This window comes from Vigna radiata, chromosome 8 (genome assembly GCF_000741045.1).
Source record: "Vigna radiata var. radiata cultivar VC1973A chromosome 8, Vradiata_ver6, whole genome shotgun sequence".
Lineage (NCBI taxonomy): Eukaryota > Viridiplantae > Streptophyta > Magnoliopsida > Fabales > Fabaceae > Vigna > Vigna radiata.
Genome location: NC_028358.1, coordinates 4,663,661 through 4,735,749, shown reverse-complemented (window position 1 = coordinate 4,735,749; position 72,089 = coordinate 4,663,661). Strand labels below are relative to the sequence as shown.

At 30.1% G+C, this 72,089-nt stretch overlaps 3 protein-coding genes across 3 annotated transcripts; all 3 read right to left on the bottom strand.

The window, feature by feature from the left end:
* Positions 1–33,067: 33,067 nt before the first annotated feature.
* LOC106772387 lies at positions 33,068–37,321 on the bottom strand. Its single transcript, XM_014658772.2, has 4 exons — positions 36,275–37,321; positions 34,570–35,913; positions 34,016–34,130; positions 33,068–33,554 (listed from the first exon to the last, which is right to left on the bottom strand). The coding sequence occupies exons 1-4, from the start codon at positions 36,788–36,790 to the stop codon at positions 33,322–33,324; spliced, it is 2,208 nt and encodes a 735-aa protein (XP_014514258.1). The 5' UTR covers positions 36,791–37,321; the 3' UTR covers positions 33,068–33,321.
* An 11,156-nt stretch (positions 37,322–48,477) lies between these two features.
* Positions 48,478–52,196, bottom strand: LOC106772728 (exocyst complex component SEC15A). Its single transcript, XM_014659296.2, has 2 exons — positions 51,992–52,196; positions 48,478–51,094 (listed from the first exon to the last, which is right to left on the bottom strand). The coding sequence occupies exon 2, from the start codon at positions 51,078–51,080 to the stop codon at positions 48,711–48,713; it is 2,370 nt and encodes a 789-aa protein (XP_014514782.1). The 5' UTR covers positions 51,081–51,094; positions 51,992–52,196; the 3' UTR covers positions 48,478–48,710.
* An 8,871-nt stretch (positions 52,197–61,067) lies between these two features.
* Positions 61,068–64,583, bottom strand: LOC106769667 (copper transport protein ATX1). The gene is made up of 3 exons (XM_014655383.2): positions 64,452–64,583; positions 63,186–63,261; positions 61,068–61,561 (listed from the first exon to the last, which is right to left on the bottom strand). The coding sequence occupies exons 1-3, from the start codon at positions 64,461–64,463 to the stop codon at positions 61,260–61,262; spliced, it is 390 nt and encodes a 129-aa protein (XP_014510869.1). The 5' UTR covers positions 64,464–64,583; the 3' UTR covers positions 61,068–61,259.
* Positions 64,584–72,089: the final 7,506 nt, after the last annotated feature.

Here is a 72,089-nt window from a genome sequence, read left to right as displayed (position 1 = left end):
ATGAGTGAAGATAGTATTTTATTTTTTAGGGTTTCATAAATAAAATAATAAATTAAAAAAAAAAATTAGGTAGGTGGGTTGGTGGGCCAACCCGGCTCACCACGGGTTCAACCCGCATGAGCCGGGTCTAAATGAGCCGGGTTGAAATCTGACCCGCACATAAGTGGGTTGTATTTTTCAAACCCAACCCAGCCCGAACCCGTGACGAGCCGGGTTGGCTCGCGGGTTGTGACCCATTTTGACGGCTCTAGTACCAATAAACTGGTGATTTCAATATGTGTATTTTTTTTTTCGTGTCAAATTATCATTAAATGAAAGAAATGTATGCATGCTTCAAAAGCAAGATAATTTAGTCTATCATGTATTACTTTAATTATTAGTTTATTAAAAGTGTAATTAAATTAGAAGGCTACACATGATACATTTGAAAATAAATATTATCGGGCAAAACACTCGAAAATTTTGGAGTATGTGTGCAAATTTGACTCTTGGAAGATTTTTACCATTTTTAGTAGTTCTTAATCTACACAAATTACTTACTTGACAAGTATTTTCTTAAAAATTTGTTCACTTTGTGCACTTTTCCTTAGGATAGGATAATTTATACATTTTAAAACACTTAATTATTTTAATTAATAAGATTAAATTTATTAATAATCTCTATTTTGGTATTTATCCTCCATGATAGATGTAACATCCTAATAAATCTATCACAAAAGCTAAAATACATTCTAGGAGTTATCATGAATAATACTAAAGAATAGTGAGAAGTAAGCACTTAGACGAGAAAGGAATAGGAAATATCATATAGAATTAAAACTATACAGCAGTTATAAGTCTGATACAATATACAGTCTAAGACCAAACGGTCATGGAAACAGCTCAAGACCGAACGGTAATACAAAAAGGGGTATCTAGACCGAACGACTTTACAAAACACGAAACCGAACGGTTTGTACAATAATGAAAGATACCTAATCCTACTGACGAGACGGTCCTACACTATCCTCTGGCTGCACGGCCTACAAAGCTTCTTCCACAGAGTCGTCAAAGTCGCCCTTTACTCACACCCAAAAGGATAATCATTGTAGTGAAGAGAATAACCGAACGGTTAAGACCGAACGACACATGGACAAGACAGGAAATAAGGGTAAGCTTATGTAAATTTAATTAATCATTTTCAACATACTTTTAAAAGCATACAATTGATTCACATACAACAGGATTTCAATCATGCTATCATAACACAAGTATATTAATCAAAAACCGAACGCTAACATCAATATGACCGACCACCACTGACACTGTCCGGACGGTATGAACCATGTAGCTCGCCGCTCTTTGCACCCGGGTGGACCTGGCTGGGATACACTCAACAGACCGCCACTCGAGGTTAGTCCAGTGGAACCACCTCGGTATAGAAATACCCTGAGGCTAAAGGACCTCCTGTCATTCCCACGCATGAGTTACCCTTCTCTACATGAGAAGGCGTAATCATGGAATATCAGGATAGAACGAAACCTGAGTCTGACCATAGTCATACTTTACAAATCAACATCCATCACGAGACATTCCTCCTTGGAATTCTCTTAAACCCATATCCTTTCTCAATCCATATATTTCAAATTTAGAACACCATTTCATATGTGAACAACTCTTTAAAAGGTACCTTATATAAAAGACCGAATGGAAGAAGGCTTGATATCAAAGGTGGTATAGTAGGTGACCGAATGGTCAAATACTGAGAAGAAACTGAATGTATAAATATACTTTAGGGGGTGACTGAACAATCAACACAGAAGGAAACCGAGTACTACTTAAGACCAAGAAATATAATTAAGTCACGAGAATGCATAAATGGTCAACAACATGATTAACTTTGTAAGGAAAAATCGAATATCAATTTAACCTTTAGCCGAATGCTTTTATGGTCAAAAGGAGTTCTCTTCAATAAAACGAGTGTCAGTACAGGACTGAACACTCTTTGAGAAATCAAGTGTCAGTATAAGACTGAGCACTTTTCTAAGGAATTAATATCAATGTAAGACCGAGAACTACAAAGACTGGAGTGCTAGTCTATGACCGAGCACTTCTCAAGACCGAGCACTCTTTAAGACCGAGCACTCAACAATGAATATCATATGCGTAAGACCGAACGTTATTCCAAGAGGGACAATTAATATGAGACCTAGTACTCAGTTTATGACCGAGTACTTCAAGGGTCGAATGCTCAGTATAAGACCGAACGCTCTTTAATAGGCAAATCGTTCTAAATGACTAATCTAAACAAGGTATTTAAGTTTCAACATAAATTGTACAAGACCGATCGGTCTTCAACTGATTCCTACAAGGGAATACAATCCAGACCGATCGTTTTAGGGGAAACCGAACGGTCCTAATGACCCTCGGTTACAGATTCAAAATTTCACTAAGTTACATAACCTTATGGAATATTTCATACCAAAATCAGACATGCATTATTCAAACAGCAAAATCATACTTCCATATTCAATTTCAAATCATACAATCAGCAATCATATACTCAATCCATCATACATTCAAAAATTATCATAATTAAACTTATAAGCTTCCCTTACCTCTAATTCCAACTAAGCTTCTAAGTCTTTTAGCAATTACTCCTAAGGCTCCCAAAATCCAAAGTTGTCCAAATGAGATTCTGATCTGTGCAAGTGAAAATGCTTGGCACAGGGAAGAACTATTCTGAAAGGAGTAAGGTGATCGGAGAAGAGGAAGGGTGAGTAATTTTAAAGAGAAGTTGAAGGTTCTAGAGAGAAGGAGGAGAAAATGAGTTTTCTGGAAGTTGAGTCTGAGGAAGAAGAAAGGTTGCGTGTAGAAGTGGCACCAGTTTTCAAAATCTCTTTAAATCTTCCTCAATTAAAACTGCTTGGTCCACTCCCTGCACGCCATATGTACTCCACTTCCTGAAAGTTCTCATTTTCCTCTGCTGTCACACGGTTCCCGAAGGGTGGGGAATTAAATGCAATTGCCCTTTTGTCTCCCACTAGCATGGGGAAACTGAAAGGGCGTGACACCTATCCCCCACTAAAGAAGGGAATTAATGGGGTGTCACAGTAGAACTGATCTTCTCATTAACTTACTATTTAGAATTATTAATATTTGTTTGATTTATTACTTTCTTTCATTATTATTTCATTAGTAAAATAAATTATTTAATGACTTACATGAATGATAGGTCAGAAGGATTTTTGTAAAAAAAAAAACGTGACAAATTTATAAATAAAATAATTTTCTTTTTATGAAAATTTTAGGAAAACTATCACTAAAGAAAATAAAGGAAACGATGATTATTAGGCTAGGACAATAGTTATAAGTAAAATAAAAATCAACAATAATTGTACTACATAATTGTTGTCAAAAGTCTTATTAAAAAATCAATTTTCATCTACTATATTGTGTTGATGCATCGTGGTAACATTATGTTGCTGAAGGACTATTGCCATAGACTTGATTGTCCTTACCAGATTAGACATATCTGAGGTTGGAGGAAGAGGAGGAAGTGGCCTAGATGTCATAACCTTGCCCATACAGATAAAAGTCATTTGTCTAACTCAAAGAAACTAACATACTCATCAAACATAATTGAGAACACACAACAGAAACTAAACACACCCTAACCTATAGGTTTCTTCCTAAGAAACAACAACTCTAATACCAAAAATGTAACATCACATTTAATAGTGCATAACTACTAAATAAAACATTATAAATATGATAATCAACAAATAGAAGAAACAACTATACAACTACTATATTACGGTTATCCACATTAGCATGTACTGAGTATAGGAAGTCATATATACGCACCAACAGAAACTAGAATTTTTCAAAAGGAACGAGTTAACTGGATTTTATCCTAAACTATGTTGCTACATCGTCCTCACCCTGCATAGGATCAATTGAATTGAAACATCTTAATTTGTTCACATCATTAAGGTGGTCATTACAAACAAAAAAAGAACACAGAAAAACAAAAACAGATGAAAAGTAAGTTAATGTACCAAAAAAAATAATCATACAATATGTATAAAAATATTAACACATATAAACAATCATATCAACAATCCTAACACATGCAACCATTCATACTTGACTCGACCTTTTGGATATATGTATTGATACCAGACTTTGGCGAGTTATGCAATTGTGGTGGCCTCCACTGCTCCACAAAGTCATTGACAATGGGTTTCACCTTACTACACATAAGGCTAGTTCGTCAACATCTTTGGCCAAGGTAAAGCTCCTAGGTTAGGACCTCTTGCTCCTCTCACAACATACTCCATCTTTCTCTACTTGAGATTTGATGGTTAGTAGAGTGACAGGATAACTTTCAATATAGAATCCATACATCCATATATATACTGCTGAAATCGCTATAAGAAAATTCTCTTTTAAATTCCTTCCACAACATTGATTATACATACTCATAACTAGGTTATCAATCCATAATACATATTAAACATACATCCTATCCATAGCAATCCATCTTAAGCAAATCAAAATACAAAAAATCACAACATATATTAACACTCAAAAGTGGCGCTCAACACACTTAACGACAATCTTGACACTCGGTGTCATTCTTCATACAAAATGTTGCACTCAATGACAACCTTTTGTTGCTCAGCGACCTGGAATTAAATTGTTCCAGAATTGTAGTGAAAAGTGAGGTTCAACAGTGTCTTGCACCGCTCAATGTCAAAGCGTTTGCATTTTTGTGCGCTTAGTGGTACAAGCCCGACGCTAGCAGTTTATAGCAAGAATGTTCTCAAACCTACACAATGAATTGACGCTCAGCGTCAGATTTCCACCGCTCAATGCTGCATTAGATATCAACATACTTAAAACTATGATTTGGAAAAAAGGAACCTGTTCAAATGGTAAAATTGGTATTCCCTACTTAGTAATTTGGTGAAAAACAATTTTCAAAGCCAGGGTACATACCAACTTCCTCGAATGATCAAATCCTAAGTTCTTCAATTCAATACCAATTTAAACAAGACAAACATTTAACACAACCAAATTTTCAATAGCTCAAACATCAATTTCAACAAATCAAACATTACCAACCAATTAAACATGAAATTTACAACTTTCAAAACATATATAACTTTTAAAACAAGTAGCTTCCCTTACTTGAAAGATGACCAAATAGTTCTATAACCTTATAAACACCCCCTTTGAAAAAAAGTTCTATTTGTCTCTATGAACAATACAAACATGATCAGGAAACACCATTAGAGTCACTTATTAGTAGAGACTCTTAAAGAAAACTCAAACACCACATGAGACCTATATGGTCCACATGCATAGGAAAACTAAATAGACCAAAGAAAGGAACAAATCATCAAATTACTTTGTCACAAAAACAAATCAAATAAAAGTGGAGAGCAGACTTCGAGGATAAATATAGTGATTTCTGATCTTTAAACAAATAAATAGACCATAAGAAACTATAGAGAAAAGTGAAAGAAAACTCTAAAAAAAATATTTATAGAAATGATGTGATTTAAGATAATAAAACTCGTTTATAAAAATTTTATTTATATTTTAAAATTTTAATATTAAAAAGTTTCATATTTAATGAGTACTATCAGTTATAAAATACAATTTTCTAGACTTTTACATTTCACATATTAAATATTTTATTAACTTAATATATTAAAGTTGGTATAAGAAAATCGGCGAATATCGTAATGTTTTTCTACTAAATACTAAAAAAACATGTTTTACTTCTATTTTTCGTTGAATATTCTATTGGCATTCATAATCCAACTTACTTTCCCAACTAAAGTTGAGTTTGTTCAACGTATAATATGTTTAAACTTTGGATAATGATATTTAGACAACATTGTTCAACGTAATCAATGTTCAAATGTTGTCAAAAAAAATGTTGTCTAAATATCATTATCCTTAAACTTTTAAAACAGTTACTTAACCATTCATTTAATTATATATTTTTTATAGTTTGTTACTAAAAGAACTCTACTTTATTTTTATATATATAATTTTCAAAACAATCGGACTTGCAAAAGGATATACAAAAAATAACATTTCTTCAAATAAGTATTAAACTAATGAATTAAAACTATTTTAACTTAACAGTGACGTATAATAGTTTCGTTTTCAGATCTATTAAAACTTCATATACATCAAGCATTTTTGAATAATAAAATAAAATGGCTCTTAATTTCAATGAAGCATTTCTTTTTACAAAAAAAAAAAATGTCACCTTTGTTTGATAGAAGCTTTTGTTCTATGCAACACACGAATGGGCTGCAAAATATTTTTTAATTAACTTTATAACAAATGCTGCATAATTTACTGAATATTGTTAAAAATAATAATTACATGTACTCTTTTTTTCACTCGTGTATTTTTATTTTATATGTATATTTTTCTTAGAAAATACATACTAATGGATAGATACATTAATCATTAATCATAATTTAGAGTTGTTTATTTTTATTACTAACATGTTTCTTCTTAAAGTGTGAATATTATATTAATCTCAGTTGTTTTTTTATGTTTTATTAATTGGTCATTACATTTTTATTAATTGTTTTCTTTAAAATTACCTTATGGAAGGTATAAGTATAAAAGACATAATAAATAAAGCTTTAGCTTTATCTTAAATATTTTTTAAACATTAAAATGTTAATGGTTACAAACCATTTAATTAGCTCGTTATTATTTTTATTATTTATTTAGAAGTTTATTTCAACTTTTCTCACCTTTTGAGATACCACAAAAATTCAACATTGTCATTTATCTTCAAGTAATTAATCTTAATTTTAATGAGATGAAATTAATATAAGTAGACATGTAAGTTTTTTTTTTTTTTTGAATTGAATGTCATTTTATTGGAACCGTCAATTTATGTTTTTTTTTTTAAAAGAATCGTATTATTTTCTTTCTTTTCTAAGTTTAATTATGTATATCTGTTTATTTTTCAAAGTCATTTTGTTTGTACAAAACTTATGCTTATAAATTTTAGAAATGTATTTAAAGTTATCGTGTTCTCATTTATTATGCTTGTATCATATGTATTTAATTATGGAAAATCTTGTTAATTTTCTCTTCTAGCAAGTTTTCCACATTATACCTCTTTGGATGAGATTTTTTATTTTTTTTTAAGTTTATTTCACATTAAATTTGAGTACAAGAAGACTCATTTCAACTTAAGTTTGCTTACTATTATTTTTTTTATTCACTTAATAACTTATATGTTAGAACATCAATTTCAAGTTCGACCGTGAAATATTTAATTTCCAATAAAAGCATATTGATATTGATAAGAGTTGAAATTGGTAGTTATATAGTCATAACTTATTTGCCTTTTACTTGTATATATTTGATAAAAAAAATTTCTCAAATACTGGCATTAATCTCATGGAACAATTATTTCGAAAAAAAAAAAAGTTTGTCTCAATTATATAATATGGAATTACTTTATCTTCGATTGATATAGAATCTCCAACTTGCGTTTGGAAAAGTGATTCCTGAACGTGATTCACAATGTAAGAAGACTTTTGGAGTTGAGTTGTTACCCCAAACACGAAGGCAATTACGTACCGCAAAGTTACTCTGTAATTGCCGCCAACACTTCCATTTCTATATTTCTAAAAGGAAAAAAGCACTTTCTAAAAAAACACATATCTTTGAAAATTCCTTATTGCTTCAGAATTGTTATATCATTGTAAAAATAGAAAAACCACCGACATTAAACTTTCTCCAACTATTACTTTTGGAGAAAAAGGAATTAAGAGAAACATTAACAACACATTCTTCTTTTAGAATTTACTAAAAATCAAAGAAAAATATTAAATAATATTTATTACTTGTAGGTTGAGATGATAACAATCTACACCTAAAAAATCGTTTTAGCACCATAAATAACATAAGAGAAGTTGTAGATTATGATATTAAAAATAAATATAATACCTTTTCAAATATTCTATTAAAAAAATGGTTAAATATGTTTTTTTGTCCTTATACTTTGGGGCGATTTTGATTTTAGTCTCTCTTTTAAACTAAGATACAATCTAGTCCTTCAACTTAAAACTCTAGTTTTAATCCTTTTTACCAATCTTTTTTAACTTTATTTGCTGTTTCAACACGTTTCATTATAGCATTTGGATTGTTTACACTGTTTGACACATTTTGGCTTCAATGTTAATTGAGAAACGCGTTTGAAACAGCAAATAAAGTTAAAAAAAAAATTGGTAAGAAAGACTAAAACCAGAGTTTTCTAAAGTTGAAGGACTAAATTGTACCTTAATTTGAAAGAGAGACTAAAACCAAAATTGCCCCAAAGTATAAGGAATAAAAACATATTTAATCTTTAAAAAAATAATTTCATAAATACATTATTTTGAGTAAAAAAGCGTTCTTACGAAAGCTGAGATATTGATTTGTGACCAATAAATATCTCTTCATTTGTGTCTTGTCTTTGTGATATTTCATTCTTATGGTTCCTTCAATGGATGTGTCTGAAGACGTATAGAATTAAAGTTACTAGAGATTTTACTATAATAATAAATAGTATATATATTAATTTATCTTTAAATATGATATTTTAATTGAATACATAATGAGCCTTCATTATATTATTATGTGATTAGTATGTAATTATTCGTATAATTGTAATTATATCAACGGACCAAGATTTTAAAAGGAACAAAATACTTTGTAAGATCACCACTAATTTTATAATTTTTTAAATGATTAGGACTTTAATCATTTTAGAATGGATGTTGAATAAACAAAGATATAACAAAAAAATATATATGTTAGAAATATTTTTATTTAAGATAGCTATTAACTATGATATTGAAAGATATGGTAATGTAAAAGGCAAAAAGTTTGGTTTGCAACAGTAAATTCCTTTTTTATATTGTCAATGATTTCAATAAAGTTAAGTTGATTGCTTTCAATTATCACTCTAATAATTAGGTAATGTTCATTTCAATTATATTATTGGTGTGCTCTAAGAAGTTTAAAAGAATTAAAATCAAGATTTGAAGGAAAAGGACCCCAACATTACTCTCTCATGTAATAAATAATGATAAATAAATATTCTTATATTTATGAATAAATACTCATTTATTTTGTACAAGCTATCTATCTCTTCTTTCATATATATAAATCTCACTACCATATTTTAGTGTTTTTTTATGTATAGACTACATAAACACAAACCTTTCCAGATAATTTTTTTTCTCTATAAAGAACTTATGAATTCACAGAAAGATGTAATTTTAAAATTTAATAATAAAAATTCGATATTTATTACTTTCAATAATGTTAAAAATCATAAAAAGAGAAAAAAAAATGTTCCGAATAACTAAAATGGAGATTTTAAAAATAAATAAATAAAACAGGAGATGATAATTTCAGAATTGTCAAAAAAAGAGAGCAATGTGTGTGTGATTGTTTTATTTGAGCTAAACTATCAAATTAGTGTATGTATTCTATAACATTCAAAAATAAGAAGTACAAGAATTACAAACATTAATTTTCCTTAATATTTACATAATTCTCTAAATATATTATATTAAGAAAAGAATATTTTTCAAAATACACAAAAAATCAAATACACTAATATATTTCATGACATTTATGTTTACTCTTGTGTTAAAACCATGTTATAGTAATTTTTAATTTATATAATGGTGTTTAACCTAATCAATCTGATCACTAATTTATCTTTAAATATAATTACTATTTAGTGATCTTTTAATAATAATAATATATAACAAATGCTATTATATATTAGTATTTTTTAATTTATATAACGGTGTTTAACCTAATCAATGTCACATCCCATAAATTCCCCACCTTAGCGGGAGACACATGTCACACCTTCCCAGTTTCCCCATCGTATTGGGAGACAAATCTGTCAGTCTCATTTAATTCCTCATCCATTGGAAATCGTGTGGCAGCAGAGGAGGTGAGATGTGCAAGAAGTGGAATCCAAGTGACAGCTCATGGAGTGCAGCAATTCAGAAAGTGGAACCATGTGGCAGCATGAGACTCGACCGTTCGATTTTTGGAGGTGGTATAAAAGTTGGAATTTTAAATTCGGCATCATTTTCTCTGCATACAATCTTCTTCTCCAAAACTTCAGAACTCCATTTTCTCTTCCTTCTCTCTAAAACCCTTCACCTTCTCTCTAAGATTCTGACTATTTCCTTCCCTCCGATCATCCACCTTCTTTTAGAATAAATACTACCGGTGCCAAGAGCTTTCGATTACACCGATTAGATTTTCATTTGAACCGGTAAGCAATTCTATCCTTTTGAAATTCCTTGCCTTCCTTGCATGCAAGAACCGTTTCATACTTGCATGTGTTTGTTAACTCATTCTCTGAATCCATTTTGTGTATTTGGTGCAATAATGGATGTCTTTCACCGATCAGACCTTGAATTGGAGCCATAGAATTAGTTGCAGTGAAAGATTTAGAAGCTAGCTGGAATTAGAGGTAAGGGAAGCTTATAATAATTTAATTATGATTATGTTTTATGAATTAATGTATGATTGTTTGAGCATATGATTGATGTTGTATGATTTGAATTAAATATGAAAGCATGATATGTTGTTTGATGTACTGCATGTCTGATTTTGGTATGAAATATTTCATAAGGTTATATAACTTAGTAAAATTTTGAATCTGTAATTGAAGGGTCATTAGGACTGTTCGGTTTCCTCTTAAAAGAATTGATCTGGTATCTTTGTGTTGAAACTTAAATATCTTGCTTGGTTATCTGTTTGGAATTACCCATTAAAGGACGTCCGGTCTTACACTAAACGTCTAGTCTCGAAGTGCTTGGTCATAGACTGAGTATTTGGTTTCATATTAACTATTTATAACGTTCAGTCATACATTGAGTGTTCGGTCTATATTGATAATGTTTATTAAAAGTGTTAGGTCTTATACCAGTACTTAAATTCTAAGAACGTCCGATCATAAACTATACGTTCGGTCATACAAGTGTTTAGTATCAGACTAACACTTTATTTCTGAAGCATTTGGCTTCATATTATTGCTATTAATTATTTAAGAACGTTCAGTCATAAACCAAGCGTTCGGTTTTACAAATATAATATTATGTTTGAGCATTTGGTCATAGACTAAGTACTCAGTTTGATATTAATTATCCTTCTTGGAAAATCGTCCGGTTTATAATATTATTTATTTGAAAAGTGTTTGGTCTTACACTGACACTTGATTTCCTCACAGAGTGTTCGGTTTTGCACTGACACTCGTTTTATTGAAGAGAACTTCTGCTAGTCGTAAAGGCATTTGGCTAAAGTCATAAACTTAGTATTCGTTTTCTTCCAAGAATGATTTATGTTGTTTAGCATTCATTCTTCTTCATGAATAAGTTTACCTGTATTGTTTTCAAAAGGGTTCGGTTTTATCCTATGCCAAACCGTCCGGTCAACTATTAGAATTCCTTGTTTTATTCAGTCTCTTATTCTCTAACCGTTCGGTCACTTATTGAATTCCTTTGATACTCAGTTTCCTTATCACAGTTTGGTCATTTTGTGTTCATACTGATTTTAAGAAAAGGCAGTAAATGATGAACGAGTTTATTATGATTTAAGAGTATTCCAGGGAGGAATATCTCGTGATTTGAAAATTGATTTAGTAGAGTATGACTATGGTCAGACTCAGATTCTGCTCTATCCGTATATTCCGTGATTACGCCTTCTCAGGTAGAGAAGGGTAACTCATGTGTGGGAATGGGAGGAGGTCCTTTAGCCTAGTATTTCTATACTAAGGTGGTTCCACTGGACTAACCTCGGGTGGCGGTCTGTTGAGTGTATCCCAGCCAGGTCCACCCGGGTGTAGAGAGCGGCGAGCTACATGGTTCATACTATATGTTTGATTGATTGGTGAAGTAAGAATATGGTCAGCTTTGTATTGGTGTTCATCCTGATATTCTAATGCTCACTAGCGCTAGTGACCATGTGGTGAGAATGGCAGGAGGCTCTAGCCTGGTGATGAAGGTTGAAAAATAGTTATTTTCATATGTCATTTTAGACCAAATTACTCCCTTTACTACTTAGAATGAGCTTAGAATCAAGCAAAACTCAATAAATGAGTCTGTAGAGAGTCAAAAGTTATTTTTAGCGATATTATGCTTGTTTTGCATTGTTTTGTAGCAATTTTGAGAAAGTGAAGAATGGAGTTGAAGATAAAGGTCGTAGACTCAAGAAAAGAGAAGAAAGTTGAAGAATTAAAGAGTCGACGCGCCGCCCCACGGCAAACTACACCGTCGGGCGGTCCAGGGCGAGGAGTAGGCACCTGGCGTGGGCGTTGGGCCGATTTGCGATTAGAGGCAAACCGCCGGGCGGTAGACCCCTGCCGCCGGGCGGTAGCGCGATTTGAGGGAATCCGCCGGGCGCCACACTTGTTTCGTCGGGCGGTTGTCTGCTGGGCTTGAGCCTGTTTTCTGTTGCGCTCTTCACCTATAAATAGTCCTATTGCGAGTTCAGATGCATTCTTTTGACAGAAGGAGGCGGCCAGACCTAATTTCAACTCTGGAGAGGATCTCTTGGATGTTTAGACTCCTTTTCATCTTTTCTAGGGTTTGTTTTTCCATTTTTCATCTAGTTTCACCATGACAATGGTGAACTAAACCCTATTGTTGTTGGGGGAAACAATGTAATCTTTTGATACTCTCTTTTATTGAAACTCTTGATTACTTATATGTTTTCCATATGCTTTGATTATTAATTGTTGGGTTCTCATCTGTGCTTAATGCTTTTATCGTTTAACTCATTCGATAACTGTTGTTTGTCTTTATTGATACGGGGACGTACGGTAATGTCATGAACTTGTGAGTAATTCCTTGATTAAGCAATACCACCTAGGGATAGGGGTAGGACGATCAATTGTTTTTCACTTCTGCTCTATAATGCAATATTAATTGCTAGGGGAGGCTAGGGATAACAAGCCAGTAATTAGTAATAGGCTCTTTTCGCCGAGGGATCGGGTTAAGGGTAGGCCAAGAAAGTTGCATAACAATTAGTTAATCAAGCAAATAAATCAAGAGGAGTAAATAAGAGAGAGAGGATAAGATGAAATTGTAAACCCCCAACAACTCCATTCATCCATTGTTTTCTTCTCGTCAATTGAATCAATCTCTTTTGCATGTTCATATTTTATTCTCATACCCAATTAATTAATTTTTCTTTTCAAGTCTTACGATCTTAATTCACATTAACGATAAGGCCTTTCGAGTCTCTTGGGAAAACGATACTTGGACTTACCATTTATTATTACTTGATACGATTTGGTACGCTTGCCAATCTGTTAACACCTGGGCGGTGTGTACAACCTTGACCTAAGGTGTTTTAACGGGCTAACCTCGTGGGCAAGCTCAAGGGTTATCCATGTTGCGGTAATACTGATGGTTTATTCCAGGTTACCACCCACGGTGCAAGGACGACCATAGCTACATATTCTTACAGTTTGGACAAGTGTCTAAGGGGTCTGTTATAAAAGTTGAATGTTCGGTTTATGTAGATATGAATGTATTGTTCGGTTTGCATGTTTTTATGTATGTTGAAAATGATTAATTAAATTTACATAAGCTTACCCTTATCTGTTTTGTCTTGTTTATGTTGTCGTTCGGTATTTGATCGTCCGGTTTGTTCTCTTCACTGCAATGATCATCCGTTTGGGTGTGAGCAGAGAGTGCTCTTGAAGATACTTTGGAAGATGCCCTGCAGACAGAACAATCCTTGGATGTGATGCCAGAAAATTGTGCAGGACCGTCCGGTCCTTAGATTAGATTTTACTTTTACTTAGAGTATGTAACCGTACGGTTCGGGTTTTGTAAGAACCGTTCTGCCTAGATATCCCTTTAATGTATCATTTGGTCTGGAACTTGTCATATGACTGTTCGGCCTTAAATTGTAAATGCTATCAAACTTCTATGTTGTGTTCAGCTTTAAATTCTATATGAAATCTCATATTCTCTTTACTCCAATGTGCTTATCTCCTACTGTTCTTTATTATTGTTTAAATAAACTCCTAAAAAAAATAAATGATAATTTTCAAGCTATATTTATTGGGATGTTACAATCAATATAATCACAAATTTATCTTTAAATTTAATTACTATTTAATGATCTTTTAATAATAATAATATATAATTAATGCTATCTTCTTTATAAAAATACAAATTAATACCTTTAATGTTGTTCCCTGTAATGACAGTATCTTATCTCTATTATTTCACATTTAAATTTTTATTAATAATAAAAAATATTCTATTAGTAATTTTTAATTTATACAATCGTGTTTAACCTAATCAATATAATCAATAATTTATCTTTAAATTTAATTATTATTTAATGATCTTTTAATAATAATAATATATATAATTAATGCTATCATCTTTGTAAAAATACTAATTAAAATCTTTATGTTATGTTTCCTTTGAAGTAATGCATGATTAAGGAAAAAGGAAAATAAAAAAAGAAAAGGATTGATACATAATATTCACTTTATCTGATTTGTGTAGATTTGTGGGTTGGGATTCGAGAGATGAAAACTAAAAACAATTCCGATTAAGATGAGAGAATTTGAGGAATGAAAAANAAAATTACAAAATAACTCTTATTATTAATAATATTATACTCCGTCCATGTGAATATGAGAAAAGTTAAATATGTGAATGATTAATAATAAAGCATGTAGTTAATAATAATAATAATAATAATAATAATAATAATAATAATAATAATAATAATAATAATAATAGTAATAATAATAATAACAAAAATACTATTTTAGATATTTGTAATTTTTAATTTATATAGTGGTCTTTAACCTAATCAATATAATCAATAATTTATCTTTAAATTTAATTATTATTTAATGATCTTTTAATAATATATATATATATATATATATATATATATATATATATATATAATGCTATCATCTTTGTAAAAATACTAATTAAAATCTTTATATTATGTTCCCTTTGAAGTAATGCATGATTAGGGAAAAAGGAAAATAAAAAAGGAAAAGGATTGATACATAATGTTCACTTCATCTGATTTGTGTAGATTTGTGGGTTGGGATTCGAGAGATGAAAATTAAAAAGAATTATGATTAAGATGAGAGAATTTCAGGAATGAAAAACAAAATTACAAAATAACTCTTACTATTAATAATAGGTTAAAACCATTTAGGCGTCCCTATTTTCGTAAGGTATTTCCAATTTGGTCCTCTTCTTTTAAACATTCCCAATTGAGTTCTTATAAGTGCTAATTTCAAACAAATTAGCCCCTACCGTTAAAATTCATTAACGGTGTTAAAATTGTGCAGAGGTGGGTAGATGATGTGGTTAAAATTCTCCTTTTGAGGTGTTAAAATTGTGCAGAAGTGTTAAAATTGTGTAGAGGTGTTGAAATTTTTCCCATTCTCCTCTGCACAATTTTAACACCTCTGCACAATTTTAACACTTCAAAAGGAGAATTCTAACCACGTCATCTACCCACCTCTGCACAATTTTAACACCGTTAATGAATTTTAAGGACAGGGGCTAATTTGTTTGAAATTAGCACTTATAAGGACTCAATTGGGAAGGTTTAAAAGAAGGGGACCAAATTGGGAATACCTTACGAAAATAGAGACGTCTAAATGGTTTTAACCTTAATAATATTATACTCCATCCATGTGAATATGAGAAAAGTTAAAGATGCGAATGATTAATAATGAAGGATGTAGTTAATAATAATAATAATAATAATAATAATAATAATAATAATAATAATAAATAATAATAATAATAATAATAATAATAATAATAACAAAAATACTATTTTAGATAGTATTAATTTTTAATTTATATAATGGTCTTTAACCTAATCAATATAATCAATAATTTATCTTTAAATTTAATTATTATATAATGATCTTTTAATAATAATAATATATATAATTAATGTTATCATCTTTGTAAAAATACTAATTAAAATCTTTATGTTATGTTCCATTTGAAGTAATGCATGATTAGGAAAAAAAGGAAAATAAAAAAGGAAACGGATTGATACATAATGTTCACTTCATCTGATTTGTGTAGATTTGTGGGTTGGCATTCGAGTGATGAAAATTAAAAAGAATTCCCATTAAGGTGAGAGAATTTGAGGAATGAAAAACAAAAATTACAAAATAACTCTTACTATTAATAATATTATACCTAGTCTATATGAATATGAGAAAAGTTAACGATGCGAATGATTTATAATGAAGCATGTAGTTAATAATAATTATAATAATAATAATAATAATAATAATAATAATAATAATAATAACAAAAATACTATTTTAGATAGTAGTAATTTTTAATTTATATAATGGTCTTTAACCTAATCAATATAATCAATAATTTATCTTTAAATTTAATTATTATTTAATGATCTTTTAATAATAATAATAATATATATAATTGATGTTATCATCTTTGTAAAAATACTATTGAAAATCTTTATGTTATGTAGCATGATTAGGGAAAAAGGAAAATAAAAAAGGAAAAGGATTGACACATAATGCTCACTTCATCTTATTTGTGTAGATTTGTGAGTTGGGATTCAAGAGATGAAAATTAAAAACAATTCCAATTAAGATGAGAGAATTTGGGAAATAAAAAACAAAATTACAAAATAACCCTTACTATTAGTAATAATATTATACTCCTTTGTGAATATGAGAAAAGTTAAAGATATGAATAATTAATAACAAAGCATGTGGTAAATAATAATGATAATAATAATAATAAATAATAATAATAATAATAACTATAATAATAATAATCCTAAAAAATATATTATTTTAATTGTTTTATTTAAAAAGTATAATTTTAATTTTTTTCCTCTTTATAATATTTTTTATCATTAAATATATTATTAATAATTATTATTTATATTATTTTTATTATTTAGAGTATTTTGATAAAAAAAATTATCAATTTAAACATTTTTTTATTTGTCACATCTGTTAAATTATATATTAATTTTCACAAACTTTCTTTTCAAATCTATTATCACTCATATCTAAATTTCTTAAAAAAAAAGCAAAACTTAATTTATTCTTAAATATCTTCAAATTCATAAATTTTCTCTCTTTCAAATTCATTCCTCTAAGAAAAAATACCCTTAGTGTTGCTTGTAACGACGGTGTCTTTTCTCCATAATTTCATATATAAATTTTTATTAGTATAAAATCTATTTTAAATAGTAATAATTTTTAATTTATATAATGGTCTTTAACCTAATCAATATAATCATTAATTTATCTTTAAATTTAATTACCATTTAATGATCTTTTAATATTAATTATCTTTAAATTTAATTATGATTTTTTAAAAATAATAATATATATAATTAATGCTATCATCTTTATAAAAATACTAACTAAAACCTTTAAGCGTGTTACTTTTCTCCATAATTTCACATTTAAAATTAAACGTGTTACTTTTCTCGTGTTTATTTTTTCAACGATAGAATACATTATTATATATTTCCTAATAACTCAATGTTTTATGGCGTAAGGTAAGGTGGCGTGACTTGACCCACAAGTAAGGATGAATATTTAACAATTCTCATTTCATTCAATCTTAAAATATTACTAAAAAATTATTTATTTTAACATAATTTTTATGTACATACAAATTATATTTGTTGGATAAAACCTTGCAATATTCAATTGCAATGCTTAGTGTGGAAAAATAAACGATAAAATCAAAATCAAAAAATATTCATCAACCTGAGTTAAATTGTATGATAGTTTAGATATACGGCACAATATTGTTTTGAATTATTTAAACAGTTTATATGTTATTTTAAAACATAATTTCTATCTTTTCAATCTTTTAAATTAATTTTAATTATGTTTTTATTTTTTGAAATTTGAAAGAATTTTGATTTTGGTTATCAAAATTTAAAAGAAAATAGTTTAACGTTATCAAAATTTAGAAAGTATATTTTAGTTAGTAGATTTTTGAAATATTAGACTTTATGATGAAGTTTAAGATTTAGGGTATATTTTTTTTCTCAGTACATTAAATTTAATGTTTAATTAAAAATTCATTTTGTTCAATTTACAGAAATTGCAATTTTCTTAAATAAAATTAAGATATCAAAAGAAAATTTACTTCAAATATCAAGGATTGAAAACATAACCAAACCATAAATTGCGATTAAGTTGATCATAAATTGTGATTAAGTTGGTTTTATGAGTAACTATTTTATTTTTATATTCAATTTTTCTATTAGCTAGTTTCAGTTTCAGTTTCAATATTTTTTTATTATTTGTAATGCAATATCTCATTTAATAGTATAAAACTATTAAATAAAATTATTAAATAAAACATTATAAATTCTGATAATATATAACAAATAAATAAAAAAAAACATACAAAATATTAATACAATTATCCAGTACAATAACTATATCAAAATAGAATATAAACATAACAACTTAAATTAATAAAATTGTTTAAAATTAAAGAGTTTCTATACATAACAACTTCGAGTCATAACAAAATATCTAAGTCTTTAAGTTTTTGCCTTCTATCAAAGACATGTCAACACCTACTTCATTCTCTATTCATATCGAAAAGTTATCATTATAAAAGAGAAACAACATAGAAAAGACAAGAAGGCAGGTAAGCTGGTGTTAAGAAGAAAACTTCATAAAATAATTTAAGCATATCACATATTAGTTTAACATTTATAAATTACTATAACTCATATGAACATACATGTAGTTAACCTAATTATCTAGATACATGTTTTGACATAGAACTTCATTATAAGTGTGCACTCGTTTTACAGAGTCATAAACACAAGGGTTATCACCTTACTACTCACGAGGTTAATCTTTCATGTCTAAGACCAAAATTTCATAGTAGAGATCTCATGTCATTTTCTATCTCACTTCATTCATCTTTATATGAGCTTAATGACTGGTAATATATCAAGGATACCTCCTTTCTAAATTCCTATATGTCAAAGCATACACCAAACAAACCACAATTAATTCCTCCTAGGATCAATTCCAACAATTCTTAGATGATCATTACAAATTAACCATCACATTAACACTCATAAAAAGAAAACAAAATAAATCAGAAAAGCAGATGTGAAAAGTGGTGTTAAACTCTGTTAATGTCATCCAACGAAAATATTTATTCATTCAGCGAGCAATGCTTAAAAGTGCTCTCGCTCAACGACCAGATAGCTCAATGAATGAGATCGTTAATGGATCTAACAGGCTTAATATATATCACAAAAGTCACCCAACAAAACTTGTCTAAATGAGCCATTGTTAAATCGGTGAATTCTCTGACTTTGGTCTCACTTAATGAGATTATTCTCACTTAGCGACTATTGTTAGTAAATCCCCTACCTTTGGTTTCATCCATACTCTCGTCCAACAACAACTAAGTCAGTAACTCGCTGACTTTACCTTTGTCTAACATGTATATGGTTGTCCAATAAATATATACTCGCTTATCGAGTTTGTATAATTATGTAGAACAGAATTATATAGATTTATGCCACACATGCCTCTATAAATATAATATAAATATAATTTATCTATTTATATCTCTATTTATGTATAATATGAAATCTATAATGTTCTAATTAGTTATGTCATTACATTAATATAAGGTGTTAACAAAATGTTAAATTATAACATTAATAAAATAATAAATAAAATTATTTAATTATATTTAAATATCGACAATACTATAATAATAAAAAATTAATGCAAAATATATGTCGATCAGACAAGGTGACGTTGACTTAGGTGGACAGACGGATTCAAATGTGTTGTAACAATTTTTTTCTAATAGAATGTGGGGCATCCCGAGCCCAAGTTGTTATTCAATAAAAATTAATTAAAATGAAACACGTGACAACTTGGTGCTAAATATCATGATAATGATTTTCTCTGGTTCGCAAACGATTTATGTAAACAGTTAATTTTCAATAATAAATGATAATAAATTTCTTAATCAAGACTTGCACAAACTAGGTTTTGGAAATAAAACTAAACTCCCTAAATGGCTTGAACTGTCACAGTTACTCTTATACCTAGTGTGCATATATACTCATTTTTGGTTAATGAGAATAACACTCATTTTTCTTTCATAATCGTATCACTTACTCCTTAACTCTCTCTATTACATTCTCTCAAACACCACGCTGCGTTAACCGTGGTATCAGGAGCTACTGGTTAGATAACTTGGTAGAGTGTTGGATAACAAAGAACTCATTCACCCAAGAAGAGTTTCCGAGAAGAAGTCATGGCAAGATTAATCTAAAGCAACTTCTCGGTGTTTGATAGCAAAGATTATGATGTCTGGTGTGTGAAGATGGATGCCATTCTGGGGTTTCAAGAAGTTGATGAAATAGTAAAGAAAGGTTTTCAAGAACCTTGGAAAGGTGCCTTAGAAGAAATGAAGAAGCAGTACAAGGAGAACAGGGGACTTGACTACAAAGCGAGAATGTTACTGCATTAATGCATCTCTGCATCAATCTTTCAGAAGGTATCAAAGAAGTCTAGGACATTCTACAAGATGGTTATGGTAATTCCAGCAAGGTGAAGAAGGTTCGTCTGCAATCCCTATAGAGGCAATGTGAACTTCTATGCATGGGGGAGCAAGAAACGATAGTGGAGTACATCGGGAGGATGCAAGTCTTGGTGAATGCCATGAGATCGTGCGACAAGATTGTGAAAGACAAGAAGATTGTGGCAAAAATTCTCAAGACTTTGACACCCTAGTATGACCACATTACGGTAGCTATAGAAGAAAGCAAAGATCTTGAGACGATGAAGGTGGAAGAACTGCAGAACTCCCTTGAAGCGTATGAGAAATGATTAATTGAAAGGAAAAATGCAGAAAATGGTGTCATGCAAGACTCGATTCATGCGCTACAGGCCAGAAGTAAACAAAGCCTTATAGGCCGAGGAGCTAGAAAAGGAAGAGGATGAACACGCGGTGGCCGAACGGATGGTAGAGGTACGAAAACCTTTGAACAAATTGGTGAAGACGATGCAAGTGAGCAGAATGAGGAAAGCAGCATAGGAGGAAGAAAGTCGAGAGGAAGAAGTAGAAAGAATTATGATAAAAGAAATGTCCAGTGTTACACGTGCAGCAAATACGAGCATTACTCATCTGAGTGTTGGCATAATGAGAAAATGAAGAAGATGAAAAATGACAAAGCAAATCTTGCACAGGACACGTGTGGCACAAACTCATATATTGTCTTGTTGATGAGCGTAGCAAGACATGATGAAGGTGAGGAAATTTGTAGACATTCTGAGAAAGAACGTGTATTTGAACATGTGTTGTACTTGGAGAAGATAGGCCATGCAGCAAAGGATAAAGAAACCAAACAATTAACGTTCTAAAATGCAGCTGGTGAAGAAACTGAGTGGATGTCTTCTTCCTCTAATGTAACTGATGAAGAGACTGAACAGTCTTCAAATGCAGAATATGGTGAAGAAATCGAATGGTTCTTGTATTCAAACCAAACGGCTTCTGATGAAGAAGAAGTATCGCCTTCAGACCAAAAGGTTGTTGAAGAAGGAGTGTTATCATCAAACTGAACAGATGATGAAGAAGAAGTATTACCTTCAAAATAAGAAATGTTGCTCTCAAACCAAGCACATTCTGATGGAGAAGTATTGCTCTTAACCCAAGTGAGCGTTTAAGAAGTAACCAAACAGTTGTTGTGTTTTGACCGAACGGATGTTAAACCGAATGAGCACTACTGTTAGGCGAAAGAGGGAATCATGCGTTGGACAAATGTGAAGAATTAGCAGACCATGTGATGCTTCCCAGTGAGATGAGCCATGCAGAAGATGAGTCATCTTGGTACTTGGACACAGGGTGTTCAAACCACGTGACTAGGAGGAGAGAATGGTTGGTGAATCTTGATTAGAGAGTGAGAAGCAGTATAAGATTCACGAATGATAACACGGTAACGACGGAAGGAATCGGCAGAATCCTAACCAGGTGCAGAAATGGTGGAGTTGCATATATGGATGATGTGTTGTAGTTCCCGTCAGTGAAGTATAACTTGCTTAGCTTGGGACAGCTACTTGAGAAAGGATACACTATGACGATGCAGCGAAGACACAACAAAGTGTTTGATGAAAGGTAGTGGCTAGTGCTCAAAGCCCCTCTTGCCCAAAAACCGAACTTTTAAGGTGAATCTACAAGCCACAACTATTAAGTGTCTAGCTGCAACTGATATTAGGAATGATAGATGGAAGAAGTGGAGATCTAAGCATCAAAAGAAGGGACGAAGGAAACAAGAAAGTGGAAACAACTCCGATGGTGAGAACTGTCAGTTGAAATATAAGAAGAAGAAGGAGACAATTTGTTATAATCAATCTTGTAAAGTTTGGAATTAAATTTTTAGGAGGCTTAGTTTTAGAGAGGTGTGTTGGAAATAAAACTAAACTCCCTAAACGGCTTGAACTGTCACAGTTACTCTTGTACCCAGTGTGCATATATACCCATTTTTGGTTAATGAGAATAACACTTGTTTTTCTCTCATCCTCGTGTTACCTACCCTCTGCTTATCTCTCTTTGTTACATTCTCTCAAACACCTAGGGATGACAACGGGTTGGGTCAGGCACGAATAATGTCTACCTGCAACTCGACCCATCAGATAAAATCCTACCCGCTACCCGTCGGGTATCCGTTTAAAAAATACTCACGAGTATTTTAAAACTCGCGGGTACCCCGGATACCCATAAAAAATAAAAAAAATATATTTTATACATTTTAAAATAAAATTTAAATAAAATTACAAAAAAAATATATATATATATATATATATATATATATATAATATAATATAAATATAAATTAAAATTTAATTTTAATTAAATTTAACCTAATAAAATATAATTTTATTTTATTTTTAATTAAATTTAATTAAAAATATATAATAAATTATTATTTTTATTATTATTTTTTGCGGATAACGGGTATCCGCAGGTCAGATAGTATACTACCCGTACCCGACCCTTTAAAGCGGATATTAAAATACCTACTACCCGTTACCTGTAAATAGTAAATATCCGCGGATAATAACTACCCGCTGCGGATTTTACCCGTAAATACCCGTGTCCGCAGATATTTGTCATTCCTACAAACACCACACCACGCTGCCCTAACACTAGGGAACCATTGATGGGTCATTTCATCCGTAATTTATTATGATTGAATACCATATTTTAATTCTATCAAACCAAATTCAATTTAGTTAACATGTTAATCTTTTTTTATATTAATTGAGTTACAAGTTCTTTATATTTTGTTCAACTCGATTAAATTAAAACCATTAAATAATATTAATAATTAAACTATATAATAAAAAAGAATATATAAAACTTAAATTGTGTTATATATATTTTAAAATTAACAAAGTTTTATTGTTAGCATAAAATAGCTTAAAAAACTTGTGATTCAAAAAACATAATAAAGAAAACAGGTTGGGATGATGAATTCCTTGGATTCGATTATAGATTTACTAATAAGTATATATAGTTTTACTAATAAATAGTAAATATATTTTCTCTCGCAGATTTATCGATACCCTACTTGTATATGATGAAATTTTGTTTTTATATTATCATTGTTATTTTTATTAGGATTAAATGTTTTTAATTTCTGAATTTTAATATAAAATTAAAATAGGTTTTAATTTAAAATTGGTTTAAACCCTTCCTTGATCCTAATTTTTGTATGGCAATCTCAGTTCAATACTGCTTTTGGTCCCTAGTTTGGGAGGGTTTGTTCAATATGGTCCTACCTTTTTTTTTCATAACAATTGATCCAACCTTTTGAAAAAATTGTTCAATTGAGTCCTTTTTGTTCATAGTGGTCCCATATTCAAGTTTAAATTGTTTATTATAGTCCTTATTATATACGATGATGACATGATTTTTAACATAACCTTATGTCAGGACTGTTAAAATAACATTTGGATAGGTGAATGCATGAAAGAACTTATTGACTTCGTAACCAACACCGTTAGAAAATTGACGTCGTAACCAAAAAGGAGTCAATTGAACAGTTTTTTCAAAAAGTGGGATCAATTGTTACTAAAAAAAAGGTAGGACCATATTGAACAAAACCTCCCAAACTAGGGACCAAAAGTGATATTAAGCCTTTTTTCATCTGTCTTAATTGCGTCATATTTTTTGTAAAATTGAGCCGATTTTACCCTATCTGTTAAGTTGTTCCTTGTGCAGATAGTGTGTTGATGTGTATTATTTAATTACGTGGACTTTATTGTTTAAATAAACAGTATTTGACATGACACAAATTTAATTGTTTACTTTAGGAAATTAGGGATTTCATTTGATCTCTTCATCTTCTCGAAGATTGCTCCTGATTCCTTTGGTCTTGTCTAAGAAATCTGTGTTGGTGTAGGGAAAAGCTCTTGGGCTTTTTTCCAAAAACGAGAAAAAAAAGTTGTTCCATTCTTCTTCCTAGCTAGTCGCAGCAGAGGGTTTCTCCTCTTTAAAAGGAAAAAGGGTTCTTCTTTTGACCAGTGTTGTCGCGCACCTTCGTGGTCGGCCGAAAACGCTGCCTACAACGTCACTCGTGCTGGAAGCGCCGCTGCCACCCACAACGTTTCTCCCTTCACGCGATGTGAATCCTGGACTGTGCCCACCTCCACGACCAAGGCTCGCCACCAAATCGCCACTGCCAACGCTCATCGTCACATCGTCGCTGGTAAACCTGGTCGTCATCGAAGGCATCACCGTTGAGGGCTAAAATGCACTCTATTATCTGAATCCCGATCTGTCGTGATCAATTTGCCTCTAATCTCAAGCTAGGTTTTGTTTTTCGAGAATTGGGAGCAAAAGTCTGAAACTTTGTTCAAGGCTAACATACATGAAGACATTTGTGCAACTGATGAGAGGAAGGAAGCCGCAGTCATCATTCTTCCATTTCATAAACATCAAAGTTTGGATAGTTCATATTAAGATTGTAGACGTAGACCCACAACAGTTTAACCAAGGCCTAAACACCCTCTGGCCTAGAAGCGAGAAACAAAGTTTCTCCTAGAAGCTTCCCCGTGTCAGATTTCTTCAATATGTTTTGACTTTGTGTGAGACGCGAGAAAGAGAGGGAGAGCATGCGATCTTCAGAGGGTTGCTCTGGTGAAGCAAACAGCAACGACAAAAGGGCAAAAGAGTGGCAGCGGAAGATAGAAAAGGAGGCACACTAACGAATGAGAGTAAAAGCTATAAACTTTCTTATTTCTCGTCATATTGTGTTGTTGGAAATACACTTCTTTCTTTCTCTCTTACTAAAAGGAAAACTACTGGAATCCTGGTTAAATAGGTTCCAATGAAAGCAACAAACCAGGGGGATAATTAATTATCCCTAACAGAAAATAGAATCCACTTAAACAAAAAAACCATAAAACATAAATGGTTGCTCCAAGGAGCATTAATTATAAAACAGAAACGTTAATAGTTCACAAAATACCAGTAGAAATGATTTTTGATGGGTTAAAAAAAGAGCACTTGAGCATGCGCCATGCTCAGTTGGAACTTTTGTCGATCATGGGCTCGGTGGTACCTCCCATGTCTCTGTAAGTAATGTTTCTTATCGTGTTATAATGCTTTTCTTTGGTGGTGGTGATGATCGTGAAGCCCTTGCTTACGGAGGTCGTATGGGTGAGCATCCTGGCATCAGATTGTTAGTTATTCGCTTTGTAGTTGAACCACCTAATGAAGCAAAGATTTTAAGAGTTGATTTGGGTGACTCCTCCTCCAGCACCAAATTAATCTCACAGGATGAACAATTCCTCGATGAATTTAAAGTTAAAACAGCCAATGATGACTCTATCAACTATGAAGAGAGAATAGTTAAAAATGCAGCAGAAACAATTGCTATTATCCGTGAGGTTAACAGCTCAAGTCTGTTTCTTTTCACTAGTGCAAAAACGCTGATTAACGTCGGTTTTTTTGGGCTTTTAACGTCTACAACTGAACCGACGTCATTGCCGGTGACGTCCATGCGACGTCGGAAAACTAGTATAACTGACGTCAATTTCGATGTCAGTCACTGACAGATCCGACGTCAATTTCGATGTCAGTCACTGACAGATCCGACATCAATGAACGTCAATGTAGGGGGAAAATGGACATTTAAAGACATCATATAGACATAGGTCTTAGCAATAACCGATGTCGAAGAGGCACTAAAGACTTCGAAAATGACACTGACTGACGTCTAAGAGGTACTATAGACGTCGGTGTCTACATTAACCGACGTCTAATACAGTGGTTGTGTTTTAGTGCAGTTTTGTTCACGTCTTTGGATAGCCTAGTAGCACAATCTCCTTTTGCTAGTTTCCCAAAAAAAAAAGCTTGCGTCTCTTGAATTTCTTATGGATCTTTTCAACCCAAAACCGAACCTGAGTTCTTGCTTAGTTCCATTTTCATCCGCAAGAACAAAAAATCACGATAAAACGATAACTAGGCAACGACTCAGGGTCGTTTTTGGGTTGAAATTATCAAAAGAAATTCAATAGACGCCGCTTTTTTCTGGGAGGCAGCTAGCAAAGGGAGAATGTGTTACTACGTTACCCCAAGAAAGAAACAAAACTGCATTAAAACACAACACAAAGAAAATAAATTTTAATTAGTTGAACCAGAAGATAATCGATGTGCAATTTAAAATTTGAAATTTTATGACATTTTATTTTAAAATTTGAAAAGTCAAATAAATATATATATATATATATATATATATATATATATATATATATATATTAGTTTTAACCTGAACTCCTCTTTGTATGAGTATAATTCTTACGATAATAACATGAAAAATAAAATAGAGATTTGTTTATTTGCATTGAGTGCAAGGCAAGATCTTCACTTATCCATGCATCCATGTTTAATGTTGATCTTAATTATTTGAATTATATTTTGACCATGAAAGAAACAGATGATCGAAGTTCACATGAAAATATGAATGAATCTATTGTTCATATAATGTTGACAAAGACTTAACTCATGAACCTTGTCAAATACTAGAATCATCAATCATGGCTACACTTTTTATTCCACTCGTGATCAAATCAACTTACCTTTCTATTAAGCAATTGCAAGTCAACTCTATCTTAAACAATTAAATTTCCATATTATACTCTTAATAATTTCTTTGGTGGCTGAGTTTGCTAATTTTAAAATGTTTTATAGATCGTAGTTATTTCAAATTTTCATGAATAAATTACATTAAAAATATAATGTAAATTTACTATTCTATTTTATAAGTATAGGTATTTCGTAATATAAAACAATTATAACATTTCATTTTAATAATAAGAAACTATAAAAATAAAATATTTCATAGTTAATATTTAGAAAATAGATAATTTACAATATAAAATATATTATTACAGTCATTTACAAGATAAGATTATAACAATATAATATTTATAAAACTTAAAACTCAAAACATTGTACTTTGGATCTAAAACAAAACTATTAATCTAGAGAGTCTAACCATTTTTAACATCCCACACAATTGACTCATATCTTTCATAGCGAAATTCTAAACTTGTATCTTCATCGATTCACATCAACAAAGTAATCATTACAAAAAAAGAAAAACAAACACACAAAAAAACTACAACACAAGAGAGAGCAAGTTAATTCACTAAAAGATGCATCATATATCAAATAAACATATTATATTAACATACAAAGTAATTCCAAAGAGTTGTAAAGACATAAACCTCACAATTGAAGATTCGTCTAGACTCAACATTCGAATTTATATATTGACTTGGACACAAAAAGTTTTGCACTTATCACAAAACCTCTTAGTGAATTGAAGCAACAACTTTGGCTCTACTTAACCTAACAAACCAATCAAATTTCTCTTGACATGATAAGTTAACTTATGGTATCACCAGACAAGGAGTCCGGTTCCTAATCCCACTATAAGACATATGACTTATTGAATAATAAGTCAATTGTTTATTGTTATATGGTTGTGAGAATATTGAAGAGAATTTTTAGGATTTGCACTTTTTCTCTTTAGACTTAGTTGTTTAGTTTATTAAGTCTTCTTGTAAGTGATTAGTAATGTAGTTAGTTGAATGATTTAGAGGATGAAAAATCATAATTGATTCCAGGTTTCAATTACTATTACTTTTGTTGTTTTTTAAATTAAGATGGTTTGTAAGGTTAGGAATATATGTAAGAAATATATAAGTAATACCATCTCTAATTCCAAATACTAAAAAAATAAATAAAAAAATTACGTTATGATACGTAAAAAAAACAAAACTTAGTAAAACTCATGAAATAGTAAAAGTTGAATCATAAAATATATTTATATAATCCATAAAAAATTGGCGTTACTAATTTGAGCTTAGGAAAAAATATAATTATTGTTCATTCTTTGTTTTGTTTTTCTTATTTGGTCCATAATGTACGGCGAATCGAAATAGCAGCAAATGTAACCGTCTGATCCAAATGCATCATTATAGTGTTTAGCATAAGATTCGTGGGAGTTATTGTTAGCACCTACTTGTGTGATAATCACACCTCCCATTATTTAACACAACCTCTAAATCTATAGATATGTAAATTAATACTTTTACAGATATTTATTGAATCGAAGATGAATTCAAATTAATTTAATTAAATTTAATTTATAATTGAATAAATCTAACGCAATCTAAACTAGTTTAGTAACGAGCTTAGTATGCATGATTCAAAACATAACCTTAAATTAGTTTAGATAAATTTGTTATCAATTGCCTTGTTGACTTTTTTGAAGTGTAGAATTAATTCGAATAAATATTACGTTATTTTTAATTAGGTTGATTTTTAAAAGTTAAAACTTAATAAAAAAACTTTTTTTTTCTAACTACACATCCTTCCCTTTTATATTATTGGCTGCAATGAGAGAAGGAATGTGATAAGAGTTTTGGTGTATAAGTATCTTTAATAATTCCTTTTCAGTCTTAAACTTGTTAGGATTAATGTTACTTTGTTTTTGTTTTGTCAACCTCAGTTTGTAATTTTTTTTTAAACGGTTGAAGATTAATCTATACCAGATATAAAACTAATTTATAATACTTACTCTACAAAAATCTCATTTATTAAATTGATTTTGTAAGATTAGATTAGAGTTAAATTTTACTATCATATTTTTATAATTTAAAATCTATTTTAACTAAACTTATCAGAAAATGTGGTTCATTTGTTGTTCGACACAGCGTAAGTGTTTGTTAGCAGCATGTTGTAAATTGTCAGACCAAAAAATAAATCATGCCTAGATTATACTAATAACAATATTCATGTTTCACAATTTTATTCTATTTTTAATTATATTTAAAAAACAATAAAAAAAAAAAAAACTTTCCAAGAACTCAACAAAGTTCTTCTCTTATTTTAATGTCACGATATATTATACATTATTTATTATCTTTTATATGATCATTACTTTTAGGGTTAAATATGTTTTTATCTCTTAACTTTTAGTGAAAATTGGAATCGGTCCCTCTTCAAAACATTGGTCTAATTTAGTCCTCCAATTTTAGAAATGTATGAATTTAGTCTTTTTACCAAAATTTTGTTAACTTTATTTGATATTTCAAACGCGTTTCTCAGTTAACAATGAAGCAAAAAAGTGATAACCAGTGTAAACAACTCAAATACTATCATGAAACGTACTTGAAACATCAAACAAACCTAACAAAGTTTAGTTAAAATGACTAAATTTATACATTTATAAAGTTGAGAGACTAAATTAGGCCAAAGTTTTAAAGAGAGACGGATTACAATTTTCACTGAAAATTATGGGACCAAAAACATATTTAACCTTATTTTTACTTTAAATAAAAAAAAATACAACTATCTCTCAATAATAATGATTATATATAATAAGATACCCATTTTATATATATATATATATATATATATATATATATATATATATATATATATATATATATATATATACACTTTTATTCTTAATTATATTTAAGACTTTCAATAATTTTAACCTAAAATTACTATTATGCTATATATGTAATCATAAAAAAATAATAAAGATATACTTAAAGTAATCACACAAACACTATTTCATAATATAGTTATAGATTTTTTATTTCCTTTTTTTTATGATAATATTAAATCTATACTGTTTTCCTATCATTATTTTCATTCAAATTATAAATTACTATAAATACAAAATATAATACATAATACTTAAGTAAATATACAAAATTAAAATTAATATAAATATTAAACTTTAATTTAATGCTTTTGCATTCTTCGAGTAGACATATGGAAAATGATAATTACAAAATACCAATATTGTGGACCCCATATATCTTGAAACTAAGTCAAGAAAATCTGACAGTACCAACCTTATTTCCTATAATACATTTGGTTTTTGGATATTTTTTCTTATATCGTACTCGTTTTTATTTAATATAAAATTTTCTCTCTGCATTTAAAATTTTCACATAAAAAGTTAAATTTTAACTTTTATTGGTGTCAAACTTCTAAATTCACATTTAAATTTTTCATGCGTAAAAGTTAAATTTTAACCTATTAAAATACAGTGATATAATTGAAAAACGCTACGAGTCATGAATACAATTAAATAAACGATAAATGTTAACAAATTTTACAGTTACCTAAGAGCTTTATTTTTCATGCTCGTTTGATTGAAAAATTGAGAGAGTAAGATTAATCTTTGTGGTAAATTTTTTTAATTTTATTATTTATTATACGTGAGTCTTCTTTCACTTACATGTGTGATTTTAGTCATCTTATGAGTCTATGATGATCAATAATAATATCAGTATATCCTAATTGTTTTTATATTGTTCTTAGGTATAGATTGGACATCTTATGGACTTGAAGGGATTTAAGATTCCTTAAAACAACTTCATCGGTCTCTCAGCTAATTACACTAATTTTGCATAATTGATATATTATAATTTTCAGTCGTATGATTATACTGTGAATTGCCTACATGACTGAGTTGTGTGATGAAATATGATAGCTAAGATTAGGATTTTGTTTTACTTGAATTGATTGAATGTTGAAACTTGAATATGTTGTTTGATTTGTGCTGCAGATGAAATTGTTTGAGTTAATGAATGTGACATAATTTGAATTTTGGTATATTTTAGCATTTCTGATATATATTAGACTGAGTAATTATGCAAACTCGATGGGCGAAGCCAAAGTTAGAGAGCTATTGACATGGTTGTAGTTGGACGAGAATATAACCACTAAGCGAAGTCAAAGTAAAAAAGCTACTGACTTGGTGATCACTAGGTGAGAATATACTCATTGGACAAAACCAAAGTCAAGGAGTTCACTGAATTGACAGTAGTTGAACTAGACAAGTCTCGTTGGACGACTTTTATGAGAATTTAAGCTTGTGAGATCCAGCGATAATCTCGTTGGTTAAGCTATCTAGTCATTGGATTAGTGTGCTTTTAGGCACTACTCGTTGAGCGAAATTAACATAGTCTAACTTTATTATATGTTCTCTTCTTGTATACTTAATATGTGATTTTGAAAATGTTTAAATGATTGTTAGTTTATGATGTTTACCTGAAAATGATTGATAAATTTATGGATAACATGTATAGGTTTAATGATATATGAAATTGTGATGATGATAAGTTTTTTAAAGATGATGAGTATTGTGCAGGTGTTTGACATAATTTTGTGGATCTTATGAGTGGATTCTATGGTGGTGTTTCATTAAATTAATAATTGATGTAAGAGTCCAAACATTAAAAGTTATCTTGTCACTCTAATAATTATTTAGCTAAGATAAAGTAGAATAGAATATGAACTAAAAATATAATAGGATATATATAATATCAATATGTTGTTTTATAAAAACTTTATTGTACATTAGTTTACCTTATGTTTCTTTTAATGTTACTTTGTGTATTTGTTTATTTCTTTTGGTGATCATTTTATTGGTGTTGGTAAATAAAATGTAAGTGTTGAAATATCTTTAATGGAAAACAGAGTTTCTTTCCTCAAAATTAAGTTGTTTTTCTTTACTTGCTTTAAATATATTTTATTATTATTATTTTTTAAAATAATTATATTAATACTATATAATTATATGTTGAGAGAATATGTTTAATTTATTAATTTTATAATATTTTATTTTATCGGTTGTTAAAATTAGAATATTAAAATATATATATATATATATATATATATATATATATATATATATATATATATATATATATACACACACATAAAACTAATGCAAAGTTATAAAAGTTATTTTATTGTTTGTTCATATTTTTTCCAAATGTTTAAAATGTTAATATCATTGCATGTCATGTCAGTAAGTAACCTTTCTTTCATAGTATTGTTTGCATTTACTTAACTAAATAAATCTGTTTGAAAAATATCTTAACCAAATCTTTTTAATATTTTTGAGAAAACCTAAAATAGGCTAATGCCTGTATGACTTATACTTATGCTCACAATAGTTTTGCTTCGTAAGATATTTTTATTAAATTTTGATAAAATTATTAATTAAATACAATACTTCTTTAATATTGTTATTTATCCAATTATGTATTTAATTTTTTATAAAGTTGTTATTATTTAGAATGAGATAATAACTATTTTCCTTCAACGTCCATATTTTTCATAGCCTAAATTCTGCAAGGGGAGATAGGGATACTTGTCCATGGTCATTTCACCTAATAAAATTCTTGGACACTTTTCATCCAGAATGAATGAAAGATGTGAAAGAATTTTATAATGGAGGAAGCAAAACCATTTGTCCATTAGCAGCTAGGAAGACAAAGCTATGAATGAGGCAGCCAGGGCTTGTTTTTAGTGGTTTACCTTTTGAGCTGGTGTGTGGGCCTCAAGTTGGGCTTCCACAAGAATAATAATAATAATTAATAATAGAGGCATAGGGCATCTTCATGTCATGAGGCTCTGAAATCCTGTATTTCATTTTTCATTTTCATTCTTTTGGTACTATCTTCCTTCCATGGAGACCAACCAACCTCCTACTCATACAAAAGATTGGTTGAGATCTTCATTTAAATCCAAGTTATACATACAAGCAAAAATCTGTACAGTGTTTACAATAAAACAGCAGCAGATTACTATGACCCATCCTGTAATAAAATTTGTGGTGTGATGATAATTAGCATTGGAGTTTATCTAACCGTCAATCAAGAAAATATGCTGCTGCGTCATCTACTGATTCTGCGGCAAGAGCTGCTTCGGCTATTCTAATTAACATTGTGGCCTTGTAGGTGGCCAAATCTGCATTCTGAGCAAGAGATTGAGCCCTTCTGCGTTTGTGTATGGCTAATTCCATAGACATGTTTGCATTGGCTTTCGCTTCTTCAATCTTCAGCATTGCATTCTCTTCCATCGCATCTTGTTCAGCTGCAAATGCTGAAAACGAATACAATATCAGACAAACAATTACAACATTCATCCTTATACACAAGTAGACACCTGCGATTTAAAAACCCCGTCAAATAAAATCCAACACGACTTCAACAAAAGTCTAACACGACTTTAACAAAAGATGAATGAAAAACTCTTCATTCTATCCTCACCAAAAAACATCTCAACCAAAACTAACAGTAGCCTTATAACAGACCCATATTAGCATTCAAATAGTAGACCCAACGGAAGAATCTTTATGAAATCAATGTAACGAGGAAGGAAAATGTTCTGAGCATTTGAGTTCAATAATCAGTCCCCAGACAAAATCATTGGACAAACAGCTCAAACACTAGTGTTTCTGTTGCGTAAGATGAACAGCAAAGTCTGCTACAGAGACCAGAAGGGTTCATGGAAAATCCACTACTGGAAAATTCAATAGTCTTGGCATTTTGTTGAAGAATTACCTTTCAAAACACTTGGTTGATTGCTTCTACCCAACTGACTGGGTTGTCTCTTAAACGACCTCCGTTTTCGTAGCAAGGGCTTAGGGATAAGTGGAGCTCTCTTTGATTGATGACCCTGACACAATTAAATTAACTAAGTCAACTATATAATGGGGTTGACCTTCCGAAATTTAAAACAATGCCACTACCCAAGACATGCCCCAAACAAAGTACCAAACAAACATTAGGAAGAACGCTTTAAAAGCTATAAGAGATTATCAAGGCAACATAGGTATCAAAAATTCACTATACAAAGACAAAATATCTCAAACAATTAGGAAAATCCCTGCTTATGCCACTGGTTATAAAATCTACTGCAATTTCTGATTAACTAAGTTCATGTAATGCGCTGAGAAGTACAGGAGAATGTGGGACTAGATGGCACAGTTTTTTAGTACTAAGGAAACAGGTAATGTGCATAGACAGTATTTATCATACATCATATAACTGGCAATCTACAATTAACATACCCTCCTAGACAAAATGCAATATCCAAATCATGATAGAAATTTTACCTGGAAAACCCTAATCAACAAAGATCGTTTTTGCTTCCGTTTTCTCATCCAATAGTTATATACAGCTTCTACCACTTCCTTGCTACCAAGGTTCTGACAACAACAAGTTGCAGATTTTTCATCAAACGGATCATCTGGATTGCAATAATAAACCTTCTCCAAAGTATCAATAATTAACTCAAAATTATCATCTGACACAGGATTTTGACACTCGGCGTTGAAATTTTTCAGCCACTCCTCGTCTTCAGAATCCATGTCATAATTTGCAGTTGTCCTAGCCATTGCTCTAGTTAACTCATCGCCAAAGACAGATATGTATGTATCTGGTCTGTGAAAGGGGAAACTGTTACTTTCTGCATACGAAGAGACCTCACGCACACCTGGAACTGGTATAAATTTGGCAGCAGTAGATGGGATATTACGATCAGAACACTTCTTATAAAGGTCTTTAAAGACATTCCAGTCTTGACGATTGGTAAACTCCAGTTTCCACCCATTGTCCAAAGAATACATGATTGCATGAGTGAATCGATTGGATGAGCAGGGCCGCATCACTTTTTCTGCTTTGAATGTGCTTCTTGTTAATCCATCTTTCTTTACAGTGAGAAGCCATTCTTTTGAAGCAGACATCTCTAAAGTAACAATTGCTCCCTCTACCCTGTAGCATTGGTGTATCTCTGATACCAGTAAGTTTGCAGAACATGAAGATAAACCCAGTGTTTCTTTTGAATCGACTATAGCTGAACTTGCTTGTTTGAGGCTACCAGTAGTGCTACCATTCGCCAAACTTCTAAGTTTCTTGCTAGAGGTCACAACAGAGAACTGGCTATTACTTCTCCTACCACCACCTGTTAGCTCAGAAGCAACTGCTCCATTTCTCCGTAAACTCCCCATAGAAGGATTACGCGCTTTCCTTTTCCTTAGTGAACTTCTCCTCTTCTGAATGCCTCTAGAGTTCAGCATGTTCCTATACTGTCCATTTCGACCAGCTGCTCTGGTGATGGACTTGACAGAAGAATGTAAGGATAAAACATCATTGTTTTCAATAACATCAGATGTAACAGTTCCAGTCTCAGACGGTTCCCTTTTGAAGGTATCACTAGAAATCTGCTTTTCATTCTGGTATTCCAATAAATCATCGTCTGATTCAATATCCTCAACATCACTATGCACATTTATTGGATTACATACAAGAAAGAATGACCTAAGCATAGATCTAAAGAACATCACAGAATGCAGATACTCAAAACAAGAAGGAACAGCAGAAAAGTCGACAGAAAACAATGGTACGAACTTTGTGACCCCAAAGAACTGGCATATTCCAGAGTTTACAGCAGGAGGACCCTGAAAGATGAAAAGATGCAGAAACATTTTTACACCAGTGAGAAAAATAAGAACCGGAAACCAACAAGAAAACGAGGATTCATTTCTTTCCACTTCAAAACACTCCACAAAATCATCTATGAGCTTTTATTCAACTTTTTTATTAGTATTAAAAATTTCACTTGCCCCATCAAACCCACCAATTCAGTTTCCGACAGTTTAGACCCTGAAATATTACCCACTCCTCTAAATAGTCCTTAAACAAATGAGAATATAAAAGTAATCCCCCTAAAGGATAAATTAATTTCAATAGTTTAAGCAAAGTCTTGTGGACCAAATTGATGGTTTAATCCAGACAAACATAAAGAAGAACCGATTTTACCTTCACGAATTGCATCCCCTCCAAAGCAAAAACATCATTAACAGTCCCCGACATTAAAAAACCAGAAAGCTTCCTCAGCGAAATCCGAACCCTCTTGGCATACCTCACAACCGAAGCCAACAGTCTCAAAAACAGAGCAGTCTTCCCGGCAGTGCGACTGACAACAACTGAAAGCACACAAAGCGAAACCTCCACGCTTCTTTTAGAGCCTTCCTTCTTTAACCCTTTCCGCCTCCTTACATACACAATGCCAAATCTCCTATCAATAGTCTTGTCAGGTGCATTAACCACCGGTTCTTCGCGCCTCCCCTTCACAGTGCCACGTGGCGTCACGACAGTGTCAAGTTTCGTAACCTTGGACGGCGTCACCGCCCAATCGTCACCATCGTTGGATCGTTTAGTCTTCACCTCACCCGAATCCGGCCACAGCCGTCGCCCAGAGCGCAAAACTCGGGCCGAGTCGGCTCCTTTCATGCCGAACACTCTCGTCGTGCGGCGCATCCCGGCCGCCGGCATTTCCGTAAGGTAAACCTCGGTAAAAACCGAACCAAACTGGTTTTTTCTTCTGCCTTGAAGATGACAGTCTCACATGATGTTTCCAGTACTACGGAAAAAGAAAAACGCCATGGCTATACAAAATCGAACAAGGATCATGTCCGATTATAAATTAATCATAAAAAGAGGAGAAACCAAGAAAAGAGGATTACGGAAAAAAAATGAAATAAATCCAGAAATTTTAAAGGCGGATCTTTGAAACCGAGATCTGCGTATATGAAAAGAGAACAACAGAAGAAGAAGATAATAGAGAGCGTGGCAGAGAAGAACAGAGAGAGTGAGGTTCACTGTTTCGGCTAGGGTTTATGATTAAAACCGCTGTGAGGAAAGGAAGAGAAAAAAAAAGGGAAAGAGAAAGAGTTTTGGCGAGTGACGAGAAGCGTTCGATTGGAACGATGGACGGTTGAGATTGGTTTGGCTCATAGACCGATGCAGCTCCCTCCAAAGAGCATTTTCTTGTTTCACAAGACTGGAAGGAGAGAGAGAAAGGAAGAGGGTGGATATTTTAAAGACACGTAAGAGTTGTCAGTGATGGTGAAATGACAGTTTACAAACACAAGGCCTCCATCTATTTTTACATTTCTCCCTCAAATTATTATTATTATTTCTAATTTATTAAACTTATTAAATTAATTAATACCATTAAAATATTAAATCATTTACCTCTAGTTTTATTTTTTATTAGTTTTTAGATGAAAGTTAGTTGTTATTTTCAACAGTATCTTACACATTTTAAATCCAATAGTTTTGTTAAAAATTTAGATTGAAAATTAAAACTCAATTAAAAATAATAACATTATTTATTGTACTTAAATATAATATTTTATATATATATTTTGAGTTCATAATACTTTCTTTTAAAAATTAATGATTTTGTATTTGTAATTGATTTATAGAAATAATGTAAAGTTGGAATTATGGATATGACAATAATAAAAAAAATAGCTAATTGTGTATTTATTTATTTTAAAAATTGTAAAAAGTTATTGCAATTTCTATTTAAAAAAGGTTAAATATGTTTTTAGTCTTTATATTTTGGGTGATTTTGGTTTTAGTCCCTCTTTCAAACTAAGGTACAATTTAGTCCTTCAACTTTAGAAAACTTTGATTTTAGTCCTTTTTATCAAATTTTTTTAACTTTATTTGTGGTTTCAAACCTATTTTTCTGTTAACATTTAAGCAAAAATGTATCCAACAGTGTAAAAAATCCAAATGCTATAATGAAACGTGCTTGAAACAGCAAATAAAGTTAAAAAGATTTGGTAAAAATGACTAAAACCAGAGGTTTCTAAAGTTAAAAGATTAAATTGTACCTTAATTTTGAAAAAGAGACTAAAATCAAAATCGTCCCCAAAAATCGCCCCCAAAATATAGGAAGTAAAAACATATTTAAATGTTTAAAAAATCATAAACTTTGAAAATCTGTTTCTATAATACCAAAGTAGGATATTGATTGAATATATAGATTAAAATGAATGAAAGTGGATCATGTTTAATACTTTATTTAGTTAGGATAATTATTTACTAAATACATCCTCCATTACTTTTTCTATTTCTAATTTAGTATAAGTCTTTCCTTTTCTAACTACTTCACCCAACATTTTCTTTTCCTTTTCTTTTTCTATTACCCCACATTTTTCCTACTAACCTATTTTATCGTTTTCTTCTCACACCTATAAATAGTAAACAGGAATAACTTTATAAATTTTAATTCATTAGCTTTACAAATTCAACCTAATTCATTCGTTAATAACTTATTTACGAAGAGATATGTCATCCAATAAAATAATTAAAGATATTTTTTAATTTATATTTGAAAAATTTTTAAAATTGTAAATATATATATATATATATATATATATATATATGTTTTATAATTTTTTTTAAAAAAAGATCAATTTAAGAAATACATACTTAATAACTCTAAAAAATATTAATTTTTTAATACAATATATGTATGATAAAAATATATTTTAAATATTTTTAACACATAAAAAAACTAAATCAACTTTTTAAAAAGATACAAGTTGATATTGAATATATATAAGTGAAAAGATATTTTTTAAACATTATTTTGAAAAAAGTGGAACTTTTTACTAAATAGAATTAGTTGATTCAAATTTTAGATTGTAAATTTTAATTCATAATATCATTATTAATTATATTTAAATATAGTATTATATATTTAAATTTAATTAATACACTTTTATAAAAAAATATTGATTTTGATTTTAATTGTTAAGATTATTTTATGACCTGAGACTAATTTATTTATAATTTATATATACTTATTAAAATATAATATATATATATATATATATATATATATATATATATATATATATATATATATTTTCTCATTTACGTAAGAATGTTTTTTAGTTGGTACTTTAGCAGAGTGTACCAAGTCTTAGATTAAAAAAAGTTTTTGTAAAAAAACTAACCGTAAATTTAATGGTACTTTATTAATTTTAAAATTTAATTTAAAATTAATAAAAATAAAAAGTATTTATTTGTTGTAGATGGGTAATTATTACTTTTTATTATATATTTTTTAAAAAGTAATTATTTTTTAAAATAAAAATAAAATAAAAGGTAGTTGTTTTTTAAAATAAAAAAATAAAATAAAAATTAATAACTAGACAAATCAGATAAAAAATAAATAATTTTTATTTTTATTATTTTAAATTAAATTTTAAAATTATTAAAATATCCTTAATTTAAAGTTGGTTTTTTTAATCTAAAATTTGGTATACTCTATTAAAATATACCAACTAAAAAGCCCCATATATATATATATATATATATATATATATATATATATATATATATATATATATATATATATATATATATATATATATATATATATATATATATATATATATTATAAATACAAGATAGTGTTAATAATTTACAATATGTTTATTTATTTTAAAATTTCCTAAAAAAAATGTAATTTTATAAAAGCATTTTTGCAATAATAAAAACGTGCAAAATATATTTCAAACCGAACAGTAAAATATTGGTTTGAAGTTCATAAATGAATTATTGACTTTATTTTATAATTTTATTTTCTACTTTAATTTGTATATGTTGATTATTAAACATAAAAATAAGTACAGTATTTTTAATTTAATGGTATTATTTTTTTTAATTTATTAAATAATATTTTATATTAATATTTTACTGGTTATACAAGTATATATAATTTAAATATTAATCTAAAACTTATAAATTATTTTATATGTAAAAAAACATAATTAAATTATAAAAATTATATTTATTTAATTTTAAAATTTAAACATAAAATATTTGAAAGTTTAACATGAAAATAAATTTCAATTTCCAATTAAATTTATGATTAAAAATATATGTAATATATTAATATTTTATTTAATTTACCAATGTAATAAAAATTGAGTGAAAAAGAAACAAACACCTCTCACCCCACACTCAGTGTCACAAAATCTGTTTCATTTTTTCCTTCTCTCATCTAAGAATGATAAACCATATTAATTGATTAACCTCATAAAATTTATTTTGCATTATAATGTATTGGATTCAAAATTTCATTTATTCATCTCAATCCATTGAAGATATCATGTATATTCTTTACAAATTCAATCTAATCCATTTTTTAACAGCTTCTTTTCTTTGTATAGAGATATTAAGTCAAATTATAAAAATAGTTTTAAAAAATAAAATTAATTTTTAAAATATATTTGAAAAAAAAATTATAATTGCAAAACAAAATTAAAACGTATTTAATTTTAACATTTAAAAGATGTCATGAAAGTCATAATTAAAAAAAATTGAATTAATTTACATGTGATAAGGATTAATAAAACATCTAGATGTATAGAAAACTGATCATTCTCATAGTCATAGTTGATAATTTTACCCTAACACAAAGGAAATATGTATTTTTTTCTAATCAAGATTGATATTAAAGGTTAACATAACACAAATTATGCACTTATTATATAAATGAAATAAATTGGATAAATACTTTTAAGTTACTATAATATAATAATTTAATGTATTATAATTTTTTTATTATTATGTAATATATATTAAAATTTGTTTAAGAATGTAGGATTAAGGTCAATGATTTAAGGTCTGGTATTATGAAGTTTAAGATTTTAGTTTAATCTTTTGTTTAAATTATTTGGAGGATACATCAAAAGACACTCTTAATAGGTTGGGTCGGACTAGGATAGTGTTTACCTGTAATTCAACTTAAAAAAAAAAATTCACCTGCATAGATATTTGCTTAAAAAATACACGTAGATATTTTAAAACTCGCAGGTACTCATAGATACTTGCGAATACTCGTAAATATTTAAAAAATATATTTTTATAAATTATTAAAATAAAATTTAAATAAAATTATAAAAATGTATAAAATATAATATAATATAAATTAAAATTTAATTTTATTTAAATTTAACCTTATAAAATATAAATTAATTTTAATTTTAATTAAATTAAACTTAATAAAATATAAATTATATTTTTATTTTTATTTTTTACGAGAAGTGGATATCCGCGGTACAAATAGTATAATACCCTCAACCCGTGGATAGTAAATATTCACGGATACCAACTATTCATCACAGATTTTAGGGAGTTGCTCCCTCCACCACCACACAGTGCCTACACCTCCCCAATTTTTTCTTTTAATTTCAAAATTACCCTTTTTACTTTTAACTTTTACCCTTTTTTTTACTTTTATGTCAAAACCCTAATTAATCAATACCTCCCTCTTATTTTCATCATAGACAACTGCAACCCCACCCTCACCCCCACCCCCACCCCCTTCTCACTCTCTCTCTTTCTCTTCACATCCATTTCTTCACTGCCAACTAGAAGAAAAATCAACTCTCCCAGTACTCATTCTCTCCTTCTAATCTTTATTTCGCCGACCACACTACGCTATCACTTCCTCATCTTTTGATTGCCATATGTTCTTCCACTACCCCTCATTCTTCTTTTCATCCACCCATTCAAAAATGAAAATTTTCATAGGAGCTAAAAAACCAAGCGAAAACTCAAGGTGTGGAAGGAAAATTTCAAAAGTGGTATTGGCGACACTGTAAGATTAAGGACTAAAATGAAGTTTGAATGATACCCAGTAATTAAAACGATAGAAGAATAATGATTACTGGCTCAAGCTTTTCATTTCCATGTAGTAAAAGAGAGTGATAAGGGGTGGCTATTAGGACTTGTATGCAATAGTAGGAGCCATGGACGGTGAGTGAGAGAATACCAAAGAGAAAAAGAGGGAGAGAGAGAAAGAGAGTCAAGGAGGCTCGTTGATTTCCGTGGAGTGGTGGGTGTGGAGGTGCAGATTTAATAAAATGGTTGGATGTTGGTGATAGTAAAAACAGAAAATTAAAAATTTACAGAAGGGTAAAAGAAGAATGGGGAGGTGGAGGGAGCATTCTGTGGAGGTGCAGGAAGCAACACCCCAGATTTTATCTTTGGGCACAGACTTTTTTTGCCATCCCTAGGCACTCCGATGTCAAAATTAGCCTAATTTGATTTTGATAGTTTAAAAAATAAGGGCGTTACTCCCTTCACCTCCCCCATTCCACCTTGCACCTCCCCATTTTTTTTTAACTTTTTTCATATTACCAAAATAACCTTTTTTTATTTTATTTTTTACTTTTTTAATCCTCTATTTAAGTAACCCTAGATTTACTTTTCCCTTTTCTATTTCACTCAACTGTAATAGCACCCCCACCTTTTGACTCCTGTTCCCCTTCTGAGTTTCATTTTTTTTAACCTCTTACTCCTAAATCTCCCAGTCCAGTGCATTTCGTGGTCCTCCTCTGTGCATTTCGTAGTGGTGCAGGTTTTGGTGTGTGTGGCGGTGTGGCCTGTGCGTGCGGCGGTGCTGCGGGTTTTTGTGGAGGGGCGGCGGTGTGTTCGGTGGTGTGTTTCTGTCTGTTGATCTTCGACAGGTTCGACAGGTTAGTTTTTCGTTTCGTTTCTTCCACATGATATAAGGTTGTGTTAGATTTCTGTTTGTTTTTTTTTTTAATGTATGTAATATAGTATTTATGTGTTGCTTTGTGGGTCTGGTTTCGTTTTTCTGTGTTTGAAATTGTCTGAGTGCGGAGGAAAAAGACGCCAGGCATAAACGGATGTCACACATTTGTTTGGACCTGAAACGGATGACGATATCCATCGACGGATGCCCATATCCTTTTAAAGAAGTTTCAAAAAGGGTGTACCTCGCCGGTTAAAGCTTTGAGCACCACCACGAACAAGCTCTAAGCACCACCACGAACATACACAATGATGTAACAATTGAACTTTGAACAATTCTTTCAGGCATTATTTTTAAACAATGTCTCAATCACCACAATTTCACACCACAGTAAAGAAAAATACGACAAAGAATTTCTAGGAAGAAAAAGTAAAGATGAAAATAATTAGGTTATGTGGGGGTGAGTGAATGAAATCATAAAATTTTAACCCTAAATAAAAATTTTACTAAAGGATAAAATAGGAATAGAAAAAATAGAGAAAAGGATAAAAATGGAAGGGGGAGGTGTAGGGAGCAAGTGGGGAGGTGCAGGGAGCAACGCCCAAAAAATAATGATGTAGTAAATGCATATCACCTACCTATTTACCCCAAATCTGTATGGGTGTTGCCCCCTCCACCTCCCCAAGTGATCCTCCACCTCCCCACTATTTTCATTTATTTCAAAAATATTTTACACCTCCCCACTATTTTCTTTTATTCCAAAAATACCCTACACCTCTCCACTATCCTTAACAATCTTTCTTTTTCTCTCTACATTGATGGAGCATTTACATTACTCAAATTTGAATTTCTGATATATTCCCTTAAATAAGTTTGATTCAATCTTATTTTTGTTGTTCAATATTTTTTTTTTCTTCAAATTACTTAATAAATGGTAAAATTTTGTTCTAAATTTCTAGAAAAATGTTTATATATATGTGTGTTCTTTTTTACATTTAATATCTATAATTTTTAACATTATATTATGTTTTAACTTACAAACATATTCGACTCAAATAAATTGAATAAAATATTTAATTTATTAGATAAATAATATAAAAATCTTATTAAATACTTAAAATATAAAAGAAAAGTTATTTGTTAAAAATTTGGAATTTATTTAGTTTCTTTGTCATTATAAAGTTAGTATATAATAATATTAATTTATTATTATTATTTACTATTAATATAAAATGGAAGTGATAGAAGCACTAATGTTGATCTTTTCTCTGAATTTTATATTTTGCAGTATATCACAAATTCAAATCTGAACAATGTGAATGCTTCATTAATGTAGAGAGAGAAAGAGAAAGATTGTTGATGATAGTGGGGGTGTAGGGTATTTTTGGAATAAAAGAAAATAGTGGGGAGGTGTAAAATATTTTTGAAATAAATGAAAATAGTGGGGAGGTGGAGGGAACAACACCCAACCTGTATTTATAGGTTTCAGATTGGGCTTTTGATTAACATTAACCTAATTATGGTCCAATTATGGATAATCACACTTTACCTCTAATTTGATCTTCATTAAGGTTAGACATGCTCACTCATAGTCGAGCGCTTTGCTTCTAGGTCGACCGGTCTCACTGATGGCTCATTAAATGGTTTAAGTAATGGTTGACGGTGCAATTTGTAGCTAATCGAACAATCATACGTTACACATACCCCCAAGCCCGAGCCTAAAATGATTGATGAAGGGGTTTGAAGTTGGTTAAATACCTCTTGTTGTCCATGTAGACCAAGTGCAGTTCTATTCATTGGAAAGACACTGCCTCCGTAGGGGCGTCATGGTCAGATCAAGTGGTTAAAGTCTTTTAATCGTCCATTTATAAAACATTTAGACCATTTGACATACTGGACGAATACCTTTTGAAGTATTAAAAATAATGACCACTAGAGGAAAGCATGTGACACTTCTGATCCTACACTTGTCAGAATTTAAAGGGAATGCTTTTAGTCATTGGATTTGACTTGATCTAACAATTAAAAGTGGTTGTTAGGTAAGGCATACATGACTATAAATAGGGTTGGTTCTCCCTCTATCATTTTCAAATTTACTATTGCACTCTCTGCTTCAAACTGATCACTCTTCATATATAAGTGATAATGTCGATTGTCCAGTTGTCTTCGTTAGAGGAGTCTTCGCCCTTTGGTAGCTTTTTCTTTTCTTCCTAGTGACACTATTTGTGTAACTTTTCTTGTCGAACACTTTTTGGATTCTTAGTGTTTGGTTATTTATACTTGAGTATTTCTTGTGTGGATTTAAATGTTTTAACTCTTATGTTGTTTCATTTTATTTCTTTCATTAATTGTCATTTCTTGAGTTTCAGCTTTTCAATAGACTTGTTGTGTATACGCCTTTTAATCTATACTTAGTGTTCTTGTGTTGCTCTTGTAACGTTTAGTGTTTTGACTATTGTAATCTTAGTCTTTGTATTCTTTTGTTTTAGCTGTTTGAGAGTTTCAGACTACACTTAAGACTACTTCGTTTAATGTTGTTTGTTAAACTTCAAAACCAAAGATGTTGTAGATAAGCTTGTCTTAACAGGCATGTGTTCAATAAGGGCTCACTAAGGTGAACTCTTCCTTCGCCGATTTATTTAGACCGGGGGGTAGGGTTTTTTTTACATAACTCTTCTTCCACTGCCTCAATATACAATTGGTAAAGGCTCACTTAAGTGAACTCATCCCTAACCAGTTTAGTGGTGCAGCATGGGTTCACTTGGGTGAACTCTTCCTTCACCAACTTCTAGTTTAATTTATTGGACCAAGCGACAAAGGTTCTTTACAAAACTCATCCTTCACCAGCTCAACGTGTGGTTGGCAGGGATTCGCATAAGTGAACTTTTCCTTCACTGAGTTATTAATACTCGACTCAGACCACACTTGCACGCATTTTCCTAAAAAACATCTTTATTGCATTCTTTCAAAGGGAAGTTATATAAGATTTGTAAAATGTTTAACTAAAATTAAACTTCAAATGGAAAGTGTTCCAAGTGTTGGGGATGGCCTTCCCACTCAAATGCTCCAGTCTATATGCCTCGTTTTTCAAGTCTTACACAATTTTAGGCTATCTAAGTCGTTTTTCTTGTTTTCCAAGTGTTGGGCTATCTCAATCGTGATGACCATGTGGTCATCGAAATCAAGGCCAGGGGCTTTGAAGTCTTCATTTGTGAAGGTGATAGGCAGCATGGACTTCGACTTCTTGTCCATAAGGTGGACAATCTTGAAGACTCGGTTGTGCTGGTTATACATCAACGATGAGGATAATTACACTTTACCTCTAATTTGATCAGCATTAAAGTAATCATGCTGACTCATGACTGACCAGTCTCGGTAATAGCTCATCAGATGATTCGAGTAATGGTTGACCGTCTGATTTATGATTGACCGAACGATCATCCCTTACAAAATTTAAAATATGAAAAAAAATGTGTTTAAATTTAAATTAGTATTTATGTCAATGTATTGGAATTAAAAAGATGAAACACCAATCTTAAATTGGTGGTTGTCTTCACTTGGTTCTTTTATACTTTCTTCTGTTTATCCAACAATTTGTACAATAATAACAAGAAAGCACAAAAACAATTAGAAAAAGAAAAAAAAATCTACTTATAGATAAGACAAAAAGAAAAATATATTTCAAAAAGTAAATATCTTTTTTTATATAAAATAAAGATAACAAAAAGCTATTCAGATAAACATCATCAAGAAGTTTTCAAAACAACATTTAATCTTGTTGAATACAGTGAAAAACTATGTATGAGACTAATTTCTCTTGTGTTGAATATAAACATAGGGTTATCTATTTATAATAAAATAAATATGGACTAAACCCAAAATTCAAATAAGAAATAATAATATACTAACTAAAGATAAAGATAAAGAAAAGATAATGATAATGTATCTAACACTCCCCCTCAAGCTAGTGTATATAAATCATATGCATCAAGCTTGTTAAAACAACATTGATGCTCTGAATAGCTGTTTGAGAGGAGACGAAGCGTGCAACCACGCACGACGAATCTGAAAGAGGAAAAAGAGCGACCTCAACCCTCTAAATTGTTGCCTAAGAGGAGAAGAGACATGTCACCATGCACGACAGAAAAAGAGAGCAGATCCTTAACTTCAAAAGACACTAAAAGTGAGTAGGAGCTCTGATGAAGACATTGTTGACGACACAGTAATTGCATGACCAACATGATCAAAATCGTGTGATCTTTGATTGAAACTAAAACTCAAGTAGTGACAACAATAGACGATAGTGCCGATGGCGAGTATAATGGCAAAGACAATCACAATTTTTTTTCCTCGAAAGATTGTTAGACTCTAGATAATATATTAAATATAGTGAAAAGTTATGTATGAGATTAATCTCTCTTGTATTGAATATACCTATTAAGTCTTTTATTTATAATAAAAGAAATATGAACTAAATCCAAAATACAAATAAAAATAATAGCAAACTAAATAAATATAAAGAATAAATATAAAATAAAAATAATGTATGCAACAAATCTAATTAATCTTACACTACTAAAAATACTTTAATGATACTTTAATAATCCGTTTTATGAGCTCTTCTACTTCCTAAGCCAATCATGATTTAAAAGAAAAAAAAATTACAATATTATATACAATATTTAAATTTCATAAGACTTTAATATAAAACACTTTTAAAATCCTGATCCAAAACCCTTGTACAATATATTATATGGCAAATTCTAAAAATTAAGTGATGCTTATGTTATAACAGACAACAAAAATTGTTTGAAAATTAAGATTAAGAATAATTCATAAATACTATTTTTTTAAACTTATTAAAGTGAAAACATATATATTTTTTAACTACAAAAGTGTGAATGCTCGCACAAAATTCACAGAAGAACAATACCTATCAGAAGTTTAGAAAGCTTATTAATGTAACAAACTTTGAACCAAAACATCGGTGATGAAACAGTGGTTCAAACCTTCCTACTCTTTCAATATTATTTGAGGATCAAAATCGATGATAGTTTATAACCTATCATCCCCTTTAACCCATGCAATAATGTTGTATACACATTATTCTCTTTTAACCCACCATTAAGGATAAAGTCATAAACTTAACATTACAATGTTTAGATTAATTAAGAAATGATATAATTATGTCACATTGAGCAGTAGGCTCAAACCCATATGGAAACCTAGGAAGGAATATTAATGGAGTAACCTCTTAGTCAAAGAGACTTGAATATTCAATTAAGAATTGGGTGATATAGATTCATATAATGCACTAATAATACATTCTCAGTTGACCTAGGGCACTAATAATGCACAAATTCATATATAGCTTTAAACTATAGCTTTGAAATTATGATGGAGCCCTAGGGCATTTTATACTAACATGAAAATAAATAAGGGAGAAAAAAAATGCACTGATCTTTACTATTTCTGATTGAATCATTTTAAATATCCCAGAATGTAAATATCCTAATGCTTGAGAATTAGTAAATAGAAAAGAAAACAACTAACAATGTTGAATTTGTTATATTAGACAAATATCCTCTTATTTTGGGACCAAATCATGGTCATTATTAGCAGCAAATCCTCATAAATAAGATCAAATAAATACTAAAGTTTGACTCTGATTCCAGCAAATTTACTTGATAACTCCAAAAGTGCTTCATCCAAGCAGTAATAAACATTTGATAAACAACATTTCATGACAAATTAATTCAAATGATGCACAAACAAATCAGAACAATATAGAAAACATGTTCATTATGAAGTTAAAGCATCCACAAGAAACAAGAAAAATACTTCAACTATAGTCCACTTCCTCATGAATGTTTTCAAATCTTATTAACTGAAATCCTTAAGTCGCTTTTTGAGAACGTCCATTGATTTCTTCCTAGCACTTTGCTTTGCATTTTTATTAGCAAGGCTTCCAAAGATCCCATCTGGAGAATCCTTGAACTTATCAAGGATGGCAGCCACCTTCTTAATTTCAAGTGCATAATAGTTTTTCTCCCATATATCAGGATTCAGGAAGCTCTCTGGTTGACTACTTAGCAAAAGATTGACTAATTGACGTGCTTCTACCAAGCAGTTCTTAAAACTAACTTCATTGTACATTTCTCCCAAACCAGCAGAATAGAACCTCTCCTCTGCAAAATTTTCTATGATCTGAAGATCATATTCAATATTTATAACTGCATTTACATTAAATCTTTTAACACTATCACTAGAGAAAGCTGCCACTATTGAATTTGAGATGTGCTCAAAAGCACCACTCCCAACTCTGTACACAGAATCCAAGGGTAGAATTTGTTGTGCTGGGGACATGAAAGAGTCAAGGTAAATGATCACTTCATGTATGTAGTCATTTCCATTCTCATTTGTCTCCTCGGGAGTCCAATTAACACTATCAGAAAGATTCATAAACTCGCTTATCTTTGTGTTCACCAGACTCTGTAGGGCAATGAAAGCTGCCTCCCTGGATGTCTTCAAGACCACCTTTGCAGTTAAAGTAGCTTGAGGCCTTCCAACTGATCGTACTGGGATGCCACACAGTTGGGCAGCATGTCGAAGGAAAAAATCACAGGCTCTTTCAAGAACAGTTATGTTTGCAGCAATCTGCATGAGTTGAGGTACAGTGATATTGCCACTGTTGATTTTCTCAAGTAATGTTACATTTAGTACATCAATCAGGAACTTGTCCAAATACTTTTTCACAACTTCAAAGAAATTCACTTGTATGCCATAAGATAAGAAATCAACAGAACCTTTGATGAATGATCTCACAATGCGACAAGTATCAGGTACCATGGAGGAGAATGGTGCAATGTATGGAAATTCAGGCATGATATCAGATGTTTGAAGATTAAATGACAGCACAATATTCTCATAGTCAGTTTCCTTCTTTATCTCCATTTGGTCATATGGATCATTACCAAAGACATCCACAGTTTGTTGCCGGCATTCTTCCAAAAGAAGCATGTGGTATTTGTCACAACTGCTATCAAGAACATCAAGAAATGTGCTTATTTCATATCCATAATGTCTAAGAGTAGACCCAAACAGAGTGACATAATCCTTCACCAGGAGAAGATGAGGGGCGGATTCCATACAAGAAAACTGCTCCTCCAACAGTGAAGTCATTTTAGCTACAGCAGTCTGCCACATTGTTTCAGCCTGATCAGCTTCAAGGAGGCCCCCAGTCGTTCTAAGGACTCTATCCTCCACTATAAAGAATCCAGCAATTTGAGCAAAATATGTCTGGTATGATTCAACAAAAGGCTGTGCTGAAGTTATCTCAAGGTCTGAATTCAATTGTAACAACCTATTAGTATAGTAATATTCACGAAACTTGTTTAGGATACCCAAGCAATCATGAATATGATATGCGCGATAAAGTGGTGTAAGATCAAACTGTAAAACTGAATCTTCTTCAACTTCTTCAGCATCTAAAGAATAACCTAGATCCCCTAGTCCTGAAATACTTTGCTCCTCAACCTTCCTCTGTTGTTCTAGCATTTCCTGGTCCTTTTGACGAACTGTCACAGCAAGACCAATTGCTGTTTCCCCAATATTTTTAGCAGAACTCCTTATATCAACCATCCACTCATTAACTTGGATACACATTTTCTTCTCAATGTGCAACTTTATAACAGGAATTCTCTTCTCTATGACCTCTTTGAGAGTTTTTGCAGGAATATTCTGTGTGCAACTTTTCTCAATTAAATCCAAAGTTTTCAATGCAGAATAAAACTGACCTTCTGAAATATGGCTGTTACACTTTACACAAAGCTCCAGCACCTGTATACAGCTCTTCGACACTTCTATAGCTTCAGTGATATTTTTCCTAATAGAATACAACTCAAGAAGCCCTTCAAGCTTGGCAAGAAGGGTGCTGCCAACCTGCTGCAACTTAAAATTGTCACTTTGGAGCTCACTTTTCAGCTTCTCGGCATCAACTAACACACCACGAAGCTCATCAACTGCAAGGATGAATTCATCATAGTGGGTCTTGCACATCTCCTCAATTTCTGCTTCCTTTTGCTTAACCACATATGTCAGTTGGTGAAGAAGCCCCTCAGGCCGCCCCATTTCGAAAGAGAGCCTAACAAGGGGACCAACATCATCTCCATTTGCAATCAAATTCGCCATAACCTTGTCCTCCCCTCCATTGCCATTCTCAATAACACCTCTCCTCTTTGTTTTCACATCCATGATAACATGAATCCCTGGAATTTTGACAACACAACTCTCAATAGAAACCAAAGAAATACCAAGCTTATAACTATTCCAGAAATTCACAACTTTTCCTACAACAAAACTCATATAACTTATCAAATATAAACAATCAATAACAATAGCCGTCAGTCACACACCACTGAGACAAGTAATTCACTTTGCAGGTTTACTTTGTACAACGTTGAGGAAAAAAAAAGAAAACAATTAGGGTTTGTTTGATTCTCTTTCACATTTTAGTTTTAAAACTGTTTGCTAGAGTAATATTTCATACCACTCAGCCAGTAATCAATTTCTCATCCAAAATCTAGAAAGTTTTGAGAATTGTTTACAAGTGAGATGTTTTCATTTTGCTCAACCACTCACTCAATTCTCCACCCTCCCTATGCCTTGCACCATCCTCAGCCAGCTGTCTGAGCAACCTAGTTCAGTTGTATTTCAAAAACTAAACAATTTTGGAAAGAAAAATCAAACACACCCTAAATCAAGCTAGAAAGCATAAACCAATTAATCCGGAGATCAATAAACAAACAAACAAATAAATTATTTTACGTTTACAAAACATAAAACACAAAAATCAAGAAAATAGCAGACATCAGTAATTCACCAGAGCGCAGGTTACTGTGCTTCCAATTATACTTCATAACAGCCAGTGCAGAAGAAACAAATGCCATAAAAAAAAATCCAAAATAAACAAAACCCAGAAAAAAGCTAGAAGAACAGATTAACAACAGCACAAAGGGAACTTAAAGGTAACATTTTTAGAAAGAAAAGACTAAAAAAACATGATTTGTGAATAGATTTGAAGACCCAAATGGAAAAAAAAAAAAAAAAAAAAAGATGCAAGTAAAGTAGAAAGAGAATCAAAGTAAGCAAGGAAAAGACCGTACCTGGTCAAGCTACGAAAAGGGTGGCTGTTAGCTTAGGAATGTGAAGCAAAAAAATGGAAGTAAGAGAGTATTTTGTTTGTGTTGAAAAGGGGACGACAATTCCCAGGTAGCAGTGAAGCAGAGCCAGCGTGGTGACACCACTTCACCGCTTTGGCTACACTCGCCGTGAATCAAATTCGCCGGCACTTTTTTCTTTATCAAATAAAATGTCTTAAAATTATTAAAAAAAAAAAAAAGTACCAAAAAAGTTGACAATAACAGGTAATTTTACGATATCACCCCTGTAAAAATAGTAAGCAAAACAATCTTGTCTCCACCTGTTTAATTTTGTGATTCAAATGGGTTGCTTAATTAGGATTAGGGTTATGGGATGTAGGCTTTTAAAGCTAAGGTATATGATTTTAAAAAATTTGAAAATTATGGTATTTTATCATTATATTTAAAACTAAAATTAATTTTATCTATATGACTTAAATTTAAACAAAAAAAATTAACTTTTTGAATTTAGGAATATCTTTTAATTTTCTCTTAGCTCTAGGAATACCATATTTAATTTAATTTAATGTTGTTTCAATTATAGTTTTTATTGTATATTCTATAAAATCTGTAACTTTGATACCTAACTTTTTTTTTCTTCACAATTTTACTTCCTTAATTTTTAGTTATTATTGATCCTGATTTATTTAGGTAATTGTGATCCTTTAATTTTCAATCATCCATAAATTTATTCAATTTTAAAAGTACATCGAATCACTTTTAAATTAAATACTTATGATTAATGAACTAAATTGGTTCAAAAAATAATGAAAGACCAAAGTAAAGAAACTTGAACATTGGAAAAATATGAAGCAATGTTCATACAATAAAAAGCAGGTAACAAACTTATTGTTGGCTAATTGTTTTTCCTTTAAGTTTACACAACTCAATTTGCATTGTGTCTTGCAAATTAAACTTAAAGACATAGTTTACATAATCATCTTTGGTGATAATGATTTCCAATATATTCCAAATTCAATTGGGTCATTTTTTTATTTTTTAATATATTTTAATGATAAAATAACATACTTTTACATTTATTTAATATTCAATATAAAAATAAAATATTCATAAAAAAATAATTTTTATATTTAAAAAAACATAAAAATAAAATAATATCAAGTAAAAAATATTGTATGCAAAGTATATATCTTTTTTACTTTATCAATAAGTGATAAGTAAAATTCATTATTTTAGTGTACTAACAACAGGTTATACAACTTTCCAAGATGCAAAACTTTAACAGGTGAGGGTGCCTTGAAGAAAAAGAAAAATGTTAATTTGATTGGAAAAAAAATAGTTAATTTTAAAAAATACCAAATTAAAAAAATGTTATTTAAAAAATAGTCAAATACTTTTTTTTTTCAACTCCATTTCAATTTATAAAACATGTTTTTTAGATATATGTAACATTGTAAAATTATTCATTATAGAATATTTTATTTTATTCAAGTTTTTCTTTTGTTATATAAAATGTTTAATTTGAATTGATTCTCTTATAGTGCTATAAAAATAAATGGGTAATATTGAGTGTTAGAGTTTCCGATCAATTGGAAAGATCGATAACATGGTAATAATCTTGTTATATATTTATGTTTTATTTATTGGTGTAGAATCAATATAGCTAACGCAATGATCCCTTTAATATAAAACTTCCAGAGACAGTCCGCTATTTTAAATCTTTGGTAAAAGTAAAAAAAAAAATGAATTTATTTATAATTTTATGTCAATTGGATTAGTGTTTCAAGACTTAGATTTATTTGTTCTAATTTCTTAATATACAATGTTATTTAATGGAACATACTAATGTAGAAGGTAGAACATGTAAAACTATGTTGTGAAGAATGGAAAATGTATGCATGTTTCGGAAGTCGAGATTCTCTTCAAGGATTTGGCCTTTGACAAGTGAAATCATGTGCCATGAACTACCATGGTTACTGGTTATGCTCAAAATGGAAATGGCCATAAGTCAATTGAGTTTTTTTGTTATATGCATGAAGAAGAGATTAAGCCTAATCAATTTACATTTCCTAGCATATTAACAACATGTTCTGCAGTTTTAGCTAATTATTTTGGAGAACAGGTGCATGGTTGTATTTGAGGAATGGTTATGAGTGTAATGTATATGCACAAAATGGTATGAATAACAAATATTGAAAATGATGTAAGTTGCAGTTGTACTTTTTTGGTTTTCATCCCCTTTCTACAACTTCTAATATTATGTCCATATTGATTATAGTTGCTACACTTCATAATAATATTTTTCTATGATAATTTTGAATGAATGATATATTTATCGACTTTCCTTCTTCTTAGTTTCTTAAGCCCTCAGGTGATTTTTTATAAATAGGTGGAAGTATTATGAACAATTACTTTTAGACGACAATTGATGTCCACTGATTGGGATAATTTAAGATCCACAACAACTTTCATATGCATGTTTCTTGTAATATGGATGAGCATAATCTTCAAGGTTCTCTAATTTATAATGAATTATAACCATAATATGTCTACAAGGTATGTCAACCAAATCCAAAAAGTAAGAACTACTGGTTTGGTTAGTTAAATCAACAACAAACTTTGCATTTGTTTTAAACAATAGCAAAAACTAGTGAAAAATATTGGTCATTAAGGTCTATATCCACTGCCACTAATAATTGACCACCATAGGATGTTTTTAGATGACAATTGTCAATGTGAAGAACCCTTTTCTTACATAAACCTTCCTTTTAAAATTGTCTCCAAACCATACTCCTCTTCAATTTCTCTGCTGTTCTTCCTTCTCCCAGGTTCACATCTCTCCCATCTCCACACTAATCCACTCCACTTACCTCTCGTAGCTGCTTAACCCACTTGGAAGCCAAGACTCTCCCAAGTTTCATCAAATTCCATTCTCAATTCTGATTCTGGAGAAGAGGTAAGCCAGTTCCGCTTTTCTTTACTGATTCAAGTCTTGGAGCATGCAATTTACCAATTGCATGTGTTCTTGACCATTCCCTCTTCAATTTCTAGCTAAAATCNCACTTTCAATTCTGTTTTGATCACAAATTTGTGATCCTTAGGGTTGGGGCAGAATTCTGAAAAAATTGGGGAACCTTGGTAGCAAGCTTTGAGTTGTTTTGTGCAAAGCCAGGTAAGGGAAGCTAAATCTCAAATTCTGTTTGAAGCTTGTGGGTATGTTTCGTAGAATTGTTTTAGGAGTTTTTGAGGTATTGCATGTTAAGGATTTGTAACAAATTAGGTTACTGTTTTTCATTAAAATTGTATAATNCTTGTTTGGAATGCATGTGCTGAAAATAATATCTATGGTTTGTGCTTGATGTGAATTGGTAATGGATAAATTGTGAATTGTAAGACTAGATTATATTGTGCAGTTATGGTTTAAAGATAAGAATTNAGTTTTACAGGTTGTAAGTAAAATGGCTAAGTTGATTTCAGCGTTTGAGTTGAAAATAAGGAACTTGGGTAGTGAAATTGCAAAATAGGGGTCTAGCTTTGAAATAGGTAATTAAGACAGCTTAGTTAAGTCAATTGTGACTTATAGGAAGTGTAAAAATGGTCTAAAATGGTTTCCAAGTAGTAGAATTCAGATTGAGCTCCTAGGGGGATTAAATGAGTATTTTAGATCTAATTTCCTTGCATATCTCTTAGAGTTTTGAGTTAGGATGGTGTGTGAGACTTCAAACAAGTTAGATTCAACTTGTATTTCGAGTTAGGAGTGTCCAAAGTTCACCAAAAGGCTTAAAACAAAACTTAGGGGGTAGAGTTGCTCAATTATGCAGAAAAATCTGCATAATTCACGCTGGGCGCCACAAAACTGGCGCTGGGCGCCAATTCCTGCTGTTTCCAGCAGAAAGTCACGCTGGGCGCCACAAAACTGGCGCTGGGCGCCATTTCCTGCTGTTTCCAGCAGGAAAAGTCACGCTGGGCGCCACTAAATGGCGTTGGGCGCAGTTCTCTGCGGGTGCTTTTGTTTTTGATAGTTTGGGGGGTTCCGGACGTCCGTTTTGGACGTTCTTTAGGTCGTTTTGGGGGTTTTAGACCCTTCCGGAACCGTTGGTGATGGTTTCGGAACCATTTGAATTACTTAAGTATAGGTAATTATAGTTGATAAAGAAAGTGGTATTAATAAATGATGTTTATGTGAAAATATGTAATGTATGACTTATTTCTAGCATTGTATAATTCTTTTTTTGTATTGTATGAGTTAATTATGTAGGATTTGTATGGAATTGAATCAATCTAACCCCAAAATGACTGTGTATCAAATTAAACTAAGTTAACACAAAAACTTATAAAAACTTAAGAATCAAAGTGAGTGAAGAATGGTATGGTATGAAGTGTGAATCAAAGAGTTAAATACATCTCTAGGTGAGATCAAATTAAGTTATGAGAATGAATATATGAAGCTCAATCTTGGGTGTCTCCATTTTATATGGGCCAAGAATGAGTNATTCAAGTTAAGTTTCTNGAATGAATATAGGTAGCTCAGTCTTGGGGGTTGCCCTTAAAGCTCTAATGACTATTCAATCTCACTTAGAGAAGATTAGTTCATGTGGTGAAGAGCAGTAGGGGTCCTAGTCTTGGTTGTCTCCATTGTATATGGGCCAAGGTGAGTGATAACGGATAACCTTGTGTGTGGTAGGGTGAAACCCATTGGCAATGGCTTTGCAAAGCAGTAGAGGCCACCACAAGTGCATGACCCGCCATAGCTCGATATTCATTCCGGGTCCGGACGAGTCTAAAACTAACACTACCTAATAAAACCACAACTTATAATTTACTAAAACTGTTCCTCTGTGATTGTAATTGCTTGTATGTCTATTTTGCTATGTTTAACTGTCATTGACTTGTTTTCAATTGAATTCTAGCTTACCCTTGCATGTGTGTTGTTTGTTTTTGCTTGTGTTTGTTTTCTTTTGCAATGATCATCCTATTTGGATGTGAGCAGAGATTTCAGAGACCCTCTGGAGCAAGTCTTAGACGTAGCTGATGCTNTTGAAGTCCCTGACACTGCGGCTGAGTAGTTTAGGCTGTTAGTTTTANGTATACAGCTTAGTTCCTTTTCTTTTATTTCATTTTGAAAGACTCTATGCTATAAGTAGAGCTTACACCATATTTTGGATGATTGTATTATATACACTTCATCTGCTACTACTCCTAACTGCTTTCTATTATTATAATATGTTGCATTCCACATGATATAGATATACTTATATTTTTGGGATGTTACAGTCAACATCAATTAAGTATCTACAACCACCCAAGAAGCTCTCCTTACAACCCTTTAAATACATGTAAAAAGACTCAAACTTTGGTGTTAAAGTCGGTTGGGGTTGATAGACCTTCATCTTGAATGTTTCAGTCTTAACTCTAACCAATTTAGCAACATAGTCATATAGACGAGCATATTATCATTGTCCATCCCATCAAACAATCCATTAAAAGTTCTTTTGTTTTTCCAGTCTTCCAAGGTGTTATGCCAACATTATGTGTCTTCTTAATTTCATCAATTATTTGGTTCAATGTCATGTTCCCCACATCTATAAATTTGTTAACTAATATTCGTGCAATCCACTGTACACTTGCATTTTTGTTACCAAAACCCTTCCACATTTGTGACGCCCAACAAGTGTCTTGACCCTAAAGTTATGGTTGCCTCCTACCTTGCTAGTCATAATTAAAAAATCACATTTCTTTTTACACATAGCTCTAACTCTCTTTTGATTGTTCTTAACAAATTTAACTTTTTTTATTGTATGTCTCTTTGTATTATAATCTTTTTGGCAATGATCTCCATTTGGTGTAAGCAGAGGATGTTCTAGGTGTCAGTTCGTCATTAATAGATGTAGATATATAAGTAATTAGACGTTTTGTATAACAGTTTACATCTTTTAAAATACTCTGTGTTTAGAAGGTTCTACAAATATGTGTTTTTATTGATATAGTTATTACTTTGGATAATTGTAAAGATAAACTACATGTTTTTTTTGTCTATTTGCTATGTTCTATCAAATCTATAATATTTTATTTAGTAGATTTACTCTATTAAATGGGATGTTACAACAACTGTCGTTTCGAAGCATCGTTGAAAGACCAAACCACCATTGACGTGGGTTTTGTAATTTCCGCCGTATGTTTCGATTTTTCTTTGTTGTTGTTGTTCGATTTTGACTTGTTTTCAATTTTTTCATTTTTTTATCATTTTTGGTTTTTTTTTCGTGTAAAATTTCAATTTTTTGACATGCACAATCATTTTGGAGTTGTTGTTTGGTTATTTTGACATATCTTTTGTACAATGTTTCGTTTAACAACAATATATTTCATTGGACAAGAAGGTGAAAACAATGTAAGTAATTGTGTCATATTGAACATTTATGGCTTTCTTTTAATAATGCTTTTTAATAGTTGATTTTGTTTAAAATTTTTAGTAGTTTCGTTTGCGACCATGATGTGACACCAAACCTATAACTCAGATAAATGGTGTATTAAGGGACAATGACCATCGCGTATTGGTCAGACTCTGTTCAAGTGGTGTCTTTATATGCATAGGTTGATTGACATATGCACACCATTGTTGAAGGAAATGTTCAGTCGGTGGGTTGGGCATAATGAATCCTTCCTTCTGAAGCAAAGAATGGTATCATTTACTATGACAGATGTTTGCATGGGTTTAGGATTGGGTGTGAGGGGTTTAGAGGTTAAATTTGATGACAATGTTTGTGGTGTTATTGGCCAATAGTTTAGTTATAAGTCATTAACTCTAAAAGACGTTGTAAATAGGATAAAATTCATAATAAGAAATAATAAGAACGATGTTGATTGTATATGTCGTTTGTATATTTTAGTTTGTTTTATTCTATTTTATTTTCCTAGGAAATCCAAGGCAGTTAGTAACATGTCATGTGTAATATTAGATGACATTGATAGGTTGTATGATTATGATTGGACGAGTGTTGTCCATACTCTTTTGGTAAAGAGTTTAAGTAAGGACTCAATGATCATACGGGAGCATCAGATGTCCAATAACATGAAAGTGGGTTCTGCCTCTTTCATTCTTCATTATTGTTGAAGCACTACATAAACTTTCCACCAAGTACTCAAAAACTAAACTACCCGAGCTGTACTTACTCATACACTCCAACTCAACAACAATGTCAAAAATAATTGGAAAATTATTCCACTATGATTAGGAAGTAAAAAATTTGATATCCCTACTAATATGTACAAGCTACATAAATGTTCTAGAGGAAAATTTTCACGTTCCTCCAACAATAACTCATATACCATCTTAACATCAACCTTTCCATCAAGTAAGTAGTTCCTACACACAATATCAACTCCACTCCAAGTTTACTTAAATCTATTACTTCTCCAACTACAGGCAACCCTAACCCTAAACATACATCGAATTCATTAAATTCAACAATTTTGTCCCCAAAACAAAACTCACCCATAGACTCTAGCAACCCTAATAACCAACCAAAGACTGTATTCTCAATATAATGCTTTTGTTCACTACTCAAATTTTGATTCCAACCACTTATAAATTTTGTGTTACAGGAGTATCTAAAAACAAACTGCATATAAAAATATCGTTTCTATTTAAATACAAAAAAAGCCAAAACTTTTTCGAAATATAGTATAACCTTACATATCTTCTTCCTGTCATTACAAAGTTCACTCTGTTCATGAATTTCCTCCATTGCAACAATACCTATAATATACGAAATAAGGACTCCAAAATCAGAAAAACACCCAAAAAACAAAACAACCCAAAATGTTAACGAAAGAATTGAAAAAATTGAAAACAAGTCAAAAATAACCGAACAACAACAACAAAACAAAACTGAAATGAGCAACAAAAACTTACAAAACTCCGGTCAATGGTGGTTTCGACCTTCAATGATACTTCAAAATGGCGATTACAGCAAAATGAACGATGAATGGTGAACAACGATTGCAAATTCGATGAACATCATCGTACAACCCTCTCTCGTATAGTCCCCTCTCTTGCAATGTGAAATGAAATTTCAAATCCAAATACCACAAACTTCAAAAACCAAAATCCTTGAAATCCCTAATTCTTATCTTTCCATGTCATTTTTTTAACTGTTCTAATAACCACATGACATGTGATGGAGTTAAAAAGTAAAAAAAAAAAAAAAATACGTCAGAATATCATTATCCTTTTGATAACAATAGGTCTTGATATGGGTGTGTTCGGGAAAGAATTATCATTATTGTTATAAGTGGACTTTAAGCCTAACTCAACCCCACAAAACCGGCTTGTAAGGTGGGGTTTGCACCCACTTATATACACTTAAATGGCCTCATCTCTAGTCGATGTGGGACTTCCAACACACCCCCCTCACGCCAAGGTATATACATCTCGAGCGTGGGATTAGACTTTTTAATGGGTGGTCCGATAGCGGCCCGATAGCGGGTGGAACAATATGCCCAATGACAACAGAAATCACTAGGATGGGCTCCAATCATGGCTCTGATACCATGTTAGAAGTGAACTTTAAGCCTAACTTCGAGATGTATATACCTCGCGTGAGGGGGGTGTGTTGGAAGTCCCACATCGACTAAAGATGAGGCCATTTAAGTATATATAAGTAGGTGCAAACCTCACCTTACAAGCCGGTTTTGCGGGGTTGAATTAGGCGTAAAAACTCACTTTCTAATAATTATCGCAACTCAAGTTCAAAGCTAAAGCTACAATTTTATTTTATTTTATTTATTTATTTGGTGTAATGGAGAGTGTATTAACGGTCTCCCAAACATACAATCTACCTTAGCCAGCAATCAGACTTTATGTATGTAAATTATTAACTTGAAATAATTAATAAATAATATTCTTATAATCATAATAAAACTTATTAAAATTGACATTTAGAAAACAATTTAAAATAGTAATGAGGTAAAATTATCTGTGACATACATTTCTTTAAAATTAGAGTTATTCCATGTTAAAAAACAATAAGCGCAACCTTTTGAAATATTAAAAGATTAAGAGTAAGAAGAGGCCAAGAGAAATACAAGTTAAAATTCTTAGTTATAACATGCTTGAAAAGTGTCTCATATGTGAAACTCAGGCCAAGAGTTATTGCAGCGATTATATATCAGTAGCATCACACAAAATATAACAGCTGATATGCAGAAAGCATGTAAAGTACCATTTGAAAACAGACCTACTTTCACACAGAAAACTACAAGGCCAAATGCCTTAGGCAACAGTTTCAATAGCAGTTTCTGAAGTCTTGTTTTCAGGCTCAGCTGAGGCAACAGGTTCAGTTTCTGAAGGCTTGATTTCTGAGGCAACAGGTGCAGTTTCTGAAGGTTTGGTATCATTTTCAGCAGCGGCAACAGGTGCAGTTTCTGAAGGCTTGTTTTCAGCTGGTGTTTCATCCACCCAGAATGCAGTCTTCTTCCCAGTTTTGGAAACAGCTTGCAGAACTTCATCTGGTTGTACATTTCCCTTCACTGTCACCTTCTGCTCCTTCAGATCAATGTCAAATGACTCAACACCTATAAATATAAACACCATTATTTTTATATAACATTGCAGAAATTTTGAAGGGTAAAAGGCCATTAACACAGCTAAAAGGAGGTCAATCTTGAGTGTTCACAATTGTCCCCTTTGCTTGTTTCTTACTGGAAAGAAGAAGTAAAACCTCCTATTGTCTCTTTCTAAGAAATGAGTGAAAACGTGAACATTAATTTTTCCTAGAAAAAGAAACACAATGTGAAGATCACAAATTAAACTAAATGTGCACAAAGAAAAATCATTCCTCTCTTTTAGTCAAGTAACAAGACACTGGTAGCTTATTTCTATTAAAAAAAACCTTTGCAGACGCGGCATATTATAATTTGAGGCATAATATTTTCTTCTTCCATAAACAAAAACCATAGAAGCAAGTTAAATATGAGACTTGTAGAACTTAATTATACAAACTTCAAGCCATAGTTTCCAATTTCCCATTCAATCAGAGGAAACTGCCACAACACTTATGGCTTGAGTAGGTGCTGATTTAGCAATATTAATGTGTCTCTTCGCCAGGAAAATGTTATATGTTTAGTTTAAATGTTATGCACAATGTCAGAAATTAGAAAGTTGATGCTTGTCATAGATGGCAATGACAATGTTAGCTGTGAAATGTTCCAAGGCTAAGAAATTTCAGACCAATATAGTAAAGGAACATGATCATTTTATGGGAAAATTCAAAGTTTCATTGAATTGAATTGTGACCCAGCAGAAAGAAACTTTCTTTTGAAGGTAAAGCTAATAATGGACCTGGAATGGAACAAAACTTCTGCTTGTCGTATCCATCTTAGAATAGTGTAAGTACCAAAAAGGGTTATTTCCATCACATTGAGTGACACACGATAATTAGGAAAATAAAAAGCTTATGAAACTCCATCAAACATGTCTCAAGCATCAATGTGATCATATCAGATATTAAAATACAGATAAGAAACTAATTCTCATGTACAAAGAATATGAGCAAATTCAAAAAAACAATTGAAAATCCTAAAGTGGTTATTCACAATACCCACCAACAAAAGATCATGAATTTAAAGGGGAATGTTACACTAATACAACCAACCTGAGACTAACGTCTGAAATAACAGACCTAAAACTCCCAAATGAATAAAAGTAGAATTGTTAATCAACTAAGGATGGCTTTCATTGGATCTGGGTAGAAGCCACATCAAATTCAGACAACATTCTAATAAGAGTAACCAGCCATTAACTTGAGCTAGATATTACTCATGATGATATCTCAGAGTCAATTGTGAACAGGAAAAGCACACAATCACATAATTACAGCCTAAAGTGAAAGCCAAGAAGTTTAAGAAAGGAAGAACCAGAACTTCAGGTGCTTAACATTACGCTCATTTGAAGTATTTTACAGAGGAAAGAAATGGAAAAGAACTTCTGAATTAAGAAAACAGCTGACAAACACTTAAAAACAAAATACTTATGGTAATTAGATTGTGAATCATGAAGGATACTATGAATGAAAAATTGACAAGGGCACGCCCTTGCCATAAAAAATTGGCATGCAAGATATTACATTGCTACAAATACTAGATCACTTTTATTTTGGATCAGATAGTAGCAAAAAAAATTAGCAGGAATGAAAAATACCTTCCATTTTTCCCAAAACCCTATTCACTGCTCCAGCACACCCCTGACATGACATACCAACTTTGAGGACAACAGTCTGCAACCACAATGAGAAAATTTAGATCGGAAGAGTAGAGAAAAGAATAATCAGTCTCATCTTAACCCCAACAATCATATATGAAAAAACAAACTCATAACTAAAATCTAATATGAACTTGAATCAATTTAGAAAAGGGAAAGAAATGGAACATGCAGAGGAATTGAGCATATAATGGCATCGAACACAAAGGTAGGAACAAGAGATTAATATACTATAATTTGTGATGTGAAACAGAAAAGAATTATCCCTTTAACTGATGCTGTAAAAGTGAGATGCCAGTGACCTTATTACATCTGATCTGACATAAAACTAGATTTTGAAGGTTCAGACATAATAATATAAACAACAGGAACTCGCAAAGTGGAGTCATATTCAAAGCCAGTCAGAATCAACTAAAAGCTTATAATATAATGGGGCCAGAAACTAAGACTTTTAACAAACAAGGAAGGGCCAACCATTGTTACTTTCTTACTATTAGATTTGAAGTTATATTTTAATCAGTTCGTTTGCAAGAAATAATGTTAGAATTTTTTATATCTAGAAATTATATTCTTTATTGGAGCAAATCATTGGGAAGAAAAATCATAAAAAGTGATAAGAACATCAGATATGTTAGATACAGCCGTTGAGGACAAGTTCTGCAACTATTTGAAGAAAAATTGAAGATCCATGAAAACTAAATTAATATGAACAAAACAACGAAAACGACTTTCAACTTTAACCCTTCAGCACTGAAAGCATGTATCTGCAACTTGTCAGAAGGATTCTTCTGAGCAGATGTTGAACCTACTCAAAATTGCAAACCCAATAAATTGCAATACTTAATAGGATTATTGACCTGAAGGAAAAACAAAGCTTTGAAGTAAAATCGTTTTTTTTTAGAATTAAACTTCATGGGCAATCACATTTCAAACAAAAGATTCCAGCTTTACCTATATATAAAGCAATAAAATCACTCTTCCCACCCAATCCTTAAAGCTTGCTAAATTAGTAATCACTATAAACAAAACAAAAAGGTATCAACATAATCATAATCTCTCATCTCAAAACTCGTCAAGTTCAGCACAAACACCAAGAACAACGAGCCATGCAAAGCAAAAATATGAAAAAAAGAAAAAAGACCCAGAATCACAATGATCAAGCACAAGAAAACTGACAAAAGAGAAAAAGGAAAGTGGGTTGAGGACCTGAGAAGACATTGTTTTTCTATGCAAGAAAGTGAAGAACAGAGAAGGAATAATAATAGATTCAAAAACTGGGTGGTAATGGAATATAGAGGTTTGTGGAGAGTGGTGCCTTTATAGCCAAAAAAAACCTCCCCACAAGTGCGTGTATTGCAAGACATAACACTAGCATCACGCATCAGAATTTGGTGGGCCATTGCAGTTTGGTAATTATTCTTTATTTTAGTTGATACATGCATTACAAGAGTAATTACAAGTGTTTTAATCTTGTTTTTAGATAGTTTATTGGTTTTTTTTAACATTTATTCTAATGTTTTTTTAATAATTATCTTTTAGTTGTTAAAAGAATTTTTTCAGAATAAATAAGGAATAATCGCATCGAATTCATAAATTTGTCCTATATATCAATAGACCTATAAGTGATTTTTTATTCGAAATCGATTAAAAAATAAAGGAAAGTATACTTTCAAATTCTCTATATATAAAAATGAATAGAGATAAATGATAAAGATCCGACCATTTCTGAAAATGTTCTATGAAATGTTGGGAAATGGTTGAAGTAGTTGAAGAGGAGGATCGCAGAAAAAAAAAATTATGACAATATATTAATTTGTATTTGTTTTAATAGAAAGGTTTTATAAAACTCAAGTTCTAAGTTTATAATTTTATATAGAGACGTTTTCTTTTCTTTTTGGTGCAAATTGTAATTCCAAAATAATTATAAATATATTACAGATAATTTTATTTTATATCAAATGGTTGTTAGTCATTTTACATAATTGTTTTGAGTGTGGAGTCTAGGATCACAATCAAACACTCAAGGTTACATTCAGTTCCAAAACTACCTTTAAAGTTTAAATTTTGTTGTTTTTCACTTTTCTTACTCCTTGTTTAAGCTGTGCAGATGGGTATCTGTTAAAAGTATTTTGACATTCAAGTCAGTAATATGATCATTTGGTTAGTACAGTAAAGTCTAAAATTCACAATTAATACAATCACATACTTTCTTATCTCAAACTTATATTTATAGGTTTTGAGATGAGCTTACAATTAGCATAGTCAAACAATTGATAAACATACTTTTACCTGTAAACTCAATTGGTAGTGAGATTTAAAGATTTAGATGATGAGTCTGCCAGACTCCTGACCGATCAGTTATTGGGATAACAAGACTAAGCGATATTATGGCGTCAACCAATTGTAACACATTGTATGACCATCCGGTCAAAAACTGACCACAAGGTCATATAGTACAATAATAATATACTAGTAGTTACGATAATTATTTAAAAAAAAAACATAATATATTCTATACTCATGTATGCATTACACTTTATAATATGATCAGAAATAACCATATTTATACAATTCATCCAATACAACAATTTCACGTATTTATCAATAACACAACACACTTTAATTTCAAAACAATTGCCCATTTTTATCTAAGAGATTCATGGCTTCTACACTATGCTCTTTTAATTCTTCGAACTAAAACTATTTTTTTTCTTTTTGAATTAAAATTATTATCATCTTGAACCTAATACAGAGTGTTGTTATGTTTTATCATTATGAAGGACAACTCCAAGAAATAAGCTTAAAAGTCTGCATCAATTTGGAAGGTTCCTCACCTTTTTAGTCAATATATTAGTTCTCTTCTTAGTTTATTTTATGGAACAACAAGACTATTTTGTATTCAAGTAAATTTGCATGTAAAAGTGACATGAAATAAGGTTATTAAATAAGGACGAGGTTAAATAAATAAATATAAATATACATAAATGAAAATGGGTTATTGACACCTCACTAGATAAATAAAAATAATAACAATAAATAAATAAAATAAGGCTATAAATACCTCTCTAATAAATCAATAACAATAAATAAATAAGAATAAGGTTATAAACACCTTACTAGTAAAATAAAAATAATAATAATAAATAAATGAGGTTATAAATATTTCACTTAATAAAACGATAATAATAAACAAATAAAAAATTAAATATGTTTTTAATTTTTTTAATTTTTAAAAAAATTTAGAATTAATCCTTCCGTAAAACTTTTCACCAATTTAATTTATCAACTTTATAAATGAATAGATTTACTCATTATAACCAAATTTTATTGAATTGACCTTTCAAAAGTATTTCATAATATGAAAAAGATATTTAGCTGATAAATAAAAATGAAATTATAAACACCTCACTAATAAAATAATAAATAAATAAAAGTAAGATTATAAATACCTCACTAATAAAATAATAATAATAATAATGAAGTTATAAATACCTCACTAATAAAATAAAAATAATAACAATAAATAAATAAAAATAAGGTTATCAACACCCACTAATAAAATAATAATAATAAATAAATAAAAATAAATTATAAACACTTCACTAATAAAATGAAAATAATAACAATAAATAATAAAATAGAGATTATAAACACTTCACTAATAAAATAATAAAAATAAATAAATAAAAATAAGGTCATACACTAATAAAATGAAAATAATGACAATAAATAAAAAATAATAATATTATCAACACTTCACTAATAAAATTATAATAAAAATAAATAAAATGAGATTATTAACATCTCACTAATAAAATAAAAATAATAACAATAAATAAATAAAAATAAGATTATCAATTCTTTACTAGTAAAATAAAAAAAATAATAAAATAATAATAATAATAAAAATAATAAATAAAAATAAGATTATAAATAAATCAATAAATATAGGTAAAGGAAATATAAAATCTTAAATGTTTTGTTTCCCTTGTCTCAAAACAATTTGTACAAATAAATAGATGGATTAATTTCTTTAAATTACTTTAAAATTTTTATCGATAGATTTTTTTTAAATGTTTTTTTAAATGAAAAAAAAAATGAAAATGGAGATTAATAAAAAAGAAAGTCTTTTGAATGTAACTCCAAAACTTTTTTATTTCACTTCTCTTACCATTATATAAAAAAATGATATTATTATTTTAATACATATTTTTAGATTTAGAAAAATATTTTATAATAAATTATCATTCACTGTTTAAATACTTTAATACTTATTTCACACAAAATAAACCTTTAATCAACATTTTATTATTTTTCAATTCCTTAAAGTTTTTTTTCCCTAATTTGCTTTACGTAATGCATAAGCGAAAGCACTTTAAAAACAAAGTATGTATGAAAAGAATTTCGGATAAATTATTCTCTAGCTTCTCGTACTTCTATTTATGATTTATTAAAAGGTTTTTATAATTGACTATATTAGATTTTAATCTTTTAGTTTATATTCAATTTCATTACTGTTTAATTAAAATATCTTATTCAATCGTATACCGTTTATTAAGATCCAATTCGATTTTTTTTTGGCTGTTTATAATTAATATTTTTAGGATAAAGGGAATTGAAAAAACGTCACAAAACAATACTTAAATTTGTTATATTATTATTCTTATAGTTTTATACTTTCTTTTTTCCATATAGACCAATCTAGAAAATACTCTTTTATAATAATATAATTTCTTATATTAAAATATAGAAGAATGTTCATGTTTTAAATTTATTGTAAGTGTGATCGATATAAATTTTTCTAAAATAAGGTCATGTTAGATGACATGAAATTTAGCATCTCATTTATGTTCACATCTAAAAATTCATCGATCATTTATTATTCATAAAAAATTATAAAATAAAATAATATAAATCATGAGAGACCAGACAAAACTTATTATACAAATTATACTTACAAAATATAGAAAAATTATATCTATTATAAAACATAAATTTAAATAAATACATGAAAATTACCTATGAATCAAAGCTAAATAAATTATCTTATCCAATAATGATCAATATTAATTAATTAATTGTTTTAAATAAATAAGTTAACTTTATAATCATATAAATAATAATATACATTGCTTGGTGTTATTTAAATCAGTTTGTTTGGCGGCCATATAAATATTTGGTGACACTAAAAAATAATACAATAATAATATCATTGAAAACCAATAATAGAGAATATGAATAAAATTTTAGCAGTGACATTTTTATTATATTTTTATGACATTGTTGGGTTTATGATACAATAAATAAAACCAAAAACAAAATATTGATTGTTATGACTGAGTTACTTAAACAAACAATCCTAACATAATTCATTTAAGTCTTGAATATGGTGAAAATAATTTTTAATTATATTAATTATGAGTATAATCTAAATCATAAAATAAAATGATTATTTTAGATGATTTTATCTAGAAGTGTAAAATTGTAATATTTGGACATCATTCCCAGAATATAAGTGTGTGTCATGTAGCACACATTAACAAACAACAACTTAAAACTATAATTTGTTACAAGTCTATCATATACTAAGTTATGTGAAGGATGCATTTAAAATCCTAAGCATTTCACAATTAATTACTATTAATACAGAAAATAATATCAAATGACATAAAATTGTGATATCTATCAAATATATACTTTACTTGATACAAACCTTATTAACCTTTTAATTATGTTTACATATGGTAGTACTTTATTATTATTTAGAATTTCGTTTCAGTTTTGTCTTTTCAAATGTGTCTCAGTATAAGGAGAAACAAATATTTAAATTGTAATTGACCCCAACTCCTAAACGATATGAAACTATTGAGTATAATAGAAACATATTCAATAGAAGGTTTAAGATACCGATTATTCATCTTAGATGTACATAAGTCTTCAATGAATGTCTAAAGAGAATGAGAGTTCATTTTCAATAAAAGACTTAAAGTAATGATGTGTCATCTTAGAACTTCGTTATCAACCTCACAATTAGCGTTAATTATCATACATTTAATATATTGTCTGTTTTGAAAATTGAAATTTTATCACGGTTTTGTCGTTAGAAGATGTTTCGAAAATAAAAGAAGAGAAATATATTTAAACTGTATCAAACTTTGATTTCTAAAAAATGTAAAAATATTACGTGTAGTATTATCTATTAAGTTTAATTAACGAGAACTTTTAGTTGAATATATAAAGTTGTAAGAAGTGATTATTGTAATCTAATTATTCCTTATAGGTTTTCCCAAAAGTTTAATATTTAATTCCTAATTTTAAATACTTTCTAAATCTAAACAATATTATTATATATTATTATTTTTTAAATGATTTTATTCTTGACCAGTCAAAGGTTAATGAGGAGTGACATTAAAATCCACAATAGTCTTGTTTTCACAAACTTTCTTTTCATCTTTTTCTAAGAGTTGAATCTGACTCAATTTTAATTTTAAAAATGTAACATGCCATTGAAGCAGACAACCAGACATAACTGTTTAAAAATATAATACACGACAACACCTCTTTTATATCACATAACAAAATTTTATTTTACATTATGTTAATGGCTAAATTTCAATCCAAAAATTAACATCTATATAATTTATAATGTGTGTGAAAAAATAATCTTTTAAAGAGGATCTGTTTAATAGTATTAATTAAGTTAGTTAAATTATTTATAGTCTTTCACTTATATTTAAAACTTATGAGTTATTACAATTCCACCGATTATTTACATTACATTTTAGTAAATTTATCTCTTTTCAATGTATTTGTTCATGTAATTTATTTTAGGTTTAATATCGCTTTTAGTTCCTAGTTTGGGACAATATGATCCTACTTTTTTTTAATAATAATTGATCTCACTTTTTAAAAAACTGTTCAATTGATTCATTTTTATTCATAGTGGTCTCATATTCATAGTGGACCACTATGAATAAAAAGGACTCAATTGAGCAGTTTTTTAAAAAGGTGGGATCAATTGTTATGAAAAAGAAGAAGATAGAACCATATTGAACAAATCCTCCCAAACTAAAGACCAAAAGCGGTATTAAGCCTTTATTTTATTGCTCTTTATGATAATTTCATTTTTTTCCATCATTAGTTTCTTTTATTTTTCGTACTTTTTTATTATTTTTTTGTAAATATAAATAAATATATATTGTTATATAAAATATTTTTATTTTTAAAAAAGAAAAATAAAAAGAAACAGCAAACAGAGAAGCCATGATGAATAATTTATCATAAAGATGACTTTTTTAAAAAATATATATTAAATACTCAAAATTTCATATACTTTTAGTTACATTTCTGTCATTTAATTTTTTTTATTATCTAAGTATTTGTTATATTATCCTATAATCTTACCTATTTGTTATTAGATATTGAAAATTATGATGTTGTGTGATTAATATAAAATTATATATTTTTTATTTAACTAAGTTTTAATTTTTTTTTGTAATTAAATATTTGGGCCAGTTAAATATTAAAATTGGCTACTAAATATTAGAATTTCCAAAGAAAAAAACATGAATTAAAGGTTGTTTTTTAACTTGAAATTTAAGGAAAAAGAATATTGTATTTTGGGTGTGGTGGATGGAGCATAAAATAAAGCTTCTGACATTGAGTGGAATTGAATTATGCCGTACAAGAAATGTGTTTGCAGTATAGAATGTAGTACAAAGTACCAAACCTTAGAACAGTACCAAGAAACCTAAAAATGCTTCCTACCAAATCAATTACCTTTCTTTCCACCAAATTATGGTCAACAAATTCACAAAAATTATGTTTAAGTTAGTCTGTCGGTACCAGATTTAAGTTGATTTCGACTGAAAATTAATAAGTATGACAAAATAAATTTTAACTTGAGTTTTTAATAAAGATTAGTACACATGAATAAATAATAGAAAATGTATAAGTTGAATATAATCATTCATTAAAAATTATATTTCTTTAATATTTATTTTTCTCTTTCGAGAAAATTATTAAATACAACCAAAATTAAAAAAAAAATAATTATTATCTTGACTAAATTAAATATTGTTTTATAAAATAAAAATTATTGATGTCTAAAATAGTCTATATTAATAAAATATCGTAATTTATTTGTAAATTATAATTTTAATTAGTCTCTAACTACTCAGGTTTTAGCTAATTGCTATTATTGATTATAAATTAGAGACTAATTTAAAATTAATCATGGTAAATAGTTAAAACTCAATAGCTAATGTTAAAAAATTAATTTAAACTCTAATACAAAATCAATTATATTTTTTTATTAATAATAGTAATGTTGTTAAAATGGATAACTCAATTCGATCTCGTTCAGTCAATTATGGATTGGTCTTTAGTGAGTCAATCCAAACTGACTCATTTATTAGAGAGTAAAAAATAATCAAATTCGGTTTGGCCCACTACGAATTGGTGGGTTAAATGGATTGGTTCACTCGCTTAGTTAATTATAAGTTTTTTTTTTCAAATAAAAAATATAAATAATTCAAATCTAAATAAATTTCACTCTAAAATGATGTTAAACAAATTCTAAGACAATTCAAAATAAAATAAAGGATTAAATATGTTTTTAGTCCCTATACTTTGGGACAATTTTGTTTTTAGTCCCTTTTTCAAATTAAGGTACAATTTAGTCCTTTAACTTTAGAAAACTCTGGTTTTAGTTCTTTTTACCAAATTTTTTCAACTTTATTTGTTGTTTCAAGCATGTTTCATTATAGCATTTGGATTGTTTACACTGTTTGACACATTTTTTCTTCAATGTTAACTGAGAAACGCGTTTGAAACAGCAAATAA

What these genes read in the sequence shown, in the direction of transcription:
- LOC106772387 (XM_014658772.2), bottom strand. Translation starts at nt 36,790, where the DNA reads ATGCCGGCGGCCGGGATGCGCCGCACGACGAGAGTGTTCGGCATGAAA. An exon ending in AGGGGATGCAATTCGTGAAG is followed by an intron (nt 35,914 to 36,274) that starts GTAAAATCGGTT and finishes TTCATCTTTCAG; the next exon opens with GGTCCTCCTGCTGTAAACTC. An exon ending in TGTTGATTAGGGTTTTCCAG is followed by an intron (nt 34,131 to 34,569) that starts GTAAAATTTCTA and finishes TAATTGTGTCAG; the next exon opens with GGTCATCAATCAAAGAGAGC.
- LOC106772728 (XM_014659296.2), bottom strand. Translation starts at nt 51,080, where the DNA reads ATGGATGTGAAAACAAAGAGGAGAGGTGTTATTGAGAATGGCAATGGA.
- LOC106769667 (XM_014655383.2), bottom strand. An exon ending in GGTTTTGGGAAAAATGGAAG is followed by an intron (nt 61,562 to 63,185) that starts GTATTTTTCATT and finishes TTATATTTATAG; the next exon opens with GTGTTGAGTCATTTGACATT.